At 35.5% G+C, this 72,089-nt stretch overlaps 2 protein-coding genes across 2 annotated transcripts; both read left to right on the top strand.

Annotated features, from left to right (window-relative positions):
- Nucleotides 1-4,302: 4,302 nt before the first annotated feature.
- On the top strand, nt 4,303-11,027 carry LOC129440340 (uncharacterized). The gene is made up of 9 exons (XM_055199667.2): nt 4,303-4,327; nt 4,410-4,448; nt 4,570-4,828; nt 4,913-5,058; nt 7,523-7,802; nt 7,897-8,036; nt 9,474-9,565; nt 10,470-10,563; nt 10,989-11,027. The coding sequence occupies exons 1-9, from the start codon at nt 4,303-4,305 to the stop codon at nt 11,012-11,014; spliced, it is 1,101 nt and encodes a 366-aa protein (XP_055055642.2). The 3' UTR covers nt 11,015-11,027.
- Nucleotides 11,028-38,465: 27,438 nt separating this feature from the next.
- On the top strand, nt 38,466-66,368 carry LOC129453662 (uncharacterized). Its single transcript, XM_055217997.2, has 14 exons — nt 38,466-38,738; nt 38,828-38,967; nt 42,677-42,956; nt 43,050-43,186; nt 44,536-44,804; nt 44,891-45,030; nt 46,913-46,995; nt 52,967-53,040; nt 57,837-57,934; nt 58,053-58,091; nt 60,036-60,315; nt 60,417-60,556; nt 64,785-64,867; nt 66,087-66,368. The coding sequence occupies exons 5-14, from the start codon at nt 44,608-44,610 to the stop codon at nt 66,249-66,251; spliced, it is 1,299 nt and encodes a 432-aa protein (XP_055073972.2). The 5' UTR covers nt 38,466-38,738; nt 38,828-38,967; nt 42,677-42,956; nt 43,050-43,186; nt 44,536-44,607; the 3' UTR covers nt 66,252-66,368.
- The last annotated feature ends 5,721 nt before the right edge of the window (nt 66,369-72,089 follow it).

Raw genomic sequence — 72,089 nt, 5'->3', positions numbered from 1 at the left:
TAAAAGTTCAGATATACATTTCTTAACAAATGTGTGTGTTCATAGGCACCGGTTTATTTTTCCGCTGGTGGGTGCTCATCACAATGTCAGGTAATGCTTAGGTTACCGATGCTCTGGAGCGCTCAAACACTTCAAAGAGAAGGAAAGTGGTGCGGCCACTATTCAGCGTGGTTTAAGATGAGAAATGTGAAGCAAATATAGAGCAATTGAGCATATGTGCGTGGTCATTTCTGTGGGTGGTCAAGCCAAGCCCTGAAGCACCCACGGGATCAGCGCCTATGTGCGTGTTATTAAAGTCTGTTTACTCTGAGCCTGCTGGCTGTTTGCATTGACACAGTCTTGCTGGACGAGTTTGAATGTTATATTTTTTATAGTTTGTGACATACACACAACCGCAGGCCGCACTTCACCACTGCAGTGGTTGTGACACCCGTCACAGCTCTTATCATTAATGACTACTTCCAGGTTTCTGTCTGTCCTGGAAGGCAAAAAGAACCTAGCTGAATGGAAAGGTTGTAATGAACCTTAGGGTCAGACGATAGGAGAAGCAGCTCTGTCTTTGCAAGGTTCAGCTGGAGATGGTGATCCTTCATCCAGAGTGAGGTGTCCCTCAGGTATGCTAAGATGGGGGCAGAATTTGTGGGATCTTCGGGGTGGAACGACAAGTGGAGAAGTGTGTGTCATCTGCATAGCAGTGGTAGGAAAAGCCATATTTCTGAATGACAGAACCCAGGGATGCCATGTGTATCGAAAAGAGCAGTATTATTTGTATTATAAATGACCTACATACATCGGTAATCTAAAGGGCTGATTCAAATAAAAACATTTGGCGATCAATTAAACCTATTGTCTATTGTATTGTATTGTAGTGATTAAACCTGGATCAAAATTAAAGTTTAAATGTAAACTGATTATTTTTAAACAGGTTTAAAGTTGGGTGCAAAATAATTATTAAATAAGCTTTGATTTAAACCAGATTTAAGACTAATACTTGTTGGTGTAACCCGCCCCTAGAGTCTGAATGTTCTGCCTGCAGTAGGCTACTCCAGTGATGCTTTTCAGTCTTCATGAGGGAGAAGAATTTGTGGGTGTGATGATTGATTTGGGTTTGTTGATGATGTTCTTCAGGGTAGTTCTAGGAGCTTTCAATGAATTGTCTGTGGTTCTGGATTGACCATTGATCTTTAATGCTGCTACTTTGCATTGCATTGTTTAATCTGCTCAATGTTTTAACTATTGTACCTTCCTCTCTGTCATCGTCTCTCTGCACCGCTGAAGTTATTGCCTCAGGACTTGGTTTGATTTGTGAAAATTTATTTAAGTTTGCAAGCGTTCACCAGACACACGCACATGTGCAGACACACAAGCAAACACGTGCAGCTGGTTGGCCAATGGTTCCAGTAAATCATTCACATAATAATTTGATCATTATTAGTAAATATTAATGATAATAGTTTATGCTGTTCTAGCAATTTCTCTGATAAAATTGTATCAGAATCAAAGATAGAAACAGGGTTTGGTCCTCAGGTTCCCTCACTGCTGCTTTGCATAGTTTATTATTCGTCTCCTTCCAGCTCATCTGTAATTCAAAATTGAAGTATGTGTCATAATGTAAATCAGTGATTGTACAGTAACAACACAAGTTCATTATTTCTATCAGTAATGTTATTTTCATTCACTTTTATTTAAAAGTGAGCAGTAACCAACAATAAGTGCTATGTTTTTAACTGGACTCTAATTTTGATCTCGTTCACCAAACAGTGGTAAGTTAACATTTCATACAAATGCAATCATATGTATTTTTATCCAATGTTTTTATCCAATGTTTTCGATCATAACATGTTTTTATCCAACGTTATGATCGAGACCCATTTGAGACAAGTGTCACGAATGTTAACTTCTCAGCAATGTCATGAGGTTTCACCTTCCTTTTTGGTTGTTGTGGACACTTGCGTGAGTTGCCTTAAATTTCAGAATTAAGGTTTAAAATGGCCAATTGTTTTAACAAATGATAAATAAAATTATATTTGATTTTTGAATTATTGTTTTAAATATGTGAGACAAATCTTTTTTTGGTGGGGCCAGTGAAAATTTTGGCCCGATCAGGCCAGTATAAAAAAGGTGGCGTTGAACCTTGTTTAGGATTTTTGAGAAATGGATCATTTTAAAGATCAGTAAAAAAAAAGAGGTGGGAAAAGTCTAATAAGAACAAAATAAAGAAATTTCAAACATTTATAAACAAGAAGAAAGTTGCACATTAAGTAAGGTCTAAAATTGGCATTAGGTAAAGAAATTGAAACAAAGGAATAATAATACTGTCTTCCTTGTATAAATTAAATATAATTATTATTTTTAGAACTACAGAAGTGATTTTCTTGTTGTCTTGGGTTGTTTGATTAACATTATTGACAAAGACTTAAGTAGGTTAATTGATGTTACTGTCTCTTTAAGATAATCACAGACCTGGTTTCTATGGTGGCCTAGTAGTGCACATACTGCAGCATTTGAAAAGCAAACGTAAGTTCACAACACAACGAATTAAAGCCATCACACAATGAAATAAATCCACAACACAACGGAAATGCTTCCAGTCACTAGGGGGCGCTTTCGGCATAAAAGTGCGTCATGCCGCGGCCATATTAGGAAGGTCTACTAGTGTTCTTTTTTTGCAAGCCATCCGTCTAATATTTTATATGCATAAAGTATTCAAAGGTCCGTTTCTTTCTGTGTTTTTGAAGCTTTGATTGTGTTTATAGTGTTCAATATATAACATGTGTTCATGTTTCACGTGTAAAAAAACTCGGTATTTTTTACACAATTTACTTATTTGTATAGCGCTGTGTTCACTGTCCTCAAAACGGTCTGATGTCTTCCTTGTTCTATGAAGTCCCTCCTTCAGAAATACGTATCGAGTTCTGATTGTGTAGCTTGTTTAGTGTGCTGTGATTCGATAGCAGCTTAGCTTGCCATTAGCTTAGCTGGTCCTTTTTCTTCTGTAAGCTGACATTAGCTAGAATCAAACAAAACTGTCTGCAGGTTCCTGGAGCACTCAGGGCCAGAGTTATACACTTTTTAATAAAAACTATTTATTTTTGTGTTTATTAGAGGACTGACAACACGTACAACCATGTTTAGCACTTTCAACAGTGTTTTATGTAATTTCAAAGGGTTTTCTGTCAAATTTTTCCAAAATCGCCAAAATAGCCTCAGGGTGTAAGAAGTTAAAGAAAATATATCGCCTGGCAGTGAACTTTCAGCTTTATCATTTTACGGGTATTATTTATGCTATTATAGCAACATTACACACTAACTAAAGTTTGAAAAATGGGATCAATAAGAACGGGACCTTTTAAATCTTGATGGAAAAAGAAAAACAAGTAATGAGATAAAAAGTAAAGTGTGCTGAACAGGGACAAACAGAATGGCAACGGCAAACAACTTTATATGGACAAATGAAAGACTGGAGTGAAAGAAAGCATTGATTCAAATGAGTTGTGTCGGCTCCTTCTGTGTAGCCTCTTTATGTAAATTACCATGAATTTACTAGAATGAATTTCCCAGTAAATACAAAGCTGTCAGTGCGGTATGACGAAGAGGACGAGACACGTGTGAGCGTGATTGAGATGGAGAGGAGACGACACAGGTGATAGGAGACAGGGTTGGTTGTCTTCCAACAAACTGTTATAAGTCTCAGCCTTCATTGTTAAAGACAGACAGACAGACAGACAGATGCAGCTTTAATAAAAACATGAAGAAGTTTTCCAGCTGCCTGCTGATCTTACTGGGTAAAGTATTACTATAACACTTCATCTCAAACTGACATTTCTCCATATTTCTAATTGTTATCACAAAGATATTTTAAAATTGTTTCTCACCGTCTACTGTGGACATTATGTGTTACAAATATTTTATTTTAATCTTTTGTTGAGCTGTTGAGTTTTTGTTTTCTTTGATTTTAACTAAATTAAATGTAAAATGAATGCACATTTGTGTCTACACTGTAAAAAAAATCAGTAGAAATTACAATGTTATTGCAGCTGGGTTGCCGGTAATTTACCGTAGATTTACATTTATGTTATTTACTGGAAAGAGTTTGTTCAAAGTTGAATACATTTTGCTTGATGCTGTTTTTCTAGTTTTATTCTGTAATGACAAAGACTTGTAAATGTTTAATGTTCATTTAACGTTGAACAAAATGTTGCCAGTAATAACATAAATTTTAATCTATGGTAAGTTACCGGCAACCCAGCTGCAATTTCTACAGATTTTTTTTTACAGTGAAGAAATTCTCTTTGTTCTACGATGTCTATCCAGTATATATCAGGCCGTATGTGGGGTAAAAACCCTGGCCAGGTGCTTACATTTAATTCCTTTAAAGCCTAGCTGAAATTGTCTTCATCTGTTTTTAGGATTTCTTTTAATTCAAGAAAAGACAAATGGAGCAGAAGGTAAGAACCTTTGCTTTACATGTTCTTTATTTGAACAGAGCGATAGGTTGCATTTTAAATAATTGTTTGTTCTCTAGATGTCTTCTTTACTGACTGCTCTTTATTCTTGAAACTTTGACAGAGAACACGGCACGATTGTGCATAACCAACCAGTCATCAATTTATGCAAACTTGAACTCTTCATATGCTGTTGATGGCAGACGTGACACGTGGACCCATACTAACACAGAGGCTGACCCGTGGTGGAGAGTAGATCTGTTAAAAGTATATAAAGTGAACAGAGTGGTCATCACCAACAGAGATAGTTACTTTTATTTCCGGATAAATGGGGCAGTGATTCGTGTTGGAAACTTTTCTGAAGACTTTTACAGGAACCCCATGTATGGCTTCTCTTTATCTTTTATCATTGATTCAACTGAGACAAATAACATAATCTTAAATCTGTCTCTCTTCTCTTTCTGTAGATGTGCTACCATTGTTACGATTCCACCTGGTGCCAATGAGACTTTCTATTGTGCTGGAATGAAGGGACGTTATGTTCATGTGCATATTCCTGGAGATCAGCACATTCTTACCCTTAATGAAGTTGAAGTCTATGGGTTTTTGGCAGGTAAATGTTTGTGGTATGTAGCAGATGTATGGTACCTCATCCAGAAGTTTACTGAATATCTGGAGCTGTACAGGAAATGGAATTAAGTGGCAACGTCTACCGGCTCCAGCATTCCAAATTAAAAAACTCAGATGTGCTAAAGAGACATCAGAGCAGAGATTGTAAATTCTGTTGATAGAATGTTTCTTGTAATGGTCCAGCTATCATTTTAAAGGGGACATATGATAGAAATCTTTGGAAAAACAAGACTTTTTCCATGTTTAAGTGCTTTTATCAAAATAGATTTACATTATGGTGATCAATGTTTGCATTTCATCAGTTCTTTTGCATTGTAAAGGACACACCCAAAAACGACACATTTTGGCTCACATCTATAAAGTGGCAATTTGAACTTGCTATAATAAATGATCTGAGGGGTATTTTGAGCTAAAACTTCACATATGTGATTTTACATCTTTAAAAAGTTTTGCGAAATGCCCCCTTTAAAGTGCCCTTATGGGGAAAATCAGGTTTTTATTGTTGTTTATATGTCTATGCAGTGTTTTTAATATGCTTTAAGACAAGCCACGTGCACTCTCATAGTCTTAATAATGGTTTAAATTTCCTGTGTTTTAAATTTTTTTCCTTTGTTTTTCTTGTAAAGCTGAAACACTGTAAAAAAGATTTTGGAAAGGCTACCCATATCAAGCTAACTTTGAAAGCATAAGAGTGCTCTCCAAAGCCACACTAAAACACACCAACTCTGCTTTTAGCTATTTTTCTGTATCTTTAAAGTAGTTTCTAAAGGGCCCGTCACATTATAATGATAACTATATTAGTGTCCACACCATTGGATGATAATGATAACTTTGTTAATTCGCTCGCGAGGCGCATAACTCGCGCAAATCATTTACCTTAAATGGCATTAACTAATAATGCATATTTCCTTTACTAAAACGGTTGTAATTGTTCACGTGTTAATAAAAGTATAAATATGCTTGTTGCATTTACACAGCGGGTATAACCAGCAGCCGCGTTTAACTCTAAACTGTGAATCTAGTAGTTTGTGTAATCTAATATCTTACCTTTTGCCGTAGTCAATGTAGTAGAGTAAAAATCATTATGTAGTCAACTTCACAGCAACTGCATCAGCGCTGGATACCTCAGGTCATTTTATGTTATAGATCTTAGCAATGAGTTTCTCCACACTGCCATCTGTCATTTCCAATGCGCATGCAAAGTTCAAATAGATTTGATTGGCTGTCAATAGTTTATCGTTCATCAGTTACGAAAGTGATCCCAACAATATCGTTCATTATATTTTTTATTGTTATAGTTCTGGTGTGAACTCTGTTATTCTCTTTAAAATATTTTATTTTATATATTTTTATATTATAATATTATATATAAAATATTTTTATAGTTATCATTATAGTTATAATGTGAACAGCCCTTAAGACTGTCTTAGTTTTTACGTCCTTTTCTTGTGCCATGTTTTGTTGGTTTAGGAAAAACACAAGGTATTCGCTGTTTGCCTTTCATTTTGGCTTGGCCAGCCTGGTGTAATGCAGGGTTATTCAAATCTTACCCTGGAGAGCCAGAGCTCTGCATAAACACACTTAAGCAAGGTCTTCATGATCACTAGACAATCACAGCTGGTTAAGTTTGATTAGGGTTGGAGCTAAACTGTAGTGGAAGGTATACGCAGGTATACGGAGTATACCCACATCTTTATTAAACTACGTTTACACATGGGCACACTGAAATCTTTTTTTAATTCAATTTACTCCATTTTTTAAGGTAAGTGGTAGCAATCAATTTATGTAAGCTACATTTAAACAAAAAAAAATTGAAATACAAAACAAAACAAAAAACCTTTGTTTAAATGTAGCTTAAATAAATTGATTGCAAACACTTACCTTAAAAAAATTAAGGTAAATTGAATTAATCATTTTTTCAGTGCAGCTATTTTCATAAATGGACATTTCAACCTCTCCGGTTTCAAAAATCACTTCATGTCAATTTTCAGAAAAGTGTTCATTGACATGTACCCGTGTATGGTGTAGGGAGAAGCTCAAGCCCACGTGAGCCAATCAGAATCTCGAAAACAGTAACGCATCACTTCCTGTTCCTCTTTTGAACATCGCACTTTTGCCGTAGGTGCGAGCTGTATGTGTAAACAGGGCTTTAGATGCCATGGGGTATAACCACTTCTAAATTCTAAATATTCAGTAATAATATTAATTTCATAATTATCCTTGTGCTAAGAAGTGAAGCAGCTAAGTGACAATACTGGCTCATTATGGAGTGAACTAACACAGTGTTATTAAAGCTGGGATGCTTAAAAAAATTGGGCCACAAATCAGGAGTATACCCACTTCTCCAGGCAAAAAACAGCAGTCTTTAAATCCCCTTCAGATCTTTTGCTTTGGCATTGATCCAGTAGAAACACTTTCTCACACACATTCCCTGATATCTTCTGTAGGTAATTTGGCAACAGATGGAGTCGCTACGCAATCCTCAACATTTCAAGACTGGTTTGCTGTAAAGGGTATTGATGGTAATCGAGGTCTCTTACAGCAGTTTACTGGATGCACACAAACCGTTTCTGAGAGTAATCCGTGGTGGAGATTGGATCTGCGTGATGTTTACTGTATCAACAGTGTTGTCATCACTAGCAGATTTGACTGCTGTCCAGAAGAAATTAACGGAGCAGAGATTCACATCGGAAACTCTTTAGAGAACAATGGCAACAACAATCCACCGTGAGACGCTCTTTCAGTTATTATTGTGCTTATGAAAAGATCATCACACAACTACATAAACGCTTCTTTATTTCATCTCTCTCTCTCTCTTTAGATGTGCTGTTATTTCTGGTATTTCTGCAGGTAAATCCTTCATCTACTCATGTGGTGGGATGGTAGGACGTTATGTCAATGTGTTTCTTCCTGGAGATGTCAAGATTCTTACTCTGTGTGAAGTGGAGGTTTATAGAGAAGGTAATCTGTAGTCTTGTTTAATAATCATATAATTACCCTCTCATCGGTATGTCCCTCTGCTAAATTAAAGGGCAACTATTATGTCATTTTAACAAGATGTAATATAAGTCAGGTGTGTCTAGAATGTGTCTGTAAAGTTTCAGCTCAAAATATCCCACAGATCATTTATTATATCATGTCATGTCCAAAATGACATTTGGGTGGGAGCAAAAACTTATTGTTTCATGTCTGTACCTTTAAATGCAAATGAGCTACAGCTCCTCCCTCCCTTACCAACAGACAGTGAGCACTTTTAGTTCAAATAGATCTGATTAATACAGTCTGAGACAATAGTACGTAGTGGACGGAGAACAACTTGCTAAGGGTGGAAACTATGCAGGACTGTAAGTGGGCGGGGCTTCATCAATGTGACCTCACAGTCATCTAGTGGATGTGTTAATGTTTAATTCAAAACACCTGGAAATAAGCTGCGCATGTGGTTAATTTGCCTACATGATCATTATACATGACCTTGATAATTATATGTGGAATACTGTTGTGTTATTGAATACATTTTAAATTGTATTTAGCACTTGAATCGCTTTTTGTGATTTTTATTTATATCAGCTCGCACTCACTGTAGAAGAGAGATTGTGCCCAATGCCCATACTTCTCATCATTTTAGTTATGAAGATGTCAATGTTTAAAACGCACACAAAGAATCTCATTATTTCTGATGCAGAATACATGCCAAGTCTCTGATCGTACTGTGCTTTTCAATGGTCTAAAAGGAAGTGCAGAATGACTTTTGCATTGATCCCTTTTTATAAACTCTTTACCACCTTGGTGTTGTTCAGAAACAGGTAATTCGGCTGGAAATTTTTACACGGATGGTCAGAAAAAAACACATTCTGGATTCGGCCAGCAATAATTTTTTTTTACTAATATTAAAAATACCTTACGTCCCCCACGAGAAACAATTACTGTCTGAATAGGGCTTAAAAATAATTTCATGAACAATAAAAAAATACAAACTAATGTAATATCACACTTTTATTTCAAGTAACACACCAGCAAAATTAAATGAACAGACTTTGTTTTACCAGTTTTCTGAATAATGTAAAGAAATAGAAAACGATTTTATTCAAAGAGAAGTGAAGTCATAAATTCAGGGCTTCAGGAAAGCTATTTTAGGTGACACAATCCAACATCATCATCAGTTACAGACAGACCTGCTGATCTTTCACATAATGTTGAGAGTCTGCTCGGGTAAAGAATAATTATTTATTGCCATTCTTTAAACAGCATTCTTAGCCTATGTGTTTATTAAATGATGGGTATGTATGTAAAACAGGTTGCATCAGGGATGCATCATTAAATTCAGTTTTTTAGTTTTTTGACAACGGAATGTTACTTATCTGTATGTATGTTTTCGTTACTTATCAATGTTTGTTTCAGATCCATGTAAACAAAGAGCCGCTGTGAAGATGCAGTTTAGCTCCAGCTCGGATTTGACTGACGTTACAATGAGAGACAAAATACTTCAACAGGTGAGAATAATGAAGTTGAATTATTACCAAACAAACATTTGAGGGTGATTTATAATAGCTGGAGAAAGTTGTCTGCTATTGTAAGGGCCCACCCACCAGCCCAACGACAGATACAAGTGGAGTGGGTGAAGGGGTCTCGTGTTCGTTCCTTCCTCGGCGCTTCTAGAAGAACAGTTTTGCTATAAATCGCTTGATCTGTTATGTGCTATGTGGCCATTAATTTTGATGGCATGATCGTGGATTGACATGGTAAGCAAACCGTGTGGTAAATGTATAGATTCTGAAAAAAAAAACCCTTGTGGCAGTGGTGGCCAGAATAAAATCTGTTAACACAGGAGTCCTGTAAGATCTTAAATAACTTTTAAAACAATCTTTTGATGATGAAATAATTACCTGGAAACAAAGTCTATTCAGAAAAAACTGTAATGTGTTTGTATGGCCAATATCAGATTTTTTCATCCATCCAGAGACAGAAATATCCTGTGTGCTTTTCCCAAAATCCATAGGGCCACATGAGAAACTAGGAAAGTTGCAACTATAGCAGTAAATTATATGGTTTTGATTGGTTACTGTTACTGGTAACAAACTGGTAATTTTTTTTAATATTAAGCATGATTTAACTATAGTGACCATTTAACCATTGTAATCACAAACTTATTTGTAAAAAAAAGACAGAAGTTTTATTGAAATCTTTTTTCATTTTAAAGCTGCTAGAGTAAATATGGCCTCAATTTTTTTAAGAAAACATATAAGCAAGAAACATGCAAAACACTTTATTTTCAACATTTCAGATAAATACAAATTCTCATTTATGTTTTAACTTGTCAAGAGAATAAAAGTGCTGCCTTTCATGATAAGTAAGAGAGAACTTGCAGTTGATGATGATTATTTTTATTGTTTACAGTTGGGATCTCTTCTGGCTAGCAGATTACTTATAAATGTCCAAATGCAGTGGACTCAACCCCCTAAACAGAAAATAATTAAGGTGGATGAAAAACGTGAGTTTTTTTTAGTCTGTTCATGTACTTAAAGGCACAATATGTAATTTTCACCACTAGAAGTTGCTAAACTACAACAATGGCCGCAGCTTGGTGATGTTAAGCGCGTGTAACAATGTGAGATGTAGTCTTCACCTTTAATGTCATTAGGAATCGATCTGACAGGACTCACAAATCATGCTAATGGATGATGTAATGAAATAAAGTTTTTTTGTAAGCTTACAGTGTGGCTTGATAGAAACAACAACACAGCGACGTGCGCTAGACGCTATTTCTTCCGCATGTGAACTACTACCACTGCGCAGATGATTGGCCTATGACATGAAATGATCACAATGTCTTACATGTTGTGCCTTTAAGAAATATGCAAATGAGAAATATTATACATTTTTGTCATTCATTAAGCAAAATTACTTTATTTACAGGTTCTTGTGAGAAAAAATACCCTTGACATTAAACCTGTCTTTGATTCGGCTCGTTTGTTTATGAAAAAACTAACTTTTTGGAGTAGTCAAATATATATTAAATTAACCCTCTTAATTTCTACATAATAATATTAAAATTTATTGAGAACTAGATTTTCCTAAGTCAAATGATAATGAATACACAATTAATTCATGTACAAAATAAACTGTTTGGGAATGGTGAGTCATATTATAGATTTTATAGTCAGGATGGATGGCCGAAATGCATCAGTGTGCACTGCAGTGTTTAAGTCATTATTTGAATGTTTTCTAAGTTAGCCATGTTTTTAATAAAGGTTTTTTATATTTTGGAACTGGAAGTTGTGCCTTGGATCTTCATTCCTTAGATAAAATGAAGTAAAATGTATGTGCACATGTTGTAAGGAATACCCACAATCCATTGCACCTGAATATTTAGATTTATTTAAAGTTTATTCACAGAATAAGAACTGATAAGAACTTTAACTACTTAAATATTTGTTAATAAAATGTCATATAGGTTTAAGCTCTTATGTTATTGATTGTATTTTGTTGTAAATGATAATTTTGTGAAGTCACCGTTCAGGTAATCAGTGTTTACTTACATGAACCTTGTTCAGCACATTGTATTTTATTTTTCTCCACAGTGCTGACAATGCATGTAAAAAATGCAGTTATTTTCAGTCATGAATTTTGTGTTATAATGACATTTATAACACTAACAGTAACTAAGTCCATAGAACTATGTTAGAGAAAATAACAAACAGTAAATACAATCTATCATACAACAGTAAATAAGATTTATTTAATATTTTTAGGACAGCAATGCTTTAATATTCAAAAATAATTAGGGAATAGACTTTACCTAAACAATTAAAATAAATCCTACTTCTAAGATAATAATAATTAAGTGACATCTACTTAATTATTTAACAAATATTTTATGCATTATTAGGTAGATTTTATTCAATTTTAGTAGGTAAAAAGCAGTAAATGTTACTTTAAAAAGTTTGTGCAAATTGTTACGAGGATTTTTTTAAGTAAAGTTTACAATTTGTTTTTGTATTGCCTTGTAAGGTTTTGTTCTGTTTTATGTTGTGTTTTGTATTTAAGTCACTTCCTATACACCAGTTCTGGTCTGAATATTACAATAGTAAGCTAGCCTTTTACCTGTCTGTACCTGTTTACCTGCATTCTGTTATCTGTTATCTGTATCTGCCTGTTTTTGACCATTGCCTGTATTTTGGATTTTGCCTGCTTTGCTGCCTGCCTTGAACTTTAGCCTGATATTTGGATTATGATTGTTGGATTTACCCTGTTGGATTTGTTTGCTGGCCCTTTTGGGATTTTACTAATAAAACACCTTTTGCACATGGATTCACCTCTTCTCACTCGCTATCTTTAAAGCCAACCCGTTACATGCCTAAAACCCTTCTGATAGTCAAAATTACTTATTTAATCTGTTAAAGCACTTCTGTCTCTACTCTCATTGTTAATGCAAAATGTAAATCTGTAATGAAGAGTTAAAAGCTCATGTTTAATGTCAGCTCAGCATATAGAGCACTGGTATTAATAATATTATATGGATTTTAATAATAGATTTTAAATTAACTTACTGCATGAGATGTGTGCTAATATTAAAGATGTTTGTGATGTGTTGTGACATTGATACTGTTGTGTTGTTGTGGATGATGCAAGCACAATAGTGCAGCTGCTTTTAAACATCTTAAGGGTTGAGCCTAACAGTTCAAAGTCTCAAAAGCCCTTTTTACACAGAGATTACAGAACATACACGAAAAACACGTCCTGGGATTTGTACTGGATCGTTTGATTTTTGGTTCATTCACACTGACAATGATTTTCAGGAATCTGTGCGTGCATTCAGACAGATGGCGTAAAGATCCCGTAAAGACACGTGACGTATTTAAAGTCCTGCACTTGATAGGTTTTTACCTGCAGTTTCTGAAGTGATTTATCTCTCTGGAGAAACCACATGCATGTATGTTTATTGTGATGTGCTGTCATGCTGGTGAATGATCTCAGCGTGAATAATGAGGAGCTTCATGATCTCTGCTTCAGTCAAGTTTGCAGATATTTCTTGTGGTGAATGTTGGTCTACATTGAAACTCGGTGTTAAAAAGCTGAGCAGTTGTATGCAATTCTCAATCTCACAGCTAGATGCTGCTAAACAACCCACACTGGACCTTTAAATTGAGTGGCACATAATGTTATAACATTTTTAAACAACTTTTTTATGTATGCTATCAAACTTCTGAATAATACCCAAACTGATATTGTACACAGCTCCATACTTCATTCTATGTTATGCACTGAACTTTAACTCAATCTTAACTCCTATAACATTACACTTTAACCTTGGTGAGTTGTGAACAAGATGGTGTTAAATTCATTAAAAAGTCCAAATGATAAGATGACAGAATACTGAAGAGATGAATATTTGAACATAATGCATCAGTATATAACTGTCTAATGATGATGTCATGTGTCTCTTATGTCTTGTGCTCTTATTTTGAAATAATAATAAATCATTTGTGACACGTTTAAGCTCAAACCAATTTGCAACGGTTACCGGTTTAAACGACATGTTTCCTGGAGAAGGTGTGCAACGGGTTTGAGAAGTTTTCTCTTGTTTGGTGGTTGTGTCAAAAATGTCAGCCCAATCAGCAGCAACATGTAAATAAACCACCGTATTAAAGAGACAACTCACACAAATGGTCCAAGTAAAGTTTTTACAATGTGTCCTGGTATACGAAATATCAACAACTGATATTAGAAGATCGAAGATGTATTTATACTGATTTCATCAGGCTCTGAAAATCCCTCAAAAAGCAAAAAAATGTCCTCCTCAGCTCCCGTAGTTGCAACTTTTGCATCATCAGAACAGGGCATTCAATCGAGGGGCAACCTTCTGATCTCTCTTATGAAGTCAACACAGAAGTGACTTAAACTGCAAGTCATCGACTGGCCACTAGAGGCTACAAAAATGAGTCAATTCTCATAGACAAAAAGCCCAATTTTACAGCAGAAAATTATGTTTACAGCCTGGTACAAAAAGTGTCCACCCGGAGTCACTTATTCAACCTGAAGGAACGCTTGATATTGTCCGTAAGCAGTCACCTGGAGCTATAAGACACACATTCCTATTTCTATAGAGACAGGAATAAAAAGGACCTCGCTTGGAAGAGTGTCAGTGAGGACTTTGGGCAACCTGATAAGTTGTAATACACGTTTCACTTTTAAGTCACGTGACGTTTATCGACCCACGCCGTTTATTTTTCCACTATAGTAAGGTTATCAAAAACAAACCAGTAACTCTCTCGATAAATGCACAATTAACATCAGACATCTTGCAAACAGACAACCGCATAGCACTTGCCGCTCCCACAAGAAGCGGATTTTGCCTCTGAGGCGCATCAAATGCTTGCTTTTTCCGCGTGTCAATGCATTCAAACTGTTCAAGCAACAAACTAGGCGCGGTAGACACGATTTTGACGCCTGCAACTGGGTTGGTGTAAACGCAGCATAAAGTTCTTCATAAGAGTCGAGCTAGGCAGGCGTGGTTTAAGCTGCCAGCCGCCTTAGGTCCACCCACGTCCCACCTCTATACCTATTTTCGGTCATCTGCGAGTGATGCTTGGTGACCCAATGCTAAGATGCCGAAGGCAAGCCCCGCAAACTATAAGCTTTAAAAAAAAAACGTTTCACAAGCCTATGGATGACGTCACGGATAGTACATCTATATTTTTGACAGTTTATGTGTTTAACGCACCACCGTTTCAATTTAAAAAACTTTTTGTCAGGGCTGAACGCAGTCCTGTTGTTTTCTGTCTCGGTAATACATTTAAAAAATCATGGAACATGATAATATCCTAATGATTTTTGGCATAAAAATGTATTGTTGGTTATTGCTACAAATATACATGTGTGACTTATGACGAAAGCCTTTCCCGTTTGCACAAAAGCTAATCATTTGCAGATTAATTAGAACAATTCTGAATAAAAAAAAAATGAAACAAAGCATTTAATAAGTGTTTTACTCTGTCTTAGTAAATATCTAAGTTTTATATGATATAAGAATTTATTGGTGCGGTATATCACACTGCATGCACGAAAGTCAAGTGTATTCATTAGAGGCGTCAATGTCTTGTCAGTTAAATTATTTCTATTGTGCCATAGAAACAAGTCAACACTTTATACTTATGCCTACCTTTGACTAGACATAAGATTTAGTCTCGGACGTGCGCTTCACCTAGATGCACACAGACTAGTCTTACGACCAGGTGTACGTCCAGCTGGTGTTTCTCATCTGCCTTGCTCCTTTTTAACTTTATTAACAACCCTCAGCTTCATTTATTCATTTATACTCTTGCCAGCATTCTTCTCTGTCGTTACACAATAACACATTAATCCATCATTGTTTTTTCTTGTTCACAGGATGCTCCCTTAGTTTGCATTCATCTTACAAACAAATAACAAAGACATTGGTTAATGACTTTAACAAATGAGTTTCAAGCAAAACAAGTACCTAATTAAGTACCTAATGGGCAGAACAAATGGGCCATGGAGTTTTATTGCTTTATCTTAAAACATCTATAGAAAGCTGCGCCTGTATTTATTTGATCTTACCACAGAGCCAGCTTTACTAAACAGGGCAAATTAGGAGTGGTAATATCAGCAGGTTATTTACTAAAAAAGGCGCAAATTAAATAACACAGGTGCAACAGCTGATTTCCATAATGATCAACACAATCTACTAAGAGCAGCTCAAATGAGTTCAGGGTCACAAATAATCAGAGCTGATGAGGTGCTGGTGATCTACTAACACCTGATGAACTTGAGATCAACACCACAAACATCACACCTAACGAAGCCATAGGACACTGAAAAGAACCAGAGGACAAAAGATAAAGGTTTACAAGAAGTTTTGAAACATTTGCGAATGTGTGACTTCTGCTATTGACTCCTCTTTTATTTCCTACAGCAAACAAATAATAACATGGGTGACAAACAATATTTTTGAATATGTTCCTCTGGCATTCCAAATAAACTGTTACATGTTAAAAAATCCTCTGACTTGTATCACATGCTCTCTGATCTCTGTGATGCCTCTTCTATAATAATAATAATAATAATAATAATCTTACACCTGAAAATAGTCACCTGATATTGAAAGTAAACAAGAGGACTATTTTCGGGCAGTTCGTAATATCACTACGCCTGCGGCAGCCATGATACGGTAGCAAAGTCCTTGATTATTACGCCAGAAAGAGAGTATAGTTCATAGCCATATCTGCCCAGAAAATCACAACTTTTATTTTCTGTTGGTCTTAGAACACACAATGTAACTACAGAATGGTCAAGTATTAAATGGGAAAAATATCAAAATGTTTTGGTTATTTTTTAGCACGATGATAATGGTCTAATCAGATTGAATGGATTCAATGGATTGTGCTAAGTTATGCTAAAAGTGCTAGCGCCAGACCCAAAGAGATGAATGGATTCCAAAACGGTAACTATATGGGAGCTGGAAAATTAGCATATTTTTTTCCCAAAAAGTGTAGTGTCCCTTTAAAGTGACAGTACCCTGCTTAAGTTTGTGTCATTATTTTGATTAAACAACAGAGACCAAAAGAAAATCACTTCTGTAGTCTTATAAGATTAATTATATTTAATTTATAGAAAGAAGAAGAAGTGTTATTATTCTTTTGAATGTATTTCTGTTCTTAAATGCCACTGTTATTCTCAGGGGTGCACATAACTTTTTTGTCCTGGTTTTCAAAGGAGCACTTGAAGATGTTGCTTGGTACTCCCACGATTCATGGCACAGACATTCTGTCATCATCACTGATCTCTTTGGTTTAAACATGGTGGACGATGATGTACATTATATAAAATATGCCTGGTTAATGTTTATAACCCATGTAACCTTTATAAATAACTACTAGCCTAACTCATATAAATTTAAAATATTGCTAAAGACAAGTAAATGGTCAGTAGTAAGTAGTAAAATCATGAGCAATACAATAAAACAAACATACAAATGAAATGTTTTCAAGTTGGTCTATAGTTTTTAAAGTACAGTACAGAAACGAAATATAAGTAGTTTGATAATACCGCTTTACTATGCATATTGGATTCATTCTTTTTAAAGTTACAAAAGTTATTCAGTCAAGACAAGGAAATTATGATTTTATTTGTCTGTGGTTTGATTAACATAAAAGGTTTATACTCTCAAATGTGTGTACTCTTTAAATTCTTTAAAAAGTGCGTGTACTGTCACTTTAAATGCATGGATCCAATATATTGTTACACATGCATTTCATTTCTCAACTGTTTATATTTATTTAATGTGTAAAAGACTTTTTACTACTATAATCGGGGCATTTTGTTAAATGTCCGCTCAAGTGCAAGAAAACAAACTCAGTTGGCTTTTTCACGCTTTTTTTGCTTGTACTAGCAAACAGTTCGAAGCCATGAGATGTGGATCACATTTACGCTTTAGAGATGCGCAGAAACAAAACAAAAAAGTAAAAATCAAGCAATGCCTGAGTAAAGTAATGAAATCTTAAACATTTAAATAGGTTAGTGGGGCCAGTGACTGTCTAACGCTGCTAACAACACACATTAATTACACTGTCAACATTTGAAGTGGATCAAAAAATTAATAAAAGTTGTCTGAACCGGTATTGGTCAAAATTTTAAGACAACATTTATTAAAGGTTTGATCCACTTCAAATGTTGACTAGTATATTTTACCAATGATGCACAGATAAATCTATTATTTTGTGGTAAATTAGGTGAATTATGAAACAAAATTCCAGCAACGTTGCAATGCAAAAATGACTTTTAGGGCAGTGTCTGCTGCACAGTTTTTATTTTAATTGTGCACCAGTTACGTGCACCCCTGGTTATACTTTAATTTTAATACTCTAATTTTCATATGCTTATTCATTTGATCTTATTTTATTTTCCTTATTCCCCCCTAAACATATCTAAAACATTTGTGATTCATGACTCAAAAAAAGAAAACTTGATGTAATCCGTTTATCCTGGACTGGGATTAATTTAAGCCTGCACAAGGCCTCAGTTTAAAAATATAACTAGTTTTAACAGACATGCCTTACTAAAATTCTCCTTAATATAAATCTCGGGACTACCAGGTGAAAATTAGCATTTATGCTATAATCTGGCTCATTTACAGTCTTTACAGTAATGTTAGACTGTTCATTAATGTGCATTGTCCCAACTAAAAAAAAAAATTACTTGTGTGCATTTTGAGGCAAATAAAGGGCACTGACGTATTTTAAGATAGTTCCGTACAAGTTGTTTTCAGTTTGGACAGCTCTTATATTTCTTTTAGTCTAGTTCTAGTCTAATCTCTGTCCAGGAAACCACCCCTTAATTGTAAAAATATGTAATCTGAGAGTCGGCATTGAGTTCCACCTTATTTTACAGAGGTCCACTCAGTTTAAAATCATCAACACTGATTGGTGCTATTTACATGAATAATGAATGAATTGGAAAAGATAAAATGCATTTTCCTTATCTGAGTGTTTCCTGGTCTCAACACAACATATCCTCATTTTCATAAGCAATTTATCATTCCTGTCATGTTTGTGACAGCAGATTTGATTTGTAAATTAGACTTGAAATGACAGATGAAGTTGAGTTAAGAAAAATGTTAGAAGTCTTCCAGCATCTACATAGAGAGAAGAAGAGAGACTTCACATCTAACTCCACACAGGTCTGTTATCATCATAATAAGAAACTCAATGCTGAATATCACTTATATTGTCTCATCTGTTTTATGATCTTTAGAGATGAAGAAATTCATTCATCTGATTTTACTTTCTGGTGAGTACAGCAGCATAAGATCTTACAGACACAACTAAGTTAAGAATGAAAGACTTCTTTGACAGTTTTGTAACTTTAATTTAATTGATTTCCTTTCTTAACAGGACTTGTTGTCATTCAGAGTAATTCACAGACTTTAGAAGGTAAAATGATATTTATTCTTTACACACAAATGTAAAGTAATTTAATGGTTGTTTACCAGACAGGGTTTAGATTAATCCAGTACTTGGCCTTATTTATATTGGGGTATTTAGGTAGATTTAAAAAAAAAAATACCATCCAAAAAACAATACAGGATCAAAGCAATGACACTGATATATTTTAAGATTTGTGAATTTTAATTCAAGACAGCTCAAACTAGAAGTCTTCTCGGTCCAAACAAATGTGAAATTTCACCCCAATCTGACAGGCATAAAGAATATTTTTTAAACAAAGACCGGCCGAACCCGAGAAAATTTGATTTGAGTCCAGTGTTGTAGTACTCGAGACTCGGTCTTGGACTCTGTCTCAAGACCATATATATTTTAATATGAGTCTCGACTCATACTGGAATACATTTGGAATTGGACTTATTCTCGAGTCAACACGAGTCTCTTTTAAAATATATATTACTGTTTCTTTAAACTGATGTAGGATAGACACAAACAGTGATTGATTTTTTGCAAGCATCAGCCTGGCACGAGGTCAGACAGTCCGACCTAAGGATGTTTTTTCACTGCCATGACTTTTACCTCATGGCAGTGCAATAAAACACATCCGTCCAATCAGATTTAAGCATTAGATAAGCTGCTGTTACCCAAAATGGTAAGACTGTGGTGCTAAAACACACACTGTAAAAAATGTCTGTAGAAATTACAGTTTTACTGGGTGTTACTGGCAAATAGCTGCCAGTAACTTACTGTAGATTTTACATTTATGTTATTTACTGGCAACAGTTTGTTCAAAGTTAAATGAACATTAAACATTTTCAGTATTTCTCTTCTAAAGTAAGTTACTGGCAACCAGCTGCATAAGGCACAGCTAATTTTTTACAGTGTGGCACTACACATAATTCCAGCAGTAAACGAGTCCACACATTATTGTAAATTTAGTCTACATATATTTCTGTACTATTTATATTTTATTCTTGATTTATATCTTAGAAAAGAAATTATTATGTGGTTGGTGATAATCATTTGCACAATATCATTATAACTTTCATTTATTCATTTAAATTTTCAAATGTACATTATTGTGCAAAAGTCTTATGCCACCATACCACTGTATAAAAATAAAAGTGTGTCATGTTTATAGGGTAAACTCCCCTTCCACTTGAGCAATATCAGGAAACTGCAGGATCTCTTAAACCTAAATAAAATTAAATCCTAATTTCTAATTTTAAAGAAAATATTCTTACTTCATTCTGCTCAAAAACGTATTTTCTCAGATCCAACTTTACGTGGACTCGGTCTTGACTTGGACTCGACCTCCTCTTGTCTCGGTCTTGACTCGGACTCGAATGAGCTGGGCTGCATTTCCCGATAACGTTCTCTCTTAGCGCGCTACGAAGACTCTTAAGTTAAACCTTAACTACAGGTTTACCTTTTCTAGGCGTGTTTCCCGAACTGTACCTTAACGGGTTTCTTAAGGTATACTTTCTTACGTACGACGTTCCCAGGTGCTGTCCATGGAGATGGTGCTGAATAGGTTGATATCGATTGCTCGACAATCAATTGTTCACTTTATGTAATAGGTACTTTGCTGCATTATGAGAGAGCGGTGTTATTTATTAAAGAAACGTTTCAGAAATAGTTCAAGTTACATTTATTAGGAATATCTGGTAAAAATATTTCAAATTGCAAATAACTAAATATAAGCCTTGTATATTTTATTTTATATCAAACCCATGCAAAACTCGCAACTTCGTCCAAAAGTATCATGCATAAAGTGCTCCAATGCATCCATTATTCCTTCACTTTAAAGGATCATTTATATTAGGGGTTCCCAATAAATGCGTTGCACAGGGGAATAAGGTGGGTCGTGCAAGTCACCTGGCTTGTCATTACACTTAAAATATATAAAAACAAATTGTTGTTCATTAGTTTACGCGTTAAAAAACACCACAACAAATTAAAAAACACTGCAACAAATTAAAAAACAACAACAAATAAAAAAAAACACTTCAGCAAATTAAAAACCACTACAGCTAAAAAACACTACAACAAAATAAAAAACAAATACAAAATAAAAAACACAACAGCAAGTTTAAAAAACACTACAGCAAATTAAAAAACACAACAGCAAGTTTAAAAAAACACTACAACAAATTAAAAACACAACTACAAATTAAAAAACACTACAACAAAATAAAAAACCATAACAAAATAAAAAACACAACAGCAAGTTAAAAAAACACTACAACAAATTAAAAAAACAACTACAAAATAAAAAACACTACAACAAATTAAAAACATGACTACAAATAAAAAACACAACTACATTAACCTACCGGAAGAGGTAGGTACAGTACCAGTGGGCAACATGAGACATCGCTGATTGGACGACACTGCAGTTCGGCTTTTGAACCGGTAGTTATTCTTATTGTAGCGCGTGGTTTGGAGAGGAGGAAGGACAGCAAAATGTTTTGCCCAAACTGCGGAAAAGAACTGGTTGAGCCGTCCCCAAACTTTTGCAGCGGCTGTGGCAAAAGGCTTAAAGAAATATCTACCATCAGAGACACCCAACAACCTTCGAGTAAGTTAATAAGAATAGTGTAATGCTCACGTTGCTTGTGGATGTAACGTTAGCTTACTACTATTGTTAGCGGTTTCCAGACCGTACCTTAGCCGGCCCCTGCAGTCCACGAACTGCAGTGTTGTCCAATCAGCGATGTCTCATGTTGCCCACTGGTACCTAGCTCTTCCAGTAGGTTAATGTAGTTGTGTTTTTTAATTTGTAGTTGTGTTTTTAATTTGTTTTTTATTTTGTTGTAGTGTTTTTTTACTTGCTGTTGTGTTTTTTATTTTATTTTGTTTTGGTTTTTTATTTTGTTGTAGTGTTTTTTAATTTGTAGTTGTGTTTTTAATTTGTAGTTGTGTTTTTAATTTGTTGTTGTGTTTTTAATTTGTTGTAGTGTTTTTTAATTTGTAGTTGTGGTTTTTAATTTGCTGTAGTGTTTTTTAACTTGCTGTTGTGTTTTTTATTGTGTATTTGTTTTTTATTTTGTTGTAGTGTTTTTTAATTTGCTGTAGTGTTTTTTAATTTGCTGTAGTGTTTTTTTTAATTTGTTGTTGTTTTTTAATTTGCTGTAGTGTATTTTAATTTGTTGTGATGTTTTTTAATTTGTTGTAGTGTTTTTTGTGTTGTTGTTTTTTAATTTGTTTTTGTTGTTTAGTAATTTGTTGTTGTGGTTTGCACTTCAGGGCCACCGTATGTTTATGTGCTTGGACACTGGACGCGCAAGCGGTTTACAATGCGGATAACGCTTAATGGACGCATTTCTGGAGCCGCGCCTGTCTGGTTATCTTAAATATAACATAAAAATATATATTATATGATATATAAATATATATTATGATTGTTTTAGATTTTAGCTTTGATTAGTTTTAATATGGAAAATTTGTTGACCTTATACAAGCAGTAATCAAGTGGAGCAGTTTCTTTTGAGTGTTTATAAAGAATATGACATGCAGCTGCCTCAAAGTTAGAAAACATAAAAAAACTTCGATGCAAAGTCGACTTAAGATCAATAATAATATTTAGGAAAATCAACAATTATGATTTTGTGATGAATGTGCTCCCTTGGCATGCGATTTTAGGCCTACTTGATTTGTTTTATTGCAGCTAAAATAGCCGGTAAACTAAAGATTTAACGGATTTGAAATTCACAAAAGAAATAGTAAGATTTGCTGTATAGCTAGCTGCCACCTATAACTCCTCCACCCAAACTCTTTTTTTATAGTTTCTTTAGCGTGTAATAATAGTTTGAAGCTGATGTTCCTTTCGAAAAAAAATATGAATCTAACAACCATCAGTGTAATAATGTCTAATTATGTTTCATTCTTTAAATAAAAAAATGCCTAATTTAACAGGGAGTGTACTTCAACTTTTTTTTTTTTTACAGATATTTAATTATATAGACTGAAATCTACACAAGCTTTTATCACAGTGATGGCCCCTAGCGGAGTCAAGTGGGATAAGGTATAGCTAAGAGTGCTCCAAACCAACCTTCCGAACGAATGACTTACAGAAGAGATACGTAACTAAGAACGTTTCGGGAAACGCGTATTAACGATAAGGTACAGCTTAAGGTACAACTTAAGAACGACGTAGAGCTAAGAAGGTTTCGGGGAACGCAGCCCTGGTCTTGAATACAACACTGCTTGAGTCCGACTGACCCATTGACAGTTTTTTTTACCCCAACTGGACCCAATTGTAAACGGCACAGACGTGTGTTTAGTCTGCATCCCCACACCGCCAGTCAGAAAGAAACCTTGCATCCAATTTGCCCCTTTGCTCCATTTATTTTCATTTGTAATCTGATGATGGTAACAGCTCAAATGTGCATTCAAAATTGATTGACTTGATGAAAATTAACCTACCACCAGCCACACAGTGTCGCAAGTGTTCTTGGCAAACAGAGGAGAAACACATTCATTTGAAATTACCCGAGACCTGATGCTGCTCTTATTATACTTGGCCCGTGCTGTGTCCCAGGCACATATGAAACTTTAACACCTGAAACCTCGGCTCTCAGGTCGGACTTTGAGTTTCCAGATCTATTGTTGGTAGACCCGTGAAGACCTCTAGCTCAAACAAGCATTTTAGTCTAGGAGCAGGCATAAGCCTTATCCGGGAAACCAGCCCATAGTTAAGCAATATCGCTCGAGTAGGAGTGTGATATAGCTCTATATCATCATGGCTGTGATTAGGCCAGAGGCACGAGGCCGCAGGCCGAGTGCCGGAAATCAGCACACGTTTGAAAAACGAAAACTAGAAAACAACAACGGAGTTATTTTAAAAGCCTCTTTGTGTGAGAACTACTTCTTCCGCCACGGATTTGAGGGCGTCCAGAATGACAGGTAACACTTTCGGCTGCTTTGAAGCTCATACAACTCAATGGACGGAAAAGCCGTTTCTTTATATTACTGTTTCTTGGTCACAAAGTGTAGTTTTAAGATTAGTTCAGTCGAGAATGTATATGTATTATATTTAAATCTGCAGTCGATTAGTAAAGATAGCGCCTGTTTGAACGTTTGCTTAGTGAGATTCGGTACGAATGAGAACCAAAGCATGAGCGGACATCAGTGTTCACTCGCCCCGCTGACCACCGCCCTCTCTGGGCTACAGTTCTGAAAGAGATACCCTGGCTCTCATGTTGGCCTTGTTTGTTTATGATCGTCAAAATGAGATCAAATCAGCAGTATTTGGTGTCATGATCAAACTATTACTTGTTTTTTTATTCATATTTAGTGTCTTTTGTGTTGTTATTGTTTTGGCGCGAGGTAAAAGTTAATAAAACTATTTGTTTAACGTTACTATTGCGTTCTCATTTATTCTTAACGTGATACGAGCACTCGATTATTATTATTAAACTTTGTTCTTGTCAGTACTATATAAAACTGTTTTTTATAAGTGTCAGAGAGATGTTTTTGCATGCTGCTTATAAATATATCAGTGGCGATATCTCATAACATGTTTTAATAGTCAGGTCACGATAAAGTAAATGATCAATGTCCACATTTAAAAGCTGCGGGGCTTACCTGCAGTTCCACGGTGTTTTCGCGTTCTGATAAGAAATATAGCTCCAGAAAAAAAAACGAGTGTTTATATTCCTCTTTCCAAGTGTTAATCATCCACACGATGTGACAAGACATTTCTCCCATTAACTTTAACGTAACATCCAAGAGCGCTGATCTTTGACGGAATAATACTTCTGATTGGGGATTCACAGACTGATTTATGAGCTAGTAAACTAATGAGACACACACACACGGAGAGTGATTCACACAGCGCGTCTGTGTTTTTCCATTCAGAGATGAGCCTGCTTAGGACCTCCATTCACTAGGTGGCGGAATAATACGAAAGGTGAAGAGGTTACAGTGCTGTTATCAGCACAATATCGCACAGGTCTTAGCCAATCAGATTCGAGAACCAGAAAGAACTGTTGTATAATGTTTAATAATCACCCATCATGACTTTCAGTGCAGTTGAAAAAAAATATCCTCTGAGAATATAAACTTTGTTATTTTATTTCAAGCTGTTTTATATCTACAGACCTATTTTAAATCAAAGTGAAAAAGATATTAGTAAAGTCAGTTTTATCTCTGTGTACACTAAGGTGACTGTAACTTTGTTTGTGTTTGGGGTGAACGTAAAGTTTTCACAGATATGTTTATATATTTCAACTGTATTTAAATACAAATATATGTTTTTAGAGAATTTAGCACGTAAAGGAACAGCTACACAATCATCCACATATTTCAACCTTCAAGCTAAAAACGCCATAGATGGTGTAAGATATGGGAGCGTAACCACATACTGCTCTACAACGTCCAGTGATTTGAGTCCATGGTGGAGGTTAGATCTTCAGGTTAATTATGAGATTAATACGGTGATCATCACTGCTAGATCAGACTGTTGCATCGATCATATCACTGGTGCGGAGATACGGATTGGAAACTCACTGGAAAACAATGGAAACAACAATCCCATGTAAAGTTCATACATATAAACGCACTTAACAACACATTTGATTGATTGAACAGCTGAATTGATCCTCTGTTTCTCCTCTCTATAGATGTGCTGTATTTTCAAGTCTTCAAATCGGCACATCTGCCATTTTCACATGTAATGGATTCAAGGGACGGTATGTGAATGTGGTCATAACTGGACGTAACTCTTATCTTACACTGTGTGAAGTTGAGGTCTATAGATCAGGTAATAAAACACCTCCACTGATTGCTGGCACTAGAACATTTTATCAAGTTAATTTATCAAATTATATGATGCTCAAATGTGTATTTTAATGTAAAGTGTGGTTGTAGTTATGTTTTTATACAAACTGAAGCGTATATTATCGATGTGTTGACAGGACTAATATGTTAATTATTTACATATTAACAGCTTTACAGATGTACAGATTTGCACAGATTCCTATTCATAAATATTAAAATCGCAGGCATTGGCATTTCTTACTCATATTAATGACATGTTTTCAGTCATATTTCCTGACTTATTTATTTAAGACAGTTTACTCGTTTACCTTATAAAATGTTCATGACTTTGAGAATGACACAATGGGCCCTATCTTGCACCCAGCACAATTGACTTTGTCAGTGACGCACGTATCATTCGTATTTTGCACCGGCGCACAGCAGGGTTTTTCCCTCCACAGACGCACGTCGGCAAACTAGGGAATGAACTTGCGCTCCCTGGGCGGTTCAGCGCAAAAAAATAGGCGTGTTCCAGCACAAACCATCCCTGATGCTATTTTGCAGTTTCAAAAAACAATTGTGCCACTGACCAAAAAAAAACTAGTCTAAAGTCAGTGGCGTGTTGCGCGTGGTTCATTATGCTATTTTAAGGGCGCATGCTTGACCATAATGTATAGCGTGCACAACGCGCACACACTTTGCTTATCTAATCTACACAGATGCAACAGTTATTTTTGCAAATCATAAATTGTTACAATAAAAAATATTAACACATGAGATAAGAGAAATCATTGTGGTGAGCATTGTGGTGATAGTTTTTATTTATTGTGTGGCTGCGTTAAAAAATTATCATACAAATAAAAATTAAAATATTTTCATAAGTTTGTTGTGTGGCTGTATTACGTTTATTTTATGTAAATAATAATTAAAATGTTTTCATAAGAAACCTTAATGTATATGAACTTGATTTGTAAGTGTACTTTGGGGTTGGACCTTGCTTGCGTTTCTTGGGTACGATTTTAAAGCTCCCAAACCCTTTCAGCGGTGAGGGTGGACGCAGAGATATCCTCTGGTGGCGTCAGGTCATGTGTAGAGACAGATCCACCTCCCGTTACACGGCGTGCCCGATTTATGCTGGCAAGCTTGGAATTCCCCCGTCTCCTGACATCATTATAGCGCTTGGCGAAACAATGGTGATGCCAGCTTAAGAGAGACAATTGTGGCTATTTCCTCTCATGCCTGTTTAACCGACGCTGATTTAGGCGGGTTTCTCCTATCCCCATACAAAACAACAAAACAGCAAAAATAGACTTTCTTACTTAGTATTTTTGTCTTGTTTTCAGTAGAAATATCTAAAATTCTTAAATCAAGATGTATCTTCTTGATGAGCAAAATAACCTAAGAAAATAATACTAGTTTTTAGACAAAAAATATACAATTTAAGTGAATTTGTGCTCAAAACAAGCAAAAATATCTGCCAATGGAGTGAGAAAATTTTACTTGAATTAAGTGTTCAAGAAAAAAGAAATCTTATTTCACCATTTTTTTTCTCACCCCATTGGCAGATAATTTTGCTTGTTTTAAGGACAATTTCACTTAAATAGTATATTATTTGCCTTAAAACTAGACTTATTTACTTAGGTCATTTTGCTCATCAAGAAAAAGGCTGTGAACCGCTCCTGGCGTGCGCCTGGTAAAACCGTCATAATAGTAGCAACCCGCCATGGAACTTGCGCCCTTGCGTTTAAAGGGAACGTTCTGGGCCCGGTTCCCTGATAACGTTCACTCTTAGCGCGCTAAGAAGACTCAAAAAGATATATCTTAGCAAAGTTGTTTGTGTTCCTAAGTGTGTTCCCCGAAGTGTCTCTTAGGAAGCTTCTTAACACGCTGCCTCTAAGTTCAACGTAACAATGGCGCTGTCCCAAGTTAAGGTGCTGAATTATTTGCGATCGATCGCTCAGGGATCGATTTTCCACTTCATGCGAAAGTGCATTACGGCGTTAAGAAGGACAACATGCTCTATACAAATGGAACATTACTCAAATTATTCCAGTAACATTTATTTTAACATAGTTTAAGTTATCTGTAAAATATAGACTATTAATTAAATTATCAAATTGTCAGTAATACGGGTGGACGAATCGGGTATCCCTCACTAATCATCCACCCCCTTATCCTGTTGTGCCACTTATGCCGCTTCTTGACATGGGTTTAACGACTTAAAAAAATTATATAATACACTTTTATACTAATGGTAAGGTTAACAATCAGAATTACTTGGCAAGCACTGGCAGCTGTAGTACTTCTGTTTAATGCGGTATTGCTTGCCATTAATGTTTTCAATAAAAACAACCTATCTACAATAAACAGAGAGAGTTAGATAGAGAATATGATCTGAGAAGATCCAGCAGCTCCATAATGAGTTGTCTTGGGAGGCAAATTTTTTTATTTAGCCACGTCAGGCAAATTGTCAGAATGTTTTAAGTGTTACAGAATAAAAAAAAATTGGCATGGACTAAACGGTTACGGGGTTACAGGTGTTGTGTGGAAGTCTGTTCCCCCTGTGTTTCTCTTTAGTGTTGTTATAGCGTTTTTATCACATTATACGTTTATTCTTTATATACATTGAACGTTTGAATGGCTACTGAGATGTGTGTGTGTGTTTTTGTAATGTATCTTGATTGTTCTTGATTGTAAATTATTTTTACAGTATTACAGTATGAATCATATTATATGTATAATTTATTATGTATGGAAACATAACAGTTTTAAAACAAACAGTAGAGAAAAAAAGGAAAAAAGACAGGTTAAAAGATATAAAACTGTCAAATAAGAAATATTGAATAAATTGTATAATAGAATACATGATAGTATTGCTTTTAGTATAACAAATTCAAATCTTTAATCTTTCTAAATAAATTATAAATGTAAACGCTATAAACATAGAGGAAACAGACTTCGATGGGGAACAAACTTCAACACCGGCGCCGTCTTTGATTCATTCTAATACCAAATAAAGTCAACTGCATAAATAGCCCTGTATCCATTGCAAACATATTTTATTATAAGTCTTAAAATGTCCATAACATAAAATCATTGTCAGCATACCATAGTTTGACTTGTACTGCACTGCGCTGATTTCTAAAGGCGATAGCGTTTTGCGCTCAAACAGCGCTAAGAGAGAGCTTACGAATGGTCCAGACCAACCTACGAAAGTGTGACTTACAGAAGATATACTTAGCGTACGAACGTTTTGGGAATCGTGCCATAGAGTTAAGAGAGAAGTTAAGGAATAGGTTAAGAACTACTTAGCGATAAGAACGTTTTGGGGAACCGGGCCCTGATTGGTTTATTTGATGTTACGCCCAAACCACACCTATGAATAATGAACCTACTTCAGACCAACCCCTTATTGATTTGCGCCTGGTGCAAGAGTTATTTCTCCCGCCGGGAAAATAGCAACAGCACCCAAGATCCGCCCACAAAGTCACTTGCGCTTTGCGCTTGCGTTTCAGATTGTTAAAATATGGCCCATTATTTTAAAACCTTAAAAGGAATAACATTTCTGTAAACATTAAAGGGAACATTTCACAAGACTTTTTTAAGATGTCAAATAAATATTTTGTGTCCCAGAGGTGTTAATGTGAAGTTTTAGCTCAAAATACCCCACAGATAATTTATTATAACATTATTAAAATTGCCACTTGTGACCAAAAATTTACCATTTTGGGTGTGCCCTTTAAAATGCAAATGAGCTGATGAAATGCAAACACTGATCACCATAATGGTGGTTTGTTGAAATTGAAACTCAATTGTGCTGTCAATTATTTCCTATCTCTCTCTCTGTACTAAATGGCTGTGCTGTGGTTGGATAGTGCAGATTAAGAGGCAGTACTAATGTAATAAGATCTCCTTCTCACATCACAATAGGAGCCAAATTTCACTGACCTTTTTCATGTGCTTGTAGAGAATGGTTACTGGGTTGATCTTTATTTCACTTCTTTAGGTTGATAGAAGCACTGGGGACCCAATTATAGTACTTAAACATGGAAAAAAGTCAGATTTTTATGATATGTCCCCTTTAACAATTTTGCAATATTTTGTTTGTTTGCATGACACACAAAAGGCGTTTTCTTCTATGCAACAATAATTTCACCAAAACACAACATAAATTCACAAAGCATGTTCATTTTATTAATTCGCTATCTGTAAAATTCATATGATTGCGAGGTACAGATCCAAATTCAGCCCTTTATCCAGCGATCTTGATCCCATTTCTCATCAGGGACCATAGACGAAATTTTAAAAGTGCGCCTTGACAGAGAGAAGCGATATTTCTCTGTACTTCATCATAAATTCCAGAGAGGACTGTGACGGCAGCACATTGACATTTAGTTTCGGTACTGCTTTTGAAATGTCATAATAAATAAGTTATTGTGATTACACTTGTCTGTCTGTTATGCTTTTTATTTTTAACAGTACATGATTTAAAAAAACTTTTTTTTGTTTTAAGTAAGACTGTATTAGCATCTTAAAATATCTTTAAAATGCTGTATTTTTACAAAACTTTTCCTACACATTTCTGTTCATTACATTGTAAAATATAAAAAGAATACATTGCATATTTTAAGCATTTTTTATAAAAGTGTTTGTGTTTAGGGTAAGTTTGGGGTAGGGTTAAGGGGATCGCACACCAGCCGCGCAGCTAAGCGTCACGCTGCGTTGAGTAGCGCCTAGGACAACTCGGAGGTATTGTAAACCGGAAGTGCACGTTAAATAGCGCATGCTTCGCCAGATAGCGTCTACTTCAAAATGTAAAATATACGTATACGTTAAATGTCAATCGTTAATGATTTGGGACACATATGATGTTATTTAAGGTTAAACTATGTGAGTGGTACTCTGTGGCGTGACAGGGATTTGAACAACTTCCTGAGTCACAGCTGGGCAGCGCGGACAGGCGCCTCCTGGCGGCGCCGGTGTGCGTATACTCATAGAAAATAATTAGATTTTTTAGAACAGCGCGGCGCTGAGCTTTGCTGCCGGTGTGTGATCCCCTTTAGTGTAGTAACATTATCAATAAAATGGTTTTGTAAATATTTTACGTTTTGTAGCTGTAAAAACAGAATAATGTTACGATTAAATGTTCCGAATACGATTACATTGTGCACTTCAGCAATGTAAGCATAAACTATTTAAGCATCTGTTTAAACAAAAAGTATGTTTTGTGTTTTTGAAAGTTACGTAATAATACTACATATTAAAGGCGGAGTCCATGATGTTTGAAAGCCAATGTTGATATTTGAAATCACCTAAACAAACACGCCCCTACCCCAATAGAATCTGGACCTTCTGTTGATAGACCCGCCCCACACATACGCAAACCAGCATTTGATTTGATTTGATTGGCTATAAGTGTGTTTTGGTAGTCGGCCCGTCTCCTTTTCCAACGCGTTTTTCAAACATCGTGGACTCCGCCTTTAAGTGTGAGACCAGGCTGGATTGACCATCTTACTGTGTAAATAAATCTACTGTATTCTGTTTAGAGAATTTTGCATTGAAAGGAATCGCTACACAGCCATCTACATACTTAAACTGGGTCCCTAAACAAGCCATAGATGGTATAAGATATGAACCTGGTGTAGCCACATCCTGCTCCATTACTGGATATGAATGGAGTCCATGGTGGAGGTTGGATCTCTTGGATTATTATGAGATTAGTACAGTTATCATTACTAACAGAGCTGACTACTGGATTGATCAAACCAATGGAGCAGAGATTCGTATTGGAAACTCCCTGGAAAACAATGGAAACAACAATCCAATGTAAATTTCATAATATTCATCAATTCAGTTTAATACAAAAAAACTTGATTGATTGATTGATTGATTTCTCTCTAGATGTGCCGTTACTTTTGATCTTTCAGTTCATTCTACTGTCAATTATTCATGTAATGGGATGGTGGGACGTTATGTGAATGTGGTCATGACTGGACGACAGTCTTATCTCTCTCTGTGTGAAGTGGAGGTCTATGGAAAAGGTGAATTACTCAGTATAATATTTGAAAGAATTGGTTCTAAAAACTCAATCAAAAATGATTCTGTGATTCATTTAAATCATCTTTACAAATGTTTCCATAAGTTGTTATGTAAGACACAATGTTTTCTGTTAAATTCTGAAGTACTTCTGTTTGCATATAGTCTGTTACACTTTATAATAAGGGTCCATGAATTATAATGAACTAAGACATAAATGTATATCTTTACTTAAACATGAACTAAGTAAGGAATAATTGAGGACGGGCTGTTGAATTATTCGAAAATAATGCACACCCAAGGTGGTAATGTGGCACGACGTGAAGCGGAGTGCTTTTACACCGCAGGTGTGCATTATTTTCAAATAATTCAAAGGACTGGAGGTAATTATTCCTCTTATACCACAGTTACCACAAACATTGCTCTGGTGCCTGTTTTAAGACATTTGTGCGGTTTACAGAAAAATAATCACTATGGAACATTTCTCAGCCAATCAGAATAATTTATTCTACAGACCCGTGGTATAATGCTGAGTTAATGCATGTACTAAACATAAACTAATGAAGAGTCATCATTAGTTGCAACATGACATGTTTTTTTGTTAATGTATTATGTATGTGTTGAGTCATTAGTCATATTATAGTTAATGCTGACTCTTCATTAGTTTATGTTTAGTACATGCCTTAAAGGGATACTCCACTTTTTTAAAAATATGCTCATTTTCCAGCTCCCTTAGAGTTAAACATTTGATTTTTAAAGTTTTGGAATCCATTCGGCTGATCTCCGGGTCTGGCGCTGGCACTTTTGGCGTAGCTTAGCATAATCCATTGAGTCTGATTAGACCAATATCACAGTGCTCAAAAATAACCAAAGAGTTTCAATATTTTTCCTATTTAAAGCAACACTATGTAGTTTCCATGTAAAAATTACTTACAGCTCCCCCATGTGATTGAAAAGCGCAACAGTGCCTGGTATCAGACACTCTTCTGCAGGCAGGTGGAGGGGCGGGGCTGTGTGCTCTACCCTCCACCGCCACTTTCAGAGTGTGCTTGTAGCAGCTAGGAGGCTGCTCAGGTTGCAGCAACAGTACAATTTGTCCAGTAAAGAGTTGTTCTACCACTGAAATAATTTTAGAGACATTATTTAAAGGTAAAAAAACTACATAATGTTGCTTTAATGTTTAGCTGTAGGGGAGCTGGAAAATGAGTATATTTTCCAAAAAAGTGGAGTGTCCCTTTAAGTCAGCATTATAGTTCATATTTAAGTAAGAATTAATTTAGGTTCATTGTGATTCATGGACCCTTATTATAAAGTGTTTGTTATAGCCTGATTTTTTTTAACTGATTCATTTTGACATCTTGTATTATTTTCCACAAATATCAGTGCTTTTATTTCCACATGAATTTTAAGTTTTCTGTTTTTCAGGTAAAACAAGCAAATACTTTTTACGGCTGAATTTTTTCTCCAGTGTTGATGCGGCTGCTGTGAGCGACAAAATCCTCTATCAGGTTAGGAAAGAAGAGTGTTACGATGCTTTATAGTGTACATTTGCATCTCTGTAAATCATTTAGAAATCTGATGACATCAGTGATGAGAGAATGACAGTATGTTGTATTTGTGTATTGATGAATTTTAGCTGCAGTCTGCTCTGTCATTATACATCTCTGATTTTAAACTGTCCTGGACACAACGCCCTTATAAAGAGAAAGTCAAACAACCGAACACAGGCAAGTATAAAGCTAGAATTTTTAAATTACAGTGACTTATCAGAAAAAAAACATCTTTAATGTTAAAGTATAGAAAACAGATTTATATCGGTAGATCAAATTTATTATAAATCAAAATTATTGATTATATCCCCCCACACACAAATCATCGGCAATGCATTTAGTTAATAATGCTTTACATTAAAAGATCACAACAAACAACTCTGAAATAAAGAAAATATATGTATAATGGTAAACTACTACTGGCAGCTAAGTTGCCAGCAATCTACTGTAAATTTCAACATATGTTACCATCTTAATACCCTTGAACCTAACTCATTTAATTTGGGAAATCAGTTGCCTTAAGTTTAGAATGCAAGCGTGTACATTTCTACAGCATTTTACTATTTTGTTGAAAAACAGCATTTTCCTGTAGAATCGGGCCATTTTTTACAGCGCTTTTACAGTGTATGGCATAAACAGGAACTCACAATGTTTTCTTTACTTCGCATCAATGATCAAGATGAATAAGACTTATCCTGTCAAATATTCACAATTTCACTGAAATGCAAAACGTGTCATTGTGTAATTATAAAATATGAAACATGATTTACAGAAATTTTGTTTTAATTACAGGTTCTTGTGTTCAAAACCTATAACTTGGATAAATCAACTGAAATTTTCATTTAATTGTTTTTGTGTTACTGTATAATGTAGTAGTTTTATAAACTTTAAACTTATTTTATTTTCTATACTGTTTACATTGTTGTTAAATCTTGGCTATGTTGTAAATGCTATACTGTAACTATCTAATAAAGCTCTGAAGGCTCTCACAACAACTCTACAGTTACACAACTATTCATACATTTTATGTAAAGATAAAACCATTATGCATCCAATAAGTGTAGATTTTACATCACACAAAAAACTACAATACACTAACTTCAGTTATGGTGACTGCCGCAAGTCATCTTATGTTTTTTCTCCAGCACATTTTTCTTTTAGGAAAAAAGGTTTTTCAGCAGTAACTCACCATGAGGCTTCTTAGGTGCTGCAAGCAAATCACTCTGCCCAATAACAGTGCTTCACCTTCTGAGAATATAGTACCCAGTATGTATACAGTTCAAAGATGACTGTGGCTCATATGACCTTATTATTTGTACACACTGCGACTATACAAACCACAACATAAAATAAGAAAATGTTGGCAATATTTTGTCACTTATTGGGAGCAGTATGCTAGCTGGATTCATTTACTTTCAGTGTGCTAAGCTAAGCTAGCATCAGATAGAGTTACAGCATCTTCGGAGATGATAAAGGTATGGACTTATCTAACTCTGGAGGATATGCTGAACAGGCCTTGCATAAACTATGTTTATGCCCCCTTAAAGGGGACTTCTGGGAGGGAACACCGCTTAAACATTCACTCCAGATAAAAAATATGTTGTTTTCATTACTCTATTCTTCAAGTGTATTTCAGCGGTCACACAATGAGAGACAATTGCGCAACACTCTGCACAATGAAGAGTTCTGAGTATAGGGTATAGGGATGATCACTTAAAATTGGTATTCCCTCCATATGTGACGGAAAACTATTCGAATTACGTTGGATTTCACAAAATAAGACTATTAAGCTCTCGTGTAGTGATCTCAAGCAAAACAATATATCTCTGTCTAAAACCACAGCAAAAAATCTCTAAAATGTCTCAAATATTATCTTTTAAAATTACATTTTTGTGAAAAATTTACTTTCACCTCCGCTCTCCCCTACATAACTATATTATCAGTAGTGTATACAGTACAAAGAAGAAATAGGGCCAAGCTAAAATAAAAAATAAAACATCTCGAGATTAAAGTCATTATAATGCAAGTTTTAAATTGTTATTTTCAGAAAAAGTCAAAATAAGTAAAATTATGGAAACAAAGTCCAGAAAAACAATCAACAAGAACCATTAAACAAAAGTACTACAAACTGACTACAGGGCAAGATGGATGCCAGACAGGAAGTATGCCTAACAATACACAAAATGGATGACAAGACATAGCAAGATGGAGTTTATTATCAAAACTGTAGCCATAAAGTTCACATCAGAAAATACTAACGCATAATTGTGTACAATACTCTTGTTATATTGACAACATGGCTCAGCCTTTTGACTGTCTTGTTCATGAAAAATGACACAAGAAATTTCAATTTTGATGTGACTGACATGCTCACTGACATAAACATTTACTTTTGAGAGATAAACTAAGGATTTTAAACAAAACAAGTTTTTGCAAACAATACATAATGTTGTGCAGTTTGTACAAATTGTTCTGAGAAATGCACACATTATTTAACACATTTTAAGAATGATTGGAGAAATGCTGCAAAGCGACTGAGAAAAACAGTAAAATCAGTTTTGTATACTGTTCTTTTAACGGTTTCGTCCAACATAACCTCAGGCACTTTTAGACTGAAATGTAAGGTGAACGTTCCTTTGACTGCGTGTGATAGTCCCGCCCTGTCTTCATCACGTAAGCAAAACTGCACCTGTTGAGTGTGTGGAGTGTCCAGCTTTCTACACTTTAAATTATCGGATAAATGAGTGCATAAGTATAGCAAACAGTTGCATAACTACACTGTAAAAAAACTTTGCTGCCTTAAAATTCTTTGTTAAATCATAATATAGTTGAGAAAAATCAACTTAAATTTATAAGTTATAACAACTCACCTGTAGTTATAACAACTCATCTGTAGTCAAGATAAATAAGAGTAAGTTGAAATGACTTGTAAATCCAAGTTGATTCAACAAAAAATTTTAAGGCAGCAAAGTATTTTTTATAGTGTGGATAAATGGAGGCCATGTTTTAAGGATTGGTGAGCTGTGAATTAGAGGTTGATGGTGTTAACGTCATTAAAAAAATAATAAGATGACAGAATACTGAAGAGATGAATATTTACACATAATGCATCAGTGTATAACTGTCTATGTAGTAATGATGTGTGTAACAATCACGCATTAATCCATCATTGGTTTTCATTTTCCATGTTCATGCACACAAATAGGATGCTCCCTTAATTTGCATTTATCTTCTTAACAAATGAGTTAAACAAAACAGGATTAAGTTACTGATACACAGACCAAATGAGCCATGACGTTTAAATGCTTCATGCTATGTGCATGTTACAAAACATCTGTCGAGATATGTTGTCTAATCCCTTCTGTTTCAGATACCAAACACAGATTTTGTTCTCGTTCCCTCTGATTTTTGTTTGTAATTGACTGTTATTTTCTCTCTTTATTCTGTTTGAATAACAATACTGACATTGTCAAAAAACACAAACATTGTCAAAGGGTATCAGAAAAGATATTTTGACCTTGTCTCTCTTTCTTAAATCTCTCTGTATTCACTGTAATAAATTAGCTGTAATTATGCAGCTGGTTGCCAGTAACTTACTGTAGAAAATAAAGAATGATAAAAATGTTTCATGTTCATTTAACTTTGAACAAACTGTTGCCAATAAATAACATAAATGTAAAATCTACAGTTAGTTACTGGCAACCAGCTGCCAGTAATACTGTAATTTTTACAGAAATATTTGACAGTGTTGGCTTGTGATCGGTGCGACTAAAACTAAGATAATTTGCTCTTTGTATTCCTCATCTCTAAGTCACTTTGGATGAAAGCATCTGCAAAATGAATCAATGTCAATTTAAATGTACTGCTTTGAGTCCCAGATAAATGTTTTGAAAAACAAAACATTCTCTAAGGCTTTCATTGACGTGTATTGGTGATTTAAACAGATCCAGCAAAGCTTACAAATGATCAAAATTAAAGCAAAACGTGTTTCTTTTCCTTTTCTGAGTGTCTTCTGGTAACAAAATAAGAGATGCTTATTTTCATGACCTGTTTGTCATTCATAGCATGTCCCTGACAGCAAATTTGATTTGTAAATTAGACTTAAAATGACAAATCAAGCTGAGTTTGGCAAAATGTTAGAAGTCCCATCTACATCCATCAAACTGCCTGTAAAGAAGAAAGAAAGGAGAGAGAAATCATCTTCATATTTAACTTTTGCTCAGTCATCTCTCTCTCATCTGTTTAATGATTTTTATAGAGTCAGTGATGGAGAAACTCATTCATCTGATTTTAGTTTGTGGTGAGTACAGCAGCTGACACACATCATGATGATAAAACACAAGATCTTAATATTAAACTCTAAAAAATATTGGGTTGTTTTTAACCCAGGGCTGGGTAACTATCTGGGTTAAAAATGACCCAAATAATGGGTTGTTTTAATCCAACTGCTGGGTTGTTTTAACATGGTTGATTAACAATAACCCAGCAGTTGGGTTAAAACAACCCATTATTTGGGTCATTTTTAACCCAGAAATGTGTTCTGTCCTATAGTTACGCAGCCCTGGGTTAAAAACAACCCAACATTTTTTAGAGTGTATAGATGATCATTTTGAACAATACTAAGTTAAGAATTAAATACTTTAACAGCTTTGTTTTTTTTCAACAGGCCTCGCATCCAGTCAAGGTAATTCAGAGACTTTAGCATTATACAGATATTTCACACAAATGTAAAATAATATAATTAAATGGTCATCATTTACTTCAGGATCTCAAAATAATACAAAATAAGTATTTTTATTTTATTTAATTTTATGACTAAGATCAAATATCACTAAAGCTTTAACTACATTGTAAAAATGGCTGGGTTATTTTTGACCCACAATGCGTAAATATAGGACACACCGTTGGGTTAAAATTGATCCAATGCTGCATTGGGATATTTTTAACCCAGCATGTGTTGTGTCCAATATTTACCCATTATGGGTCAAAAATAACCCAGCCATTTTTAGAGTGTACCAGCAAGCACATATCAGATGGTTCAAAGCAAGTTAACAAACATAACTGTGTTTGCTTTTATCTCTAGATAATTTAGCGTTTAAAGGAGCAGTTAATCAAGCATCAATATATTCTCCCTTCGGACCTGATAGCGCCAAAGATGGTGTAATAAGATATGAAGGCGCATATTGCTCCATTACAAAATATGAAACTAACCCGTGGTGGAGGGTGGATCTTTGGGCTAGTTATGCAGTTATGACAGTGGTCATCACTAACAGAGGAGACTGCTGTGCTGATCAAACCAACGGAGCAGAGATTCGGATCGGAGACTCGCTGGAAAACAACGGCAACAACAATTCAATGTAAAGTTATTCACGAAGTCATTGACTGATTTAATCAGGAGCATTAATCCTCTAATTCCTGATCTCTCTTTCTCTCTCTCTTTCTCTAGATGTGCTGTAGTTTCTGGTCTGTCAGTAGGAGTTTCTTTCAGTTATTCATGTAATGGGATGATGGGACGTTATATAAATGTAGTCATGACTGGACGAACATCTCAGCTCTCTGTGTGTGAAGTGGAGGTCTATGGAACAGGTGAGTTATTATTTTTTATTACCACTTTAAAATGTACTTTTTTAGAGTTATCGCAACAAATGTGTTGCATGTTTAGCCTTTGCTTATTGCATTAAATATACTATGGGGCGGTTTCCCAGACAGGGATTAGAAAAGTGCTAGACCAAAATAAATGTAAGAGCTGTCCAAACTGAAAACAATGTCAACCCCTCTGTTTGTGCTAACTCCCCCTTTTTATTTATTGGTGTATATATATATATTTTTCTCTTTCTTTCTTCCTCTATTCTAACCGTATGAATTTATATAAATGTATCTATTAATTGGATTACCTACTGTTAAACGTGTATGCATTACTCTAAATATCCCCTCATTCTTTACACACACATATACGTACAACATGATATGTATGGGCAGTGGCTGTATTTACTATTTGTTTGTCTTATCTGTTTTTCTGTTTTCCGTTTTGTTCTATTAATTGTTATTTACCACATGTAAATAGAGTCACTTTCTGTGTTTGCACTATATAAATAAAAAAAACTAAAAAAAATAAAATAAAATAAAATAAAATAAAATAAAGTAAATAAAACTTGGAAAAAAAATGAAAACAATGTGCACTGACATATCTTTAAAAATACATCATTGCCAGTTTTGCCTCAAAATGCACACCAGTAATGTTTTTAGTAAGACATGTTTGTTAAAACTAGTTATATTTACTTATTAAACTAATGCCTAGTCTTGGTTTAAGATAATCCCTGTCTGGGAAACTGCCCCAAAATGCTTACAGCATAATAAAACGATTAGAAGCGCAAGTCATTAAAAAAAATTCACGTCGACCCTGTACAGGGGTGCAGTAAGTAGTAAATTTTTTCAAGTATCTGTACTTTATTAGAGAGTTTTTCGTTGGCAAACTTTTAATGCATACTACTTCTTTTGTACTTTTCTGTACTTTTTATTTACATTTCATAAAAACAAGTTGTTTTTTTACCTTTAATACTTAAGGCATAAAGTCAAGGGAGAAGCCCATAGAGAGTCCATAAAAGCAATGGGACAAAATGGTTAAACAACGTTCCTTTTACTGTCTATGAGTGATTCAGATATCTCTTGGCACAGCTATTAGAAGACTTACAATTGTCAGACAGGTTGTTCACGTGACGTGACATCTACGTCATCGAGCTCAGTTTGAGTCTGTGCAGTATGCCGACCCCCAGGAAGTGTGGGCTTCTAATTGACTTCACTTGTCTCCTTTGAATCCAATGGGGTCGCTGTGTCCATTTCTTTTACTGTGGTTAAATGTCACATTTCGATTATGGGCTACCATCATACCTGTCAACATTTGGTTTTGAAAATAAGAGACCACTAAGACAGTTCAAATCTATCTCAGGACCCACCAAAATATTTTTATAGAAATATGCAGAAAAAATTATCTGGAAATGCAAAAAAAATATCTTTTACATGAGAGTAGTTTATCTTGTCATTGTATGAATTAAATCCAAGTTTTTTTGCTATTCCAAACTACCTGACATCAAATAAATGGTCTCAACCCAGTTTGAAAACGGCCGGATACCTTTTTTTGTTTGTTTGTTGTGTGGCTGTCCTGAATCTGCAAAGGACTTGTTATACACATAGGCTGCAGACGTTGCATTCCTTAAAGGGGACATTCCATGAAAATCAGACTTTTTCCATGTTTAAGTGCTATAATCGGGTCCCCAGTGCTTCTACCAACCCAGAAAACATGAAAAATAGCAACCCTGTAACTTTGTTTTGGTAAGACTCTCTGTGAAAGCATGTGAATAAATAGGTCATGCGGATTTCGCTCCCCGCATGACGTAGCTAAGGGATCTGATTATAACGATACCGCCCCTTCAACTGCGCTATCCAACCATGAACGGCCTCACGAGTGCGATAGACAGAGAGAAAGAATGACTGACAGCATGACGCGTTTGTATTCCATCAAACACAAACAGTAGCCTACAATCTTATAACTTGTAGTTTTAATAATCTTTCTAAAGATTGAATTAACGTTCTAAAGGATTAACGTTACCTTAGTGCAAGAGAGACAGCGAGTGAGCGAACGAACGAGAGAGAGAGCAACGCGACGGTTCGCTTTCAAGTAAGTTATGTTGTTTAATATGTTTCTCTGAAGTTTATATAAATGAACACGAGGATTTATGCACTGCACGAGACAGAGTGAGAGAACAACGTGTATTCACTATCATACACAATAAGTAAATATGTTGTTTAATGTTTCTCTGAAGTTTCAAATGAATGAGGAGTTACAAAATAGATGAGAGACTGACAGAAACGCGAATGTGTTCAATATGTGTACACAATAAAGTTAAACATGTCATTTGATCTGTTTCTCTAAAGTTTAAGCATTAAACGTGTTGTTTTATTACAGATCATTTAAATGTGCTCGTGTGGTTTGGTCAAAAAGTAAACTTCTGAGTGTTTGTGGACGTGTATTTTATTGTAACATGCTGAAACTCATGCCTGTTTAAAACAAGGGCAACATGAAACCTAAAAGTCTTTATTTTTATTTCACAAATCACAATGTTCCCCATCTGCTGATAAAAATGTTTTTAGTATGCATAAAACAGATGATTGACTTTTTAAACTTCAAATATATAATGCTTAACATCGCTCACTAACTTCTTCCGTGAGAGAATCTCCCTCGATGCTCTGTCTGCAGTGCCAGCGCTTGAGACTCCACCCACCTGAGCAGCTCGTTAGGATTTAAAGGGATACACACAAAAACGGTGCATTTTTGCTCAGCCCCATAAAGTGCCTATTTGAACATGCCACAATAAATTACCTATATGGTATTTTGAGCTAAAACTTCACATATGTACTCTAGGGACATCAAAGATTTATTTAATATCTTAAAAACGTCTTCTGGAATGTCCCCTTTAACACTTCCTAAGGTGAGTGTATTTGTAAGCTTGACCCGTGTGATTGATTTTACATGACAGTAAAGCACAGCAGTATTTCCCTACACGCAAAATTACAAAGAATGTGGAGAAATATGGGAGAAATAACAGAAAGTAGTTAAACGGGATGATAACTGGATAGAAATACAGGAGAATCCCGGTAAAAACAGTGTGATGTACCCCCCTCCATCCTCTGAAACTTGATCCCTTGTTTCATAATTAGTTCGCACAAACCAAGAACACTGCATTGTAAAACCTTTATCATATAAACCTCATGTTTATATGATAAAGCAACACATCAGATCTATAGCTTAAGCACAGGCACAACACTTATGAACAATGATAACCACAAAACTAAAAAACGGCTTCTAAATATTCAACATGAATGTGTAATCTCTTTACTGAAAACCACATAACTTTATTAAAAAAAGATGTGAATCATAATGCTAAGCATGCTGCTGGAAATCCTCCCTAACCAATAGTGTTGTATTAAAGTTAAAATAAAGTAAATTTGCTGTGCCAGAATCACTTTCTTAACCATAAACATTATCACAACCACCAACAGTTAGCAATTATTTGCAGTGTTTGTTAAAATTGGGCTGTTGTATTAAAATGACTCTGTTTGGAAGTTCTTTGACTCATATAATTTGAGTTTGTGAAAGTCAAAATGGTGAACTCATTGAACACACATAAAAACTTTAAGTTTAATAAACTTTTTCACAGATTTGAGTTTATTGTACTCTTGGGGTTTAAAGTGTGGCAACGTGAAACCATAATGTTGTTGTTTTTTTCTGTATTTTTAGAGAATTTTGCATTGAGAGGAAATGCTTCACAGTCATCTGTACTTTACAAGTGGACACCTATAAAAGCTATAGATGGTATAAGAAGTGGCCAAGATCCTTTCACACACTGCTCACACACAGAAAATGAAACTAACCCATGGTGGAGGTTGGATCTCTTGGATATTTATAATATTAATACAGTGGTCATCGCTTCCAGGAGACGCTGCTGTGAGGACCAAATCAACGGAGTGGAGATTCGGATCGGAAACTCCCCGGAAGACGACGGCAACAATAATTCCCTGTAAAGTAATTCATGAAATCAGCCGATCAGTTCCATTGATTTTCAATTCTTTCTATTTGTGCATTAATTCTCTGTTTTCTGATCTCTCTCTAGATGTGCCGTTACTACTAGATTTGCAAAAGCTGCAGCTGTAAGTTACTCGTGTACTGGAATGAGCGGACGATATGTGAATGTTGTCAGGCCTGCATTATGGTATCTTAGCGTCTGTGAAGTGGAGGTCTATGGAACGGGTAATGATGTCCATGTTGTCTGTATCGGTGGTTTTCTTTATCCCTGTGTGTGCACCACAGATCTGGATTTCTCCACTTTCATAAAAAATCCAGATAATTTAACCCCATGTCATCCAAAATGTCTATGTCTCTTTTTATTCAATCGAGATGAAATAACGTTTTTTTTTTAGGAAAACATTCCAAGATTCCATATAGTGGACTTTAGTGAACCTAATCTTTTCTAGCAAAACAATCGTCATTTTCGGCCAAAAATAAAACATTTAAGTTTAAACCACAACTTCTCATGTTGCACTATCTGTGTGATTACACAATATGTAAGGTCGCGCTAGCACATTACAGACGAAATTATGTGGTTAAAAAGTACTTAATCTTTTCAGCAAAAATGCTGATGGTATTGCTAGATAAGACCCTTAAGTCTCGGTTGGGATCATTTAGAGACCTTTGAAGCTGCATTTAAACTGTAAACTGTTGAGGTCCACTAAAGTCCACTACAGTAGATGGAGAAAAATCCTGAAATGTTTTCCTAAAAAACTTGATATTTTCTTGACTGAACAAAGAAAGACAAAAACATCTTGGATGACACGGGGGTGAGTAAATTATCAGTATTGATTTATTTTTATGAAAGGGGAATATTCCATTAATACAAACATTCATAAATCAATGCAAAGCTAAACATCTAAATTATGGCAATTTTACTTTAGTCTTGCATTTTTTGTAAACCTGAAAATTTTGCCTGTACCATTAGCAGGATTAATGACAACACACTAAAACTCTGCTAAATGGAAAGCTCGCCTCTCATAATGATTGGATATTTATGATGAATTTCAAATAGTTCTTGTATTGATTGGTTAGTTTGCAATCTCCTGTCAACCCCCTTTGGCAGAGATTCATATGTGCTACCATTCCTGAAATGTGTGTACACGCTTAAAAAATAAAGATCCTTTACGATGCCATTTTCACTCTTTACCTTTTAATTCTAATATGTACCAATTAGGTACCAATATATATCTTTGAACTACCAATATTTACATTTGAAGTACTAATATGCACTTTGGGTACAAAATTGACATTTTTAAAGGGGTTCTGTCCAAATGACAGCTTTTGTACTTTTATTTCTGAGGGTGAAAAATGGCATTATGAAGGATCTTTCTTTTTAAGGGTGTACACACATTTCCAGCGTTTTCTTATTCTGAGATCTGATCAGACACATTTGAATGTGAGTTTTTTTACTCTGATATTGAACATTTATCCATTCAAACATTTAGTAGTAACTCAGATCACAGATGCATTTATGTAAAGTCCAGACTGACCAATTTTAATGTATTTACATGAATGTTCTTTTTTTCTAGTGAATTTTGCAAGGCAAGGATATGCTACACAATCATCCATATACACCCCTTGGGTTGCCCAAACAGCTATAGATGGTAAAAAAATTTGATTCAACGTGCTCCATTACAGGAGTTCAGATGAGTCCATGGTGGAGTGTGGATCTTCTGGATAGTTATGCAGTTAGCACAGTATCCATCACTAACAGAGGAGACTGCTGTCCTGATCAAACCAATGATGCAGAGATTCGTATTGGAAACTCACCTGAAAACAACGGCAATGACAATCCCATGTAAAGTTGTTTATGAAATCATTGATTTGATGTATTGATCTGAACAGGTGCATTGATTGTCTGTGTTTTGGTTTCTCTCATTCTAGATGTGCTGTTATTTCCGATCTTCCATTACGTACTACTGCCAATTACTCGTGTAATCAGATGGTGGGACGTTATGTGAATGTGGTCAAGACTGGAAAATGGTCTCATCTCAGTCTGTGTGAAGTGGAGGTCTATGGAAAAGGTCATTTAATGTTTTTTTAATGCACATTTTTCTTTTTAACTCTTTTCCCTGCCAATGAATTTTTAGGGTATTCCGCTATTACCCAATTTATGAAAAACTGAAGCAAAAACTAACTTAACAACATTAAAAAAAGAGAAGAAATTAAGATAGGATGAAACTTTTTAAAATAATCCAAATGTCCATGTTTTCTGCAGTCTTCTAAGTTTGTAAAGAATAATTTCAATGATTGGTTAAATTGTTCTGGTTAAAGGATAATTCCGGTATTTAACACTTTGAGTCTCATTTCTGGTTTGTTTTGGATGAACTACAGTGATGGACACAGAAATTCCGACAACTGGTCGTGTCCCGACCCTTCGACCCACCCAGAAGCGTCTCTTGACTGCTCCAGAATGGAAGCCAACGGCCATGCACAAAATGTCACCAAAACAACACTCAACATTCACCTCCAAAACTGTACCACTCACCGAGTGGTTCGTGGCGTTCGTTGATGACTAAAAACAAATATATTGGCGCAATGTATGATGTCAATCTGTGTTATTTGCTATAGTGGAACTATTTTTTCAGATACCTCACAACCGCGTATATACGTCCGCTCTATATTTGAGTCTGAAGCATGAATGAACGTAGTCCAACAAACTGTAATAAAACGGTAGCATACTTTCAAAATCAAGTTTATTTATAACACTTACACCATCAACATCAAATTCCACACATCCAATATGTTTTTTTTTTCATCGGCAGAACAATAAAGAAGATATTTTGCAGAAACCCCAGTGCTCCGTCATGCAAGTCAACAGATCCGCACACTTTAAGAGCTAAAGCATATATATCCAATACAACAGTAATCCCCCATAACTCCGTGTGACATATTGACATCTTGTGAAGCAAATCAATCAGTTTTTGCAAGAAACTGAACGTTATTTACAACACTATTAGCGTGAATGCCAAAGCAGGAAGCGTGCTTTCCGTTCGAGGCGATCTCTTCCACTGGTGTGCGTTTGGTGGCTGTTGGCTATGGATGTTGGTCTCTCTGCGCCACCTATAGAGTGGGAGCGTGAAGCGCACTTCCTGCTTGGCAAAAGCTCTGCATTAACGCTGTAAAATATTTATATATATATTCGAATCTCAAAACTGAAAATCGAATGTCAACCCACGGAACGAATATTCGAATATTATGGTCCAGCCCTACAAATATGGGAAAAAATTATTCTGAGAGAAACCGAGCGAAAAACAACAACCACATCTAAACAGTCCCTTTTCTGTTTCCCGGCGGCGGAGTGATATATCAGCGAGCAATAAGTCTTCCAGAGAAGTCAATGGAATTTTACAAAATGCCAAATAAAACGCGACAGAAACTGTATTTCGCTACACAACTTGTTTTTAATCATCAACGAACACCACGAACCACTCGGTGAGTAGCACAGTTTTGAAAATAAACGTTAAGTGTTGTTTTAATGACATGTTTGTGCATGGCCACTGACCTCCACTCCGAAGCAGTCAAGAGACGCCTCCAAACGAGTCAAAAACTCAAGACACGACCCATTGTCAAAAGCTCTGCGTCCATCACTGTAGTTCGTCCAAAACAAACCAGAAATGAGACTCAAAGTGTTAAATACCGGAATTATCCTTTAAATAAATCTTCTGAAGCTGTTGATCTCATCGTCTCATTGTGTTTGTGCAAGCGATGATAATTAAGTTGTGTAAACACATAACTGTTTGCTGGAGAGAAAACGGTCTGCAATATGTGGCTTTTTCACATGCCTGTCATCGCAAATAAACTATTTATGGCTGCTGTGCACCGTGTTCAAAGAAAAGAAGTCAGCTATTACACTGAAATGACAGAATTTTGTCCTCTTATATTATTTTTTGTTTTGTGTTTCAGCTGAAAGCAGAAGAATCTTTCTAAGGCTGAAATTTGTCTCCAGTGTCAATGTGGCTGCTATGAGCAACAAAATCCTCTCTAAGGTTTGAAAAAGTGAAAGACAGTCTTAAGAATAAACATTTTATTTAAAAGAGAAGTGAAATACACTCACCTGCCATTTTATTAGGTACACCTTGCTAATATTGGGTTGGACCCCTTTTGCCTTCAGATCTACCTTAATTCTTACTGGCATAGATTCTTGCTCACTCAACAAGAAACTACTAAGGCAGTTCACCTGCTGTCCTTTTATACTCGCCCGGCAGATACTGCATGCCTATGTTAATTGGTTCTTTCTAGATACACAAAGTTAATTGGTCTCTAAGTGAGTTCCCAGTTAGTTTCTTATGTAAACGAGGATTACATCCATAACTGAGATGTTGCTGCAGATTTGTCAGATACACATTCATGATGCGAATCTCCCGTTTCACCCCATCCCAAAGATGTTCTTTTGGTTTGAAATCTGGTGACTGTGAAGGCCAGTACAGTGAACTCATTGTCATGTTCAAGAAACCAGTTTAAGATGATTTGAGTTTGGGACATGGTGCATTATCCTGCTAGTAATAGCCATCAGAAGATGGATACACTGTGGTCAAAAAGGCATAGATACGGTTTAGCAACAATACTCAGATAGGTTGTGATGTTTAAACAATCCTTAATTGATACGGAAAGTGCGGCAAGAAAACATCCCCCACACCATTACATCACCACCAGCCTGATCTGTTAATACAAGGCAGGATTGATCCATGCTTTAATGTTGTTTAGGCCAAATTCTGACGCTGCCATCCGAATGTCGCAGCTGAAATTGAAACTCATCAGATCAGGCAACATTTTTCCAATCTTCTATTGTCCAATTTTTGTGAGCCGGTGTGAATTGTAGTCTCAGTTTCTTGTTGTTAGCTGACAGAAGTGGCACCAGTGTGGTCTTCTGCTGCTGTAGCCCATCTGCTTCAAAGTTTGATGTGTTGCGCGTTCAGAGATGCTGTTCTGTCTATCCATTCACCTCTAACATCAACAAGTCATTTTTATCCACACAATATTTTCTAAATTTCTGACCATTCAGATGGTTGTGCATGAAAATCCCAGTAGATCAGCAGTTTTTTAACAACATGATCTCACAAAGTTCCGTGGGATAGTCACGGAATTTTGTGCTCATTTTTCCGTGGCATTCTCACGGATCTCCGCATTTTTCCGTGGCCCTGCTACGGACTGTCTTTTTCCGTGGCATTCTCACGGATTGGTTACTCAACTGCTTTTTCCTGTTTTCAAACCATTTTCACTTCGGTTTAGGGTTAGATTTGGTGTTTGTGTTAGTATGTCACTTAAAATATTGGTTTATACTATTTTTTCTGATTTATTCTTTCATATTTTCTAAACTTTAAACAATTGTTGCCTAGCGTTGGGGTTAGAGTTGGGTTTGGGTAGGGGTGTCATTTCATGTAAATCTAACCCTAAACTGAAGCGAAAATGGTAAGAAAATAGGACAAAACAGTTGAGTAACCAATCCGTGAGAATGCCACGGAAATAGACTGTCCGTAGCAGGGCCACGGAAAAATGCGAAGATCCGTGAGAATGCCACGGAAAAATGAGCACAAAATTCCGTGACTATGCCACGGAAATTCGTGAGATCAGGTTGTTTTCTAAATACTTTTTTAAGCCCGTCGTGCACCAACAACAATGCCACGTTCAAAGTCACTTTAAATCCAATTCTTTCCCATTCTAATGCTCAGTTTGAACTTCAGCAAATCTTCTTAAACACAATAAGATGCCTTAATGCATCGAGTTGCTGTTATGTAATTGGCTGATTAGCAATTTGTGTTCACAAGCAATTGAACAAGTTACCTAATAAAGTGGCCTGTGAGTATATAGACATTTCAGCAGCAAACAATATAAAGAAACTGCTCCGTACAGTTCTGATCCATACTCGTTGTCTCCTCTTGTCTTTAGCAAACCAAACATTTTTACTGACAAGGTATTTGTTTTAGAGAGCAGTTGAGCCACTAGCCAGACCCATAAATAAATACAAAACAGAAGTTTACTTCGGTTCAGGCTTGTAACCGCAACAACATGCATTTGTCAGATGAAACCTCCTATATCCATCTCTGTAGCTGTGTCCCAATTGGAAGGCTGCTAAACTCTTTCCCCGCTATTGACGAGTTAACTCATCAATTAAAGGCATTCCATGCAGTTTGACGTTTTTGTCAAACAGCGACCCCTAGAGTCACTGGGGAAAACTTGCAACTGTCGTAATTTCGCACGCCCACTCTGTACGTACCTGTAAGGATAGTGTTGGGCGTGAGATGGACTCCAAAGATAATGACCAGGGAATGTTTCACAATTTCATACAAATATTAGGCTACTGCATGTCTACTAAACTACAGATGATGGCAATAGGATAATAAGAAGTTTATGCCAAGTGTAGAGTAGGCATATAATAATAAAGTAGCCTACCGCGTTTGCTGGCTTATTACGTTTTTACAAGATTGCAGCTTAATCACAAGTAAACAGTCTATAGTCTAACGTTATGTCTACTGTATAATTGTATTTGTTTTTTAATTGTAATGTAAACATTACAAAATGCATTGACAAAGTTAATTGTATACGTTGCATTATTTCATAACATTGGCCGTTATTCGTTGGCCATAAGATATCGAAATTAGACAAATGACTACGTACACATCACAACACAACACTTGAGTTTTGATGGCCAAAAAAAAAACATGTAAGAGAAACGAGTGTTTGTTAGCAGGTCTGCTAAATGCTCTTATGATCGTAAGCTAGCTAGACCCTTGTTGAAGTTATTTTACTGGTGTAATTATCAACACTGGATGAATGAACAGCTTAGTAAAAAAATACACACTACAAGCAAGCGCAACCACATACAACATAGACCGCAAACAAATTTACAAATAAGAGATTTACTTACTTGTCCATCACCAAGATCGCCAGATCAGCATCCCTTTTGCATCCAGGGCTGTCTATTAGCTCACGCCAACGAGTAAAAACCTGACCGAGTGGGACTCTTGTCCGGTTCCTAACTCGGTCAGATTCTCTTTTTCGCTTTCTACTCTCTTCCGAACGGGTTTTCTTAGCTGTTTCCCTCATCGAGCATCATGTCTCAAATGCGCGCGTGCAGTTGTTGTTACAGGCTTGTTTGACTTCATGCAGCGCTGCAGGAACCGACGGCCGGATGACGTCAAAGTGCCGTCTCGGATCATTCTCGCGGTACTTCTACGTCATCCGACTGCCGGCCCCCGCAGCGCCGCACGAAGCCGAACAAGCCCAACGTGTGTGACGTCGTTGCCGTAAAGCAAGTCGTGATTCTCGCGAGATTTGTCAGGGGCGGTTCTCTCAAGCTTGCATTGCTGGTTCTGGTAGCGGCGTCCTTCCCGAGCTTCAACAGGGGGGTGATTCGCCATACTATGACGTCGTTTACCATCGAAATGACTTTGAAGCTGTTATATTAAGGTAAAATAACTGCATGGTGTGTCTCTAAGAGAAAACCTTTCCCTGCCAATGATACGTTTTTCTGGCATTCCAGGCGCCTCATTTATCAACAGTGTGTAGAAAATGTTCTTTATCTTAACCTATGAATGTAATTTAGTATGTGCGTAGGTACAAAAAAATCAGGATTTATCAAACGTGCGCACGTGGTTCGTATGCACATCAGTAAGTAATTCTTGATGATAAATCCCATGTGTTCTTAAGCACCATGCTCGTGCACATTCATGGTCATTTGCATTCTGAAACGCCTTCAATAAACCTATATGGTGACAACGCCTCCCTTTATAAGTCACGTGGTTGTGCTTTTTCCCTCATCGCAATAATGGGAAAGAGCGCGAAAAAGAGGAACTTTACCGACAAATAAATTGAGTTACTGGAGGATGAGGTTAAATCCTAATAACACATCCTGTTTGGTTCACTTAGAATGACTAACAAAAGAAAAATCTGCATGGGAACATGTTACCAGTGAGTTTAATTCCGTTGGGTATGAGAACACTTCTAGAAATAAAAAAGTGGTTTGACATTAAATTATCAGCCAAAAAAAAAATGCATCACAGAAATCAGTGCAACTGGAGAAGGACAGACAGAACTGTCCACCTTGGACAGCTGCATTTAACCAGCATCATTGGCGCGATCTTTGAAAACGCGCGCCCGGTCAAATGGATGATTTGTCAAGTCGTCCAATAACGCAAGATAAGCCATTGCACTTTGTCAAGCATTATTCGTAACTTTCATTTATAAGGTAGACACCAATTTGACGACAAATCACAAAAAACACTAACTTCAATAATACTATATTAACACAATTTTTCACACCTGCTTGTGGATAATAAATACACACTTCTTTACACACTGGGCATGATCCTGTGTAGTAACGCTATTCTACCACTAGATTCTGTGCAAAAGCATGCTCCGATGTGTGCGTATATTCACACACATTTCTACATATAAGTGCAATTTGATAAATTCCACACTTTGTGTAAAACTGCACACTTCTGTTTGTGCTCACGCTTGATAAATGAGGCCCCAGATTTCCGCTACTATCCCAACTTATTAAAGCACAAGTTCGGTATTTTACACTTAAAGCCCTGTTTTCAGATTGTTTATGCAACCCTATATCACGCAAATACGTGACTATTTCACGTATGGACCAACGTGAAAATTTCACGTTTTGCCGGTTTTGAACGTGAGCATGTCACGTTTTCTGTTTGTGTCACTTTCACGTTTTGGTTACTCAACTTTTTTGTCCTATTTTCAAACCATTCTCGCTTCGGTTTAGGGTTAGATTTGGTGCTTGTGTTATATGTCACTTTAAGTATTTGTCACTTTAAGTATTGGTTTATAAAAAAAAGATACAAGACTTATTATTTTATATTTTCTAAACTTTAACCAATTGTCGCCTGACGTTGGGGTTAGAGTTTGTTTAGGTAAGGATGTCATTTTATGTAAATCTAACCCTAAACCGAAGCGACAATGGTAAGAAATTAGGACAAAAAAGTTGAGTAACCAAAACGTGAAAGTGACACAAACCGAAAACGTGAAATGCTCACGTTCAAAACCGGCAAAACGTGACATTTTCACGTTGGTCCATACGTGAAATAGTCACGTATTTGCGTGATATTGGGTTGGTTTATGATGAGATAGAACGGTTTTGACTGAAATTTGGACATATGATGCTGGCCCGAGAATTTTTGGGTGTTTGTGTTTCACCTCCCACCTCTACAATGGCTGCATAGGTGCACTGGAACAATCCTACCTAAAATGCATTAAACTTTCGTGTACAAAGAGGTGAAACTCACCGAGTGGTCGGGGTTGTTCACTGATGTGCTCACACAAAAATCGCTGCAAAAGATGCTTTCCAGCAGGTTTTATCGTAGTTTTTGTCCAACTCTATTGACTTGTATTAGATGTGCTGTGAGGTACGGTATTACTCCGCGCCGGGAACACGTTTGTATTCTTGCAATAGGAAAAGGTGGATTATCGCCACCACCTGGGCTGGAGTGTCTATTATTCAAGCTCTCAATGGAAGAATATACGGGTGTGAGGCGTTTGGAAAAACAGGTCCACAAGTTTACAACGAATGCTAAAACAGCTGTTGGAAAACATCTTTTGTAGCGATTTTTGTGTGAGCATATCATTGAACACCCCTGACCACTCGGTTGATTCAACAGAAACCGAAAATTCTCGGGCCAGCATCATATGTCCAAATTTCAGTCAAAACCGTTCTATTTCATCTGAAAACAGGGCTTTAAGTGTAAAATACCGAACTTGTCCATTAACTCTGGAAGTATCCCCTTCTATAATGGCTGAATGTTATACTGGATTAAAAAAAAACACTTGTTAAAAAAAAGTGTGTATATTGCAGAAACTGTTTTAGAATGATAAATTATGTTATTATTTTTGTCATATAATATTTGAAGGATCCAGCCTTTAAATTGAACACAGCTGGTAAGTCATTTATAAATCTGATGACATCAGTAATGTATGTTGTTTGTGTGTATTGATGAATTTCAGCTTCATTCTTTTCTGTCAATACACATCTCTAATTTTACACTGTCCTGGACACGACGCCCTCATAAAGGGATGGTGTAACAACAGGAGAGCAAAGGCAAGTATCAATCGTATTTCAAATTTCTCTAGCCTGGTTTCCATTTACGATTTGCACCAAACTTTAGCGCTATTTTCTAAATGTCCATAATAAACCATTGCAAAATTACTGCATTTCTATTTACGAATGTTATGCGACTGAACGTGTTCTCTTTTGATAAGTAATAAAAAAAAACATGGCGAAAGATGTGTGTGACTCTTGCGGTATTTTGATCCCATGCGCTTATTGGTTCTTGCAACGCAATATTAAGTCGAACACACTTCCTCCGCCTTGTCCTACAAACATACAGCGCCATAATTAAAAAATTATCATGTGACTTTTACGCATGTCAGGTGACCTGTAAATGCAAAAAAAAACATTTTTGCGATTATATGGGAGTTTTTGAAAATGAAGCATTTCTTTTGTGGCGCATTTTTAATTTGCTATTTCAGTTTGCGCAATTTGAATTCTAATGGAAATATGAATCTAGTGATAATATTTATTTAAATGACTTGTTTTTATGAATTTGTTTTACAGGTTCTGAAGATTAAGAATAACAAATGTTTAACTTGGATTTACAAACTAATTATTTCAGCCAGATCATTGTTTATATATCCATATATTTTTATTTACATTATTGTTCTTGTTGCTTCTGTATGTTTTATAAAAGTAGTTAATAACTGCAGATTTACATATACGTAATTGTATCTGTGTACTCAACGCTATCTCATGGCAATTTTACATGTTTTATGAGGTGGCTAATTCGTATTTATTTGTACGACCACATTTGTGCACTTTTTACAATTTGCCCTTTCCCCTGTGACCTTGTGGTTAGGGGAGGGTCCATTTCGATATTGTGTTTTTGGTAAAACTTTACAATAGGGCTGTAATTTGTAACAATTATTTAATGCATAAGTTAACATGAATTATCACTGAACAATACTTCTACAGCATTTATTAATCTTGGTCCATGTTAATTTTTTGCGTTTAATAATATATATAATTGAAATTAAATGTTTTAACTGTTAATATTAGTTAATGCCACATGAACTAACATAAATAGCTGTGTTGACATTAACTAATATTAACAAGAATTAATAAATGCTGTAAACTATATTGTTCAATGTTAGTTAATGCACTTACTAATCTTTAATATAACCTTATTGAAAAGTGTTACCATTTATTATGATAATTGTATGTTTATGCACAATTAACTTCATATCAATTCATACGATTTAGTCAACTTGTAAATTATGTCCGAGTTCTCATGAGATCAGCATGGTGTACTACACTGAACACAATTCACAACTCACTTAACAAAATTGATAACACTACTGTAAGGTTGTATTTATTAACATAAGTTAATGCATTGGCCATAATGAACTAACAATGAACAATACAGCATTTATTCATCTTAGTTTGTGGTAATTTCAGCGTTTGCTATTATTATTATTTTTTTTTATCAAAAGTTGTATCTTTTAACATTAGTTTATGCACCATGAGATAACATTTATAACAGTATTGGCATCAACAAACATTAACAAAGATAATACATGATGATAAACTCTATTGCTTGTTATTCTTTCATGTTAACTTTTGAATTTACTAATGTTTACTAATACAACCTTATTGTAAAGTGTTACCACACAATTCATTCAGAAAAAGGCTGTGGATAGTTTTGCTTCATCTGATTTATTGACATCTGTTGATAATATTAGACATTTGATATGAGGGTCTTAAAGAGGTCTTCTTGGTTCGTGTTGTATAGGCATATCTGCATGCACCATTTGTTGGATTTGGTAACTTTAACAATCTTTACACTGGTTTCCGGCCACCTGTACAACCAATTTTACTGTTGATCATTGATCATGACTGTTGTTTTTAGCCTGCTGACTTGTATGGCACTGTTTTCTGTTTAGCTGCATATGTTTAATACTGTATGTAAAGCTCTATAATTAAACTGGAATTGATCTGAAAATGTTTCTAATAATATTCTAAGAGGCTCAAAATTTGTTAAATCCAGATAATGTTTTAATAACAATTTTTGGGTTTAGTGTACAATGTCAAAACTGCAAGGATGAAAACCATACATAAAAATCGATTCACCACTGAGGTAAACTGGAGTGCTTGCTTTAGCACATTTTTCTTTTTGGCTTTGCCAAACACCCAGTCAGAATGATCCTATCTCCAGATGAGCACCACCAACATTCAACATGGTAAATCGACCGAAATACGGACACTGTGACTTACTTTAGTCAAAGGTGAGCAGCACGCAAAAAAATTAAGTCAGACAACACTCAAATTCTGCCCGACCATCGGCTTGGTGTGTATCTAGCTTCAAGTTTACATAAGTCACCTCCCAATTCAGTTTTGAATCTGGAAAAAAATGGAAAATTTGGAACTTGGAAAATGTATATCTAATCTTTATATCTATATCTAAGAGAAATAAAATGTTCTTGATACTTTAGTAAAGAAAATGAGTAACTGGCTTGGTGCTGTATTAAAACTTAACACAATCATGCAAGAAAAAATACTTTACTATTTACTTTAGTAAACTGTAGTTGACTGGAGTATATTACAGAAATTATTCTTATTTTTATTATAACTGAGCTAAACAGGAGCATATAATACATGTCTAACACATGTTTAGATTTCTAAGTCGTTTTGAAGAAAAGTGTCTGCTAAATAAATGAATGTAAATTGAAAATGTAAATTAATTGTACATGTAAAATTGTAAAGTGTTAAATTAATACACTATTTAAATGTATACTCAAGTATTTTGTAGTATTAACCATAGTGAATTGACAAACTGTAGTAAATACTGTGGTGTACATTAATATTTACTATGGTATAGTGTCTAGGAACATTACTACAGTTTACTAGTAAATACTTAAGTAAACTACAGTTGTTTTTATGTGGGGACGTATTCATTGTCCAACATATTTCTTGGTAAATCATGTAAATGTAAATTGCTTCATGGCAGAAGCCATAAAATAAGGATTTCAATGTTGGGGAAAAATGAAATTATAGGCAGTGCCCATGGGATTTGACATCTTTTCATGGTTTTGCAGATATGTGTGAATACAAAACAATCTCGAATTGGCAAGCACACTTTCTATGAATCAAAGGTATACAGCAAGCAATTTTATTTTATTTAGTTTTTGTTCTGACCTCAATAACCATTTGATCTCTTTTACTGGCAATAAATGAATATGAGTTTTTATTTTCAGCATTGTTGAACTTTTTGAAGCTCAACTGAGCACATGATTTACAGATGTATTTCATATATATCAGTGTCCCTCCTGATAAATCGTATAGTTATGAACAAGTAACACATACAGGATGGAAAAATGAACATTAGCAGCGCCAATTTACTGTAATCTTCTCTAACTAGTTTTAAAGTTTCTTAACTGACAAGACAAAAGAGACAGTAATGTGAAAAATATTCAGAATTAGTGAGACCCTAACTAAAGCACTAACACAAACATATAGAGGATGGTGGTTTATCCTAACCTAGTGCAGTAAATGAATAACCCATTTAATAATGTATGTCATTTACTTATCCGCTTTTCACCAGAGCTAATTCATAAAATAACCTGAGTGCATACTAATAACAAATATGAATAAAAACATGACTTAAAAAGTGACTCAGTACTAACAGGGATAAAAACTTGACAAATTATGGAATTGCAAACATCTTCTGTAACTGAAGTTAATTAAACTCACTGATACAGGATTAGTTTTAAGTTGACAAAACCAAGCCAGTGTGGTCAAAATAACACACAGTAACTGGGATGCTACAAATCATTTTGACAGGTTCAGTTTAATATTACACAAAAATAAATATAAATACTTCTTTTAATATCATATATGACATTATGGACATAGATTTGTAAGATTTGTAACAAATGATTCAACCAAATAGTGTGTTTGTGACATTTGACAATCAATATTTAATGTTCCTTACCCTCCTTATGAGGTAAATACTGTAGTTGTGTAATAAGGTTGTTATTGTGAATTAAAGAAATGATCATCCAAATGATTCAATGACAGAACAGTAGAGATGCATATTTAAAGATAATGCATCGTGATAAACATCAGACGATTTTCCTTTCTCTTTCATTTACAAATGTAGGACAAATTTGATTACATTTTCTTAACAAATAACTTTTAAACAAAACAGGTTTAAGTATCTGACGGAGAGAAGAAATGAGCCATGTCTAAGTTAAAATGTTTTATCTCACTGCATGTTTAGGTTAGTCTATAAACTATAAATGATATAAAACATCTGTAGAAATCTGTTGTTTAATCCCCTCTGCTTTCATTTAGATAGATACTCGTAACTTTATTCATTAGTATTATTTTTTATTATTAAACCAAACAGGCTTTTTTAATCATTGTTATTTGCTCTCTGTGTGAATGTGTCTTTATTCTGTTTGTATAGCAGAACTGATGATCAGATACAGAAAATACTGCTGTGAATTTAGGATAAACGTATTGAATAAACAACACAGCTTTCATTGACATTGTATTGGTGATTTAAAAGTGATCCAGCAAAGCTTGGAAATAATTAAAATGAATTGACACAAACGCTTTTATTTTCTTATCCAAGTGTCTCCTGCTTTTCATGAGCTATTTGACATTCACAGCATGTTGACACCAAATTTGATTTGTAAATGAAACTTAAAAGTAAGAAAAGTTGTGAATACGTGCAGTGATGTGAAATAAATTATGAGGAGGGAGGAGACTGAAATCCAAGCAGACAAAGTGATGGATTGGATTGATTGAAGAGTAAAGTAAGGAGAGAGACGTAGTGAAATTTCTTTCTCGCATCTGTTTAATTTTTTTTACACAATCAGAGATGGAGAATCTCATGCATCTGATTTTACTTTCTGGTGAGTTTACAGCAGCTGACACACATCATGATGAAAACACATCATCAAGATCTTTCTAAACACTATTAAGTTAAAACTTTCTGTTACTTGAATGTATTTGATTTCTTTATTTCAACAGGACTTGTTTTCATTCAGAGTAATTCAGCCACTTTAGAAGGTAAAACATTTTACTGATTCTTTACACAAAAATGTGCAAAAGTTGTGAATCTTGATATTGAAATTAATTATTATTATAAATGTTATTTATTATGTGTGTGTTTGAATAATCATCCATCATAAATTGGTTGAAACAAATGGATTTAAAGCAAAACTTTTTTAAATATGTTATGTCCTTTTGTCAATACAGATTTCCTTACCAAATTGATGTTATTTTAAACTGTTTTAAATTTGGTGACCCAAAGTGAAATGTGTAAAACGTTCACAGTAAAACTATCAGTCATATCACTGTGAGCATAATAACTGTTTACATTCGACCAAATAATCTGTTTGTAATTGTATTGATGGCTCAATCGGATTGAAAAGTCTTCATGTAAACAACTTAATCAATACGATTGAGGTCGATCGGATGCAAATATCAATGATATTGGAAGGGGTGGTGTAGTCTAATCTGTGATCCGATCATCAGGAGAAATGTTAACGTGTGAATCGTACTTCAGATGCAAAAATACGTTGTGCACATGCGCAGAAGAATTGTGCTTATACGTCTTATATTTACCTCTTATTTACATAACACATGATTCTCGTCACAGAAACACGCAATAGCAATGGCAACATGTATGTATTTTTTAAGGTAATGGGGTCACGTGCTGTACATTCTGCAGCGTTCATATTTTACATAACATTACAGAAAGAAATCAAATAGTGTTGTGCCTTTCGAAAAGTGTTTTCTTTGCCTACGTACTTTGTACATTTATCCAGGAATAAAGCGTGAACTTGACAAGAGATGCTGTGTGCAGCTTAGCGTTGCCAAGTCCTCTGCTTTTTTGCAGACTTCAGATTTGTGCTACTTTTACACTATTTTTGCAAGTATTTTTTTTTTCTGCAGATTAAAGATTAAAGGATTTGGTTCATTAGTTATTGGTATTTGAACTGTGAACATCATTGGGATGCTATTGGGCTAGTCTTGAATGTTTATTAGGATGGTTTTTATACATGAATCTGGCAACCCTGGCTGTGCGCTTTGGTTGGGATAGAAAGTATTCCAACCAATTTGGTTATATAGAAAGTACATGTAATCCAACATTTTAATCAGATTGCAATGTTTAAGATGCATTTAAACTTTACTGTTGTAATCTTTAATCGGATTAAATTCTGTTGGATTGACGAGTTTTCCAGTATTTCCGCTATTATCCACCAGGTGGCGCTCTTACCCAACTTATAAAACCCGGAAGCAACCCCTACTATAAGGTCAAACAGTTCAAACTACTTGTATGGTTTGATAATCGTTCTGAATCTGATCTCTATCAAAAGTTCTTCACAAAAATGCAATTTTTGCTAGAAGAAACTACCCATATTCACCCGTAAATAAAGGAAGGATGAAACTTTTTTGTTTAACCTTTTAAGCGTCACCCCACCCTATTGAGTTAAATCTACACTCTTGGAGCTTTCAAACAATATACAGTTTGTCATGATTAGTTAAGAATTCATATGCAAACATTGAAGTAAATGTAGTCATCATGCTGGTGGGACAGTGACATTTAGCAGAAAATAAATGTTTTGAGGATCACTCTCTTCATAAATGAATCAATTACTCTCCCTACATAATTTATTTTATAAAACACTGTTGAAATGTCTATTCTGGAGGCTTAGACCTTTCCAACGATATATAGTTTGTAGTGATGGATTAAAATTTACATCAACAATATTAATGCAAACTTAGGTGTCCCGTATTCGGGACGGCGACGCTTAACAGTTTAAAAGCAGAGGGTCTGTTCTTTCATTTGATATATTATAAGTTTATATATTTAAAGACAAACATTTTCTGGAAGGCATTAAACTTTGTGAAAGTCATGAAAAACGTTGGCGGGGAAAACACTTTATCATCTGCACATAGATCTTGGCTCTTAGTTATCTTGTTTTTTAATATTTATTTATTTTTTAGAGAATTTAGCCCTTAAAGGAACAGCTACACAGTCATCCACATATTTCACCCGTGTAGCTCAAAAAGCCATAGATGGTATAAAACATGGACCCGGTGAAGCTCTTCACTGCGCCATTGCAGGACATCAACTTAATCCATGGTGGAGGTTAGATCTTCTGGATAGTTTTACAGTTTACACAGTGGTCATCACCAACAGAGAAGACTGCTGTCCGGATCAAACCAATGAAGCAGAGATTCGTATCGGAGACTCACTGGAAAACAATGGAAACAACAATTCCATGTAAAGTTGTTCATGACATCATTTCAAGACTTCTTGGTTCGCCTGATGAATTGATCTGTAAAGGTGCATTGATTTTGTTCATCTGATTTCTCTCATTCCAGATGTGATGTTATTTTTAATCCTACAGTAAACTCTACTGTCAGTTATTCATGTAATGGGATGATGGGACGTTATGTGAATGTGGTCATGACTGGACTACAGCCGTATCTTTCTCTGTGTGAAGTGGAGGTCTATGTCACAGGTAATGTTTTTTTATTCATTTTCAGTGGCGACTGGTGCTTAAAAAATTGGGGGGGCATACAAACTTGAAATTAAACTTTTACTGTAGTAATGCAGATCTGTAAATAGCCGTTTATCAGGTGATAAATATCTCCCTTACAGCTTAGCTAAAATGCTGAAAATGTTACTCTGTAATGAAAAAAAAATTACTATTAATGTGTAAATCTGAGTATAATGTGGGTTTATTATTAGTAATGAACTAATCATGGTAATTCACGCACGAACGCACGCACGCACTGGTTTCCATGTTTTGTGGGGACATTCCATAGACGTAATGCATTTTATACCACACAAACTGTATATTTTATTCCCCTTACCTAGCCCATTCTCTAACCCCAACCATCACAGAAACCCTTCTGCTACTTCACATTTTCAAGAAACATCATTCTGTTTGATTTATAAGCTTGTTTCCTCATGTCACAAAAACACTGGTATTACTATCTTTGTAGGGACAATTGGTCCCCACAACGTGATAATTACCAGGAACACACAAACAAACACACACACACACGCACGCACACGCACAGACCAGTTGCAACAAAGTTGACCAAGCCACGGAAAATACCGTATTATTTGAGCATCATGTCCACGCAACGGCAGCTCAAATGCGGCACAAAATTTTGCCTTACATAGCATCCAGCTAACATTAGCCAACTCCGTTAACTGCCATAAGTCCTGGAAAAGCATGTAAACTGGACCATGATCATTTCCTGCTGCTCAATCTGGACCAAGCTCCTTATTCCTTTATTTATTCTTCAACTGAATGCCTTGTAAAGGGTAATTTTGTAAGCATAAAATCATATTTTCTTTTATCTCAAGGTATTTCACTTGCTTTCACTGACCAGTAGGCTGTATCTAGCAGTTACATGGCAATCTGCAACGTGGTTATGAGACTCTGAAAACGATCCAATCAAATGAGGCCAAATACATAAAAAAACATTATTGATTCGCTTACAACATAAGTGGGAGGGTTTGGGGCGCACAGTCCTGCACCCCACACTGTAAAAAATTCAGTAGAAATTGCAGCTGGGTTCCCGGTAACTTACCGTAGATTTAAATTTATGTTTTTTTACTGGCAACATTTTCATTTAAGTTAAATGAACATTAAACATTTACAAGTCTCTACAGAGTAAAACTAAAAAACAGCATCAAGCAAAACATTCTGGGAAACAAAATCTGAAGCAAAAACACAGAAAAAGGTTGATTTCTGGTTCCCAGAATGCTTTGCATGAGGCTGTTATTGTATAGTTTTATTCTGTAAAGATAAAGACTTGTTAATATTTAACATTTATTTAACTTTGAACAAACTCTTGCCAGTAAATAACATAAATGTAAATCTACGGTAAATTACCGGAAACCCAGCTGCAATAACATTGAAATTTCTACAGATTTTTTTTTACAGTGCAGGGCAGATCCGAAACCAGCCAATTAGAGCTCAGCCTCAGGTCACATGTTTTTACCATTTTTACTAACCTACATAGACACTTATTAGGGGTGCGCCCCAGACACACAAACTTGATTTTATTTTTTATTTTTTTTTAATAAATGATAACATGACTAACAGTGACATAGTACAACTAAACAATTTTATTTTTCGTATATTTAATTTGCATTATATATTTAACTTTTTTGTAACATGTTAAAGTAGCTTTATTCTCTTGCCAACTTTGGGGGCGGCACCCCAGCGCCCCCTAGTGACCAGCCGCCACTGTTCATTTTACACAATTGATAGATTTTTTTGTGTATTGTTTGTTTAAATTAATGAATTATTCAGAAATGCAGAGTCATCTTAAAAAAATGTTTAATGAAATAGTTTAAAGTGTTTTTCAAAATGAGTTTGAAGTGCATTAAGTGCTTTTTACACAGAAAAAAATTAAATGTTGTAATCCATGAGCCTACAATGCTGGACCCATAAATGATTATGCACAATAGTCAAGAAATAGCATCATTATGGCATACATTTTTTTTTTGCCACAAATGTGTGCACAACCAGACATAACAAAGCAATAATATAAAGTGTTCAGTCTTTTTCCTTGGTGCCTACCACTTACATTTCTGATAATCTGAGCCCACCTGCTTTCATGTTAAACCATAATACACTTTTCTGTCAAATACAATAACAATGACATATTGGCCTTTTATAAATTGTCCAATTAATGCATTTGTGCAACAACTCCGAAATGTTAAACAAGTAATGTAATTTTAAATGCACAATATGAACAATGCAAACGACAAAAACATGTGACCGGTTTTAATGATCATTGTTACAAAAAGTAAATGCTGTAATTGACACTTTTCATTTATTTTCAAGTTTCATTTTCAAATTCAAGTCTGTTTTATTGTTAATTCTGCCACATGTGCAGCACATACGTAAGCAATAAGGTACGAGAGGCTGTGCTGTATCGTGAATAAGTAACGGCTGAAGGGCGTTGTTAGGCACGACGCGAAGCGGGTTTATGTTGTAAAACGGTTACCACACAATATTAAAGTAAAAAAATATTAGTGGAACTTTCATGAAGTTAAATCAATAAAAGCATTCCTTCCGCTAGAAAAAATAGTCCCTGACTGCGAACAACAACATGAAAGCTAAAATAAAAACAACAAACTGTTCTCAGACTTTGTCTCATTATATGTTTATGTGTTGCTAAGGGCGCAGTGATATTAAATAGAAATGTTGGGTGAAGCGGTCATAGCAGTGTTTTATCGTGAATAAAGCACACCTATTGACCAATCAGAATCAAGGATTGGAACTAACCGTTTTATAAAGAGAATTGAAATTGCGTTACTCTAGGGTCGCAACCCATGTCTGACATATCGATGACCTGACCAATTGGTTTGCTCACAAGTCCCCTAACCCCCCCCCAATAGCATAATATTTCTATAGGCCTATGCAATTATTGGCAACACTTTACAATTCTTATTTGTTAACATCAGTTAACATAATGTATTAACTAACATGAACTAATTCCATTTTAACAGGTCTAAATAGTAACTAGCCGGCCTGAAAAATGCACATGTAATTAAATTTGTTGAACTCACCTCAACATGTATTTTACAATCATTTAACACCCCCCCCCCCCATGGGTAACGCTGAAATCAACTGTTACAAACTGTACAGCGTGCAAGATTGTCATTACTTTTAACTCTTATAAGACAGGGGTACACTTTCGTGTAGTCTGGAGTAAAATGTGTCTCATATTTTTGCTTTTGGGGTGCTTCTGTTTCTAGATAATTTGGTTCGGGAGAAGAGATTAAAGCCCGCCCACACTGACAATTGATTGGTTGATTTACCGAAACAGGCCAATCAGGATGCTCTCTGTTTTACATGCGCTTAATGAGGCACATACACAAACAGACGCAAGGGCTCCCCCTATCTCTCGTGCCCGCGCTAAATTACATATTCACATAGCTTTTCGAAAACCGGGACATTCAGTGTCATTCCCAGGACATTCCCGGGACAGGTTATTAAAAAGAAGGACAATCCCAGTAAAACTGGGACAGATGGCAACCCTATGTTACTCTCACGCCCTAGGTGTATACAGATAACATTAAACACTACACAATAAACCTTATAACATTAAAGGGCCCTTATTTTGTGTCTAAAAAGCACATTACTTTGTGCATTTGACTAAAACTTTGTGTACATCCAGCCTTGTAACTCCCCCGTGTTTAGAAAGTAGTCCTTTCGTAAAATGTGCAGCACACAATCAAACATTTGAGGTGTACTGTTCTGAAACAGTGTTGTAAATAAAACCTAATGACTGGTTTCTTAATGTTTACTCTATTGGAAGGCCAAACAAAGTAGTTTGCCTTTTGCAACGTAACACACAAAGTCTACTCAACATGGTGGAAACAACTACAGCGTTATTAAAAGTTACCCTCTATCTTTGCTATCCATTAGGGCGGGATTATGTAAAACGTTAAAAAATGGTCTTAAAACGTTTTAATTCTTCAGATAACAAAATGCAGCAGCAAAGAGCCCACAAATATGCACATGTAATATGATCAAAACAGTAAATATTTCTGAAAAGTGATGTGGATGCAAATAAAAAAACAAGGAAATCAATGAATATCCATCTGAAAAGATTTTTTGAAAAAAAAAATTGAGTAGAGGTACAATATCTGCCATCAGATTATTTTCTACTTTCATTAAGTCCTCTCATGTTATTTTCTTCAAACATGTGTTTCAGATCGTAGAAACAAAAGCTTTCTGAGGTTGAAATTTCTTTCCAGTGTTGATGTAGCAGCTCTGAGCAACAAAATCCTTAATAAGGTTAGTGAAAAGTGAAAGTGACAGATTTTGCCAATGTATGCTAGCCCATACTGTACTTGGAATGTGACCTCTGCATTTAATATAGTGAACACGCACACACACACACACACACACGCACACACACACACACACACACAGACACAGACACACACACACACACACACACACACACGGAGCAGTGGGCAGCTATCATTGCAGTGCCTAGGGAGCAAATCACCCTTCGCTAAGCCCTGCCCTCCTTAGTTACTGTTGCTACGCCTGACAAGCTTTGCCATCTGGCAAGTCTATTACAGTATGTTTGCATCGGTGTCAGACATTCTCAAAGAGATTTTAGTAATTTTTGGCAAACAGGTAAAATATCTGACAGAGACAAAAGGGACTGCAGTATGCATTCGAGGGATATATCCACCACATAATTTGCAAAGTATTCGAAAATAATCAATAAGCTAAATTATTTAATTTGAAGCTAAAGACTACAGTATAGGTCCAAGCGCAAGCATCAACCGCCTCATACGCTGACCATTCAAATGGGAACCACATAAATTGAGGAGTAGCTTTGTTCATTCACAGCAGGGTAGATAAAGTTTGTAAAACAATTGACTACTTTGTAATCATCACAGTCTCCCGCTTATTGGATTGGGGGTACTCAGGGGTAGGCCATCCATTAACAAAATGCTAAAATATTTTTAAAGTATGTGAGTCAATCTCTGTCTTGCCTTTAATCAACTTATTTTATAATCAAATATATGCATTATGATCAAAGAACCGTCATTATTTCCAAGCAATGATGTGCTGAGTGCTAGCTAGCTAACATTAGCGTTTGTGTTTTTGTTAATCCTGACGACATTTAGTTGTGAATGAGACCTTTCACACGGCCTGATCCAGACCTTGACATACCTCCCGCACCTAGTTACGGTTGCTAAACCACGATTGGCCTGTGGCGGTTTTTGGGCATGGCTTAGCGAAGGGTATACTGGGATTAAGGGGCAAGGGCACCACAGTCACAACCCGCCAGTCATGAGCCTAGCACCAGCAACTCTCGGGTTACAAGTCCGACACTCAAACCGCTAGGATTAAACTTCCCACAAGACACTCTGTTACTCTCAATGTTTTATTGTGTGCAATTACATCTCTGTAAATCATTTAGAAATCTGATAACATCAGTGATGAAAAAATGAGAAATAACACTATGTTGTATGTGTGTATTAATGGATTTTAGCTGCAGTCTGCTCTGTCTTTACACATCTCTGATTTTAAACTGTCCTGGACACAACTCCCTTATAAAGAGGTACAACATCAGAAGAACAAAGGCAAGTATAAAGTCATTTCGAAATGTCTACTTTTTGTACACGTTTTGTACTTTAGTATTCACCATTTAATATAACACATTCATCATATTCATCACTTCAATTGTGTTTAGTTTAGTCTGTTATGTATCCTCATCATCATGTGTGTGTGGTATGATTTACTGAATCTTCTTTGTTTTTAACAGGATCTTGTCTTTTAAATCTTTAACCTGGATATAAAAACGTAATGTTTCATTCAAAATACTTAAGGTTTTTTTTGTGTTAAACATGTCATGTTTTATCTGCATAGTTCCATGAAGAACATCTGAACATCTTTTGTTTCTTTGTACTGAAAATGTTCTTTAGATTATAAAAATGTAGGAAAGAAATGTTTCTTCTAAGAACATTTGACTGCATGGTTCTTTGAGGAACCATAATTGCATCACTGTGAATAATCTTCCCTTATTTTTAAGAGTTTATAGCTAAATAACTTTAAATGAATGTTAAACAGGTAACACATAACTTTCCCCGCCATTGACAAGTTATTTCGTCAATTAAAAGAAAACATTTTCCTGCCAATGACGCTTTCCTGATGAGTTTTTACGATATTCTGTAATTCCACTATGATCCACAAGATCTTATAAAACACTGAAGCAAAAAGTAATTTTTTAACATTTTAAATGCCATGTATGTTTTGATCATCGTTCTGAATCTGATCTTAAACAAAATTACTTTACAAAAATGCAATTATTTCAGTGTTTTTGCTCAAAATTTTTGGAAGGCCAAACAAAAAAATCTAATTTTTGAAGAAACCTACTCATATTTAAGAGGTTATAAAAAGAGAACAGATGATAGCATTAAACGTTTTTTTTTCCATTTTATATAATTTTTGTTTGTTTCTTTGAAAGCAGAAGGGTCTGTTCTGTCATTTGATGTATTTGTATGTTTATATATTTATAGTGAAACTTTGAACTTGTGGATAGTTTAATTACAGTTTAATTACAGGAATTTTGTTTACAAATATTTACACATTTGTAACACTCTTGGCCATATCTTAAAGGGGACATTTCCCAAGATGTCAAATAAATCTTTGGTGTCCCAAGTGTACATATTTGAACTTTTTATTTTTTAAAGGAATTATAACATGTTTAAATTGCCACTTTGTAGGTGTGAGCAAAAATGTTTGTGGGTGTGTCCTTAAAAATGCACATTTTCTGAACCCTACACTAAATGGCACTATTATCAGATGTTGCCTTTCTGACATCACAAGGGGAGCCAAATTTCACTGAACTTTTTCACATGCGGGCAGAGAATGGTTTACCAAAACTAAGTTACTGGGTCGATTTTTTTCACAATTTCTAGGTTGATTGAAGCACTGGGGACCCAATTACAGCACTTAAATATGAAGTCAGATTTTCATGATATGTCCCCTTAAAATTGACCAATCCTGACTTTGGATCAGATCATTTAAGTTGATATGAAGGTTTCAGTCCCTTATTACCAACTATTATTCATTGTTCAAAATAAATGTATTGTTTCCAACTTCTCTATGGATTGCTTTAGATGAGGGACAGTGATGCAACACAAACATCCACATCATTTTATGATTCAAATCAATTCAGATTTATTTTCATTTATTATTTATTTCATTTCTGTGGCATTTCTCAGTGCTTTACCAAAACACATTGCAGAACAAACAGTTGAGGCATTAAAAATGTGTAGAGATAAGGAAAAAGTAATCATGAAAACTATGAAGTACCTACAACATAAATGCATTTGTTGCACAGTTAAAATTTTCATAAAAGGACCTAAATAATCACGCACGCACACACTGAAAATTGGCTTACTGCAAACCCTCAGATTCATTTTGTGAGTTTCCACATCCAAATTGTCTGAAGCAGGGGTAATAAACTGAAAGGGCGAAACATAAAACACAGCGTAAGTAGCAGGCCAAACAGAATGAACATTTATTAAACTGACTATTTTTTTAATCAAAGATATGAATTTAAACAGCCAGAATACTGTACATTTTCTCAATACAATATTAATATAAAATAATAATAAAAAAAACTAAAACAATTTTGTTTCTCTGAAACAATATATTCAGGCAAGTTGAGAACATTTCAGCTATGAACAAGCTGGTTATTTTGCAAAAACTGTATTATGATGTCAAAAAAAGTGCAAAAAGCAACAAACGTATGAATTTAAAGTAAACAGCCAGAATCCTGTCATTTACCTCAATGAAATATTACAATAGTAATACATTTAAAAAATACTTTTTTAAAATCATTTTTAACAATACATTCCAACAAGTTGAGAACATCTCGAAAATGCTGGTAAAATTTTACAAAAAATAAACTATTTTCATTTCAAAAAAAGTGCAAAATCATTAAATATATTAATTTAAAGTAGAATACCAGAATACTGTACAACAATTCAGCTATAAAAAAACTAGTGAAATCTTGCAAAACACAAACTGTATTTTAGCAAATGGTGCAAATAGCAACAAACACCAAAACCATATATTTTGTTTTCTCTCTTATGCCATTTTGTCCTTGTGCTTGTGGGATGTTTGCCATCTTTTTATTGCTACAAGTTTAGTCATGTTTGAGGTTAGTTTCTGAGCTGTGGGAACTTTCAAGGTGGATTGGAGGTGTTCATCACTGAGACGACTTCTGTGTGCAGTTTTGTTCATCTTCGTCAGAGAAAAAAGTTTCTCACAAAGGTATGTACTACCAAACACGCAGAGCATTCGAGCGGCATGTTGGCGATGTTGAGGCATTGTTTCAGGGATGAATTGGGGAAACTGTGTAGGGCCCACAGAGTCATACTTTGCCTTGAGCTTACTATTACACTGGAGTTCTACCAGCTTCATCTGAATGTTTACAGGTGCTTTTTACACATCCACTGCAAATGGATTACTAAACAGTTCATTGTCAGCTCACCTGTGCATTTCTCTTTCTTCATCTTCTCCCGCATTCTTCCCACTAATTCGCACATTGCAGGTGCCCCATCAGTCAGTCCCGTAAGTTTCATGTCATTTACACATTTAGATACTTCCTCAAATATGTCTTTCCCTGAGGTTGTGCCATACATTGACTTAATACCCAAAAGTTCCTCTGTAACGCATAAACTGGAGTCCACTCCACAGATAAAGATTGCCAGCTGTGCAGTGTCAGTGCTTTCATCCACAGCATGGGAATATGCAATGAAGTCTTTTCCTCTTTCTATCAACTGTTCCTGTAAATCAGTGGCAAGTTCGCACATCCGATCAGCAACGGTATTTCTGCTTAGACTTACATTTTAAAATGCTTACTTTTTGTCTGGACACAAGATGAAAAAACTCTCCTTCTGTAAATGGCCGGGCTGATAAGATGTAGTGTAAGTGAAAGAGTTAATAAAAATAACAGATGTGTGTAACGAGGTGCTGTACCCAACTGTGTTTAATAAATGTGAAACTATGTTTATTTAGATATTTATGCATAAACACTATTGTGTGATATTGCATTTTCAACCAGGTGAGTAGTAGTGAATATGTTAGCTGTGTAATGTAAAAATGACCTGTGAATAGAAACACTTCTTGTTTCTGAAAATCCTTAAGTATGTAAACCAATTGTGATCTGGGTGGGAGGAGTCTTTGATGATGTCACAGGTGTGGGCAGGTGCAGACCATTGATCCTTGCAGCTCTCTTAACAGTATGTTGTGATCTCCTCATGTTTGATTGGCCAAACCCATTCGGACAATTATAATGTAGATGTACACAGCACTGCCTCACTAACACCTGTGTAAAACTGTACCATCAGCTCCTGTGGAAGATTGAACTTACTACTTTGATTTGTTTATTTTGTTCTCTTTAACCCACTCCAATCCACCTGCCTGTTTAAGCATCATACACTGCATGGCTAGTCAAAATGCCATTCATATTTGATTAATCGCCTAGAACATTGTGTTGGCCTAAAAGACAATGTTCTCAAATGGTTTAAATCCTATCTTACGGACCGATTCTTCTCTGTCAATATTGATAGCTGTAATTCCTCAAGCTCACACCTTCCGTGGGGAGTTCCCCAAGGCTCAATCCTTGCTCCAATCCTTTTCTCGCTTTACATGCTACCTTTAGGGGCTATTTTTCGTAAATATAAAGTGTCATTTCATTGCTACGCTGATGATACTCAGATTTATCTACCTGTGAGTGAGTTAAATTCAAGCTCAATTGACACTCTATTAGCATGTCTTTACGATGTTAAGGATTGGATGGCTGCAAACTTTTTGAAGCTTAACGAAAATAAAACCGAAGTCATTGTGTTTGGGCCAAAAAAGCATGAGGTATTGCAGTGCTTAAATGCAACTTCTTTGACGGGTTTTGTAAAATCTAATGTGAAAAACTTGGGATTTGTTCTGGATAGTGATTTAAAGCTAGACAGACAAATTAATGCTGTGGTGAGATCTTGTTTTTTTTAATTTACGTCTGCTAGCTAAGACTAAACCATTCCTATCTAGCTCAGATTTTGAGAGAGCAATCACGTCCATAGTTTTTTCAAGAATGGAATACTGCAACTCCCTTTATTATGGAGTTGAGGCTCGAGCACTTATGCGATTACAGAAAATTCAAAATGCTGCTGCTAAGATGATAAAGTCAGCAAAGAAATATGACTCTGTGACTCCCTTACTAATTTCTTTAAAGTGGCTGCCAGTACGACTTCGCATTGATTATAAAATCCTGGTACTTGTTTTTAAGGCCTTGCACAATCTAGCCCCTGTGTATCTGTCCAGCTTGGTGAAATTTTACGTCCCTTCTAGATCTCTTAGATCTGAAAATCAATATCTACTGTGTACTACCAGGACAAAATATAAACATCGAGGTGATAGAGCTTTTTCGCGAGCAGGCCCTAAATTATGGAATGACCTTCCCTATGCTATTAGATCAGCCAAATCTTTGTATTCTTTTAAGGCTGCGTTAAAACAACATCTTCTAAATTCAAATGGAGAGCATTTTTAAATGGGTTTATTTTAAATGTTTTGTGTATGTGAGTAGGATATGTCTAAACTTGTCTTGTATTTCCTGTTCTAAATGTTTTGTGTTTTGAGTGGTGATTTGTAAAGCACTTTGGGCAACGTGAGTTGTATTAACAGTGCTATATAAATAAATAAACATAAACATAAACATAAACATATTTTACAACAGTGTTGACAGCGATTGATTGTCATTTCACAATAACAGACCACTGAGCTTCAAATACAATGAACTTAAGTGAAACAGCTAACTATACAGCTAACTAACGTTATACAGCTAAAAATAGCTCCAACCTCCAACATAGCTACTGTTGCATTGTGCAGCAGTTACCGGTCAGCCTAGCTTACTTAGTGAACATAAAAAGTTCATTCATGATAACGTTGTATATATTTTAACAACGCAATGAAAATGTTAAGATTGCTCATTTAAAAACATAACCAGAATGTGTAAAGTTACTGGGGCAACCAAAACAAGTTCAAAACAAAGCGCATGCTGTACCCTGATTGGTGGTTTGATGGGTAACACGTGCATCTACGACCCTGTCCCAAATGGCGCACCTCACATGGAATTTCAGTATGTTGTATATGCTTGCGTGGACTTTCAGTATGCCTGAATATGCTTGCTTTTTGAGTTCAAAACATGAGAAAGAGTTGTGGCGTTTCACATAGGGACTACATACTGTCGTCATTGACACAACGTTGCCGAGTGAACGACAGCAAGAGGCGTTACGTATTTATCCACAGTTTCCTGATGGAGGGAACGAGACCTTGTGTCCTACGTGCCACAACACTTCGCGGAGCTTCATTGAACTCCTCAGACACAAGGGAATGAATGGTGAGTTGCGTCTACTTTTATACACATTTTATATTCCAGCAGGTAAGCCAGGCGTTTCAGGCTGTTCACTTTTGACGGGATGTGTAGGAG

This window comes from Misgurnus anguillicaudatus, chromosome 21, assembly GCF_027580225.2.
Source record: "Misgurnus anguillicaudatus chromosome 21, ASM2758022v2, whole genome shotgun sequence".
In the NCBI taxonomy this organism is placed as follows: Eukaryota; Metazoa; Chordata; class Actinopteri; order Cypriniformes; family Cobitidae; genus Misgurnus; species Misgurnus anguillicaudatus.
The sequence above is the reverse complement of the archived record's forward strand: the minus strand, read 5'-3'. Positions and strand labels throughout refer to the sequence as shown.

Coding starts and splice junctions, on each gene's coding strand:
- LOC129440340 (XM_055199667.2), top strand. CDS start 4,303: ATGTCTATCCAGTATATATCAGGCC. Junction 4,449..4,569: donor AAAGACAAATGGAGCAGAAG/GTAAGAACCTTT, acceptor AAACTTTGACAG/AGAACACGGCACGATTGTGC. Junction 10,564..10,988: donor AATTAAGGTGGATGAAAAAC/GTGAGTTTTTTT, acceptor CTTTATTTACAG/GTTCTTGTGAGAAAAAATAC.
- LOC129453662 (XM_055217997.2), top strand. CDS start 44,608: ATGGTAAAAAAATTTGATTCAACGTGCTCCATTACAGGAGTTCAGATG. Junction 46,996..52,966: donor GCAACAAAATCCTCTCTAAG/GTTTGAAAAAGT, acceptor GATGAATTTCAG/CTTCATTCTTTTCTGTCAAT. Junction 53,041..57,836: donor CGCCCTCATAAAGGGATGGT/GTAACAACAGGA, acceptor TGAAGAGTAAAG/TAAGGAGAGAGACGTAGTGA.